The 63,834-nt window shown below is 31.1% G+C and overlaps 2 protein-coding genes across 2 annotated transcripts; both read left to right on the forward strand.

Moving 5' to 3' along the window:
- Positions 1 to 4,322: 4,322 nt before the first annotated feature.
- Positions 4,323 to 17,573, forward strand: LOC148626535 (receptor for retinol uptake stra6-like). The gene is made up of 18 exons (XM_088570588.1): positions 4,323 to 4,396; positions 4,661 to 4,737; positions 5,107 to 5,191; positions 5,853 to 5,986; positions 6,480 to 6,649; positions 6,982 to 7,223; positions 7,440 to 7,519; positions 8,038 to 8,099; positions 9,075 to 9,246; positions 9,675 to 9,750; positions 9,959 to 10,037; positions 10,889 to 10,937; positions 11,791 to 11,905; positions 12,259 to 12,360; positions 13,523 to 13,686; positions 14,579 to 14,707; positions 15,402 to 15,619; positions 16,545 to 17,573. Exons 1-18 carry the CDS (start codon positions 4,323 to 4,325, stop codon positions 16,572 to 16,574), a joined length of 2,058 nt encoding a protein of 685 aa, XP_088426714.1. The 3' UTR covers positions 16,575 to 17,573.
- Positions 17,574 to 20,424: 2,851 nt separating this feature from the next.
- Positions 20,425 to 41,564, forward strand: LOC148626536 (receptor for retinol uptake stra6-like). Its single transcript, XM_088571119.1, has 17 exons — positions 20,425 to 20,498; positions 20,760 to 20,838; positions 21,298 to 21,383; positions 22,040 to 22,173; positions 23,459 to 23,628; positions 24,293 to 24,537; positions 25,365 to 25,453; positions 25,890 to 25,951; positions 27,642 to 27,813; positions 28,290 to 28,365; positions 31,326 to 31,404; positions 31,773 to 31,821; positions 33,172 to 33,286; positions 37,024 to 37,125; positions 39,066 to 39,229; positions 40,072 to 40,200; positions 41,308 to 41,564. The coding sequence occupies exons 1-17, from the start codon at positions 20,425 to 20,427 to the stop codon at positions 41,562 to 41,564; spliced, it is 2,082 nt and encodes a 693-aa protein (XP_088427245.1).
- The last annotated feature ends 22,270 nt before the right edge of the window (positions 41,565 to 63,834 follow it).

The following is a 63,834-nucleotide window of genomic DNA, read 5'->3' on the forward strand; positions in this document are numbered from 1 at the left end:
ATTGCGGTACAAACGGGTCTATTAGGTGTTTGATGTGTCTACATGTGCGTCACGCTAAGGGAATACCTATATTTTGTAATATGTAACTCATATATTATCAAATAAATATTATCAATTTCGCTCAGTGATTTGATTGTTTCGCAGCAATTTTAGCGTATCAGTTTAAGATATGTTTATGTTAACGTCGCAATTACTCTCATGACATTATTAAACGATTAATAGTTTACCACACTCGATCAGGTTAACTGTTATAGTTTGGTAGTTTATATACGCATTTCTACAGATATAGATTTCGACGTAAGATGAAGTTCGTCGTTTAGGCAACTTGACCAACGTTGATTTAATTCTACTTTCTCATTAAAGAGAAAAGATTATTTCTTGTTTTAGCCATGTGAGATTTCCGTAGGGAAGATGAAATACGCAACGTTCGTAACATAACAATTTTTAATTTTATGACGTCTTGTGAATTCAAAGCTATTTAGGCAAGCAGTGCTATCTAAATTGGCGTACTAATAATAAAATTAAATCAAACGCCGCTAGAAATGCAAGACTATGAACTCTCAGACGTCCTTTCTGTTTTATATTGCTTATCTCATATCAGAATCGTTTTAAAGATAAGTAAAATTTCTTAAGGGTACGTCATATTAACTGCGATGTCGTCGATAAACATAACTCTTAGTCTAGAACAGATTTACAGCACATTAAGATATATCTAGCTTGTTATGCGATTTTTCTCTGTTTTTGTTAACGCAATTATTCTGAAATATCAAAATTGCTTTATGTAATTATAAATAAAAACAATATGATTATACATTGACGCACAGTAGTTAGCAGTTAAAGGTAAAGCAAAAATACCATAATGAGGAACAATATGTATGCAAATCCGAGAACGACGACATGACCAAGATCAATAAATACATAAAAAACGCAAATTAATTTAGGAATAATGACACACAATAATGAATAAATAAGCAACCAACTCATAGTTTGTAAGTATATACCATGAGAACCGGTATGATAAGCATTCTCAACTTTTTAGAAATACAGAAATAAACTATTTCTGATACTTAACCATTAGACAAGTCCAAATTAATTTAAGATTAAAAAAAAACAAATGGCAAAAATAAACTGAAGCTCAAGCAGCTTAATCGATTTCAACATATAATAGTCCTCTTAACACAACTGTTGCATACTTGAGAGTCTAGTTAGACTAATAATAAAAATACTGCAAATAGCTGTATTACTACGTAAAAGTGCAGCATTTCCTGGGTCACAAGCTTAAATAACAATAATAATTCAAATCCATTTCTCCAGTTTCAGCCATGTAAATTCAAAAGATTTACGGACTCATCTCTTATTTTATATCTAACAGGTTATAGTCCTTTGCATCAAGACTGTACATTCACTTAGATATCTAAAATTGCAGGTTTTCAGTCTTGCTTTTCTGCTGGTCTTTTTTGATCTATGAGCGAGAAAGTAGCTTTGTAACAGAATAAGATTGAAGGAAGACAATAAATGTCTTGTATTCATATTTATGTTAAGAATTGGAGATTCTTTTCTATACAGGACTTGCATGTCGTTACGTTTTTTTTTTTTTCTTTTGTCTTGATTATTTTTTTTTTTTTTTTTTTTTTTGGCTGTAGTAAAACTTCAGGAACTCTTTTGTATTATTGGATTTTGCATTCAATGTCTATGGATTGTTATTTTTTTCTTCATATGATTCTTATTTTTCTAGGTCAAAAGGTTAAAAATCAGTGTAGAATTCGGCGATCAAATCTTATTTCTTTCAAACGCACGATCGAAAAGGACTCTCCTTTGGTACAAGACATTTAATCAACTTTGTTCATTTGGAATAAACACAAGGAGTATAAATAAAGATGTTACTCGTCGCGTTTCTCATAACAATTTATTTTAATCTAAATCCTGAACCTGATGGGAGTTCAATACAGGACGCAATGATATTCAAAAACTTTTATATCTCTGTTTTTTTTACAAACTACAAACAGGCTTTTCCGATATTGTCAAGGACATATGCTTTCTAGGGCCGAAAATAACCATGTTTTGATGGGTAATGAACATTTGACTTTTGGTAGTATGACAGAGTACCATTAAGAATTAATCATTCCGAAAGGGTTGTGTTCATACTTAGAATAAATGCATGTTTAAAAATTTTAATTTACAATTTCAGTCTCAGTGTGTGATTTTATAATGTAGTTTTCTGATTTTACCCAAACACGTGTGAGCTATGAGATGCAGATTAACACTATTTAAATATGTATACACTACAAAAGGTAAACATCCCTCCACCATCAATGTTCGTTACGTTTATGATTTGGTTTTAGAAAGCCAGCATCACTAGCCTTGAATCGAGACCGTTGATCTCTCTTTTTCTTTAAATCGTGTTTTCTTCTTGAACTAATAACCTTCAGGGTTTAATTGTGCTATCCGAACTATATCGAATAGTGAACTGAATACGAGTGTATTAACTGGGGTAGAATTTTAAATTGATATTAATTTGATTATGTAAAACATAATTATAAACATGATGGTTTAAATTGAATGTTCTTTTCAATATTACCTTTTTTATAAACTGATATACTTATTATCATTTCTTTTTTTTAAAACATGGATTGTTTTCTTCATTGTGTGATTGTGCATATTTTAATTGTTTTACAGGCGATGGACACATTATATGAAGGTAAATTCAAGTTCAAATCACGACGAACATTTTTTCATCCATCTACATTTCGATGAAAAAATTCTACATTATAAACATATGTTAAGAACTACTAATTTCGAAAATTAAGAAAAAAAAATAATTGTCCCTTTTGAATATAGATTAATTTTTCGTTTAACTTTTATATTTAAACGTTCTTTAATATTCAATTTGTCCCATATTAAAATTTGAAATCGAACAAAAGTGGGTAAACAGACGTGTACATTTAAAATATTTGTTCCTGTATGTCAGAAACAAGGACAATATGGGTAAAATAAACATATTTTAACACAGTGTCTGTGTTTCTGTTTGCTTTCATCCTTTTTCAAACAATTCCCCATTTGAAAGTAATAAACCCTTGAAAGACTTATTAGAACTTCACAATGCGGATGATCAACACCATTATAAATTTGTGTGAATTTTTTGGGGTGTTTTTGTAATTTCCCAAACAGTTATATACTTGTTGGAATGCTAGATCAAGTAACGGATTTACGATTTATTGGGTTATATAGACATATTTCGTGTTGACAGGGTAAGTAATTTTTTTTCAAAACTCTCGTTTAACGTTTTAATTTTCATTTTTTTTCTTTCTTTAATATTTTATCTAGGTGTTCATTTTAGGACATAAAGAAGTATAATAAACATTTCATATCCACAAATATGTTTCCTGGTGATTCAATGGATTTATTTATGAAGGTAAATTCTTAGATAAGATTTCAATCAAGGAACAAAGTACAAAAAAATCACATCAATTAGGTAAAACAATCTGTGAAGCAAATGTGTCGTTTATATTCCGTTTCATGGTCTTATATTTATTAAATCTCATATAGATGAAATAGACAATTTTAATATCTCGTGAAAATCAGAAAATCACATTTTTTTCATACTGCATATGATATTTAATCATCATTAAACGTTGTAGTTAGCCTTTTTAAAAATTAAATAATGTTTTCAAATATATAACATCATGTTAATCTCTGCTATTCGGCCCACTCAATACACAAATCCACATACCTTTAACAACAAATATATGAATATTTTTTGCAAATATTTTTTTTTTATTTTCAACGGAACAGGTAATTAGTCTTTTTTTTTTAAATTAATGAATCGATTTTATCCTATTTCTTTGTCTACTACAATACATTATGAGGTCAAAAGTCAAATATTGCAATTAAAAACACTAATGTACTATAATAGTCCATCATTCATGACGTAGAGTAATGAAACAGATGTAGTTGGAAGCAACAACTGTTTGTTTTACAATAGAGCAAATACAACTGCCACTTCTATTGTCATTACCGCAAAACGAGTATTTCATACCCAAACTGCAAGCTCGTCAATATGATATATGCTCGGCACAACATTTACCATTATGAACGCAATAACCTTATACAAAATAGAACAATATTATACAATATCTATACAGGAGCAGTGTACTAACTCAAGTGCTGAACAAATGTGCTTAAAAGTTGCTTATAGCAAGTCTAAGAACCAATATTTTGTTATCTGCAGTACCTCCTTTTACATTTATTTTTTATTTACATTTCATTGCTCAATTATTTATTACGTTTTTATTTTACAATCGTTGTTTTTTCAGCACCCAGCTATGTCTTTTTCTGTCTTGGAAATACTCATTGATACGGTGCTGAATACGGAAACAGCTAATACTACCTCAACTAGGTATGCTGTACTTGTTAAAATAGATTATACAAATATCGAAAGAGAAATGTGTTGCATTTCCGTTTTACTTTTCACAATACCATTAAAATGCCGAAAGACATAATTTAGTCATAAATGTGACCTTTTTCATTAAGTGACCATGTTATATGGAACGTGTAGGTGTACTAGCGGTAAGTTTATTACCACGTCAATTTATTCACTGAAATTCATATTTTTACAAGTTTCCAAGAGGATACTTATATATCTTTCTAATTGACTATTTAGCTCTGCGTGTACAACAGGAGATGTTCTAGATACCGATGCTCAGTATCTTTTCTATCAAATAATGGTGGTTCCGTCTATGAGTACATGTATATTCATTTAGAAAATACATCAAAATGTAGACAATGTCGATTGACTTATAAATGTATAATGAATATACGTTCGGATCACCAGACAAGCTGGTCAACGCAGATATTTTAACATAAAAAGTCCATTGATTGAAAGGACAAATAAAAGGCAAAGGTATTTTGAATGAGGAATAGTTAAAATCGATAAAATGGATAGGAGTAAATTAACAAGTCGTTACAAAATAAATAACTGTGTTTAACAACGGGTGTTTGTAAAATTGGTGTGTCTTTTTTTTACGATTTCCATCATCAACATTTGCAATCTCACACCACGCAAAAGGTATATGTTAAAGCATTATTTTTCATCACATGATTTTTAGTTTCTAGAATTTGTCATCCTTTCATTCCTGATTAAAAGGAAATCAAAATATCCGGATAAATGTTGGTCACGTCCTGGAATTCTGTTGTGAGTATTTACATAATGTAACTTAAAGTTTGGCATACTACAAACATATGTATCTTGCTTATTCAAAAAAATCTGATTTCACAATGTCCAATTTTAGCATATTTATTTTTCCTAAAAATTTAAAATATAAAATAAGATTTTTTTATACGATAGACAGAAACTTTATCGGACCATGAATTATGATTCGTGAGCAATCTCTGACTTATAAGTAATATACTGCTACTTTTTTTCTATTTATAGCATTGAAAATACATAGAACGATATTCAGAAATGATATATCGTCATAGACCGAATATATCTATTTATCATGTCAAAAATATGGTATTGTCTTTAAGTTACAAGGATACCACAGGTTTGGATCAAAATTGCTGTTTTGGATTATTTTCTTAGATTAAAATAATGTGTTTCCCGATTATTAGAATAATGTGAATAACAATAGAATGACTTGCCAAAAATTTGACACAAACTTGCGGGTTTAAGCTATATCCATATATATGTTTTATATGCATTTCGTTCAGTTTATTTTATTTTATTTTTTTTCATATCACGTACAATCTGTTGTTTCACGAGTTCAACTTTGGAGCAATACTTTTACCTGTTATTTGTAACACCTCGAGTTATTAATAATATACTTTTTCGGAAATAAAATCAATATTTCCAGTCCAATGAATTTGTATGAGACACAGAACAGAATGTCCTTCGTAGCAGCATTTAGTTCCATATCTTTCCTGTTTTATGAAGTCATCTTGAACGCTAGATACATCTTTCCATTTACAGGACATTTAGGGATACGCTGTGAGTGTTAACAAAATACTGAAATAAGCTTTTCTATTTTTCTTCATATAGAAGTAATCGATGTTAAGGTTTGGTTGCGATGTAATTTTACGGGTTTTCATTTCATATATCTGTAAATCACAATTGTGTTCAGCACTTTATCAGCTGATTTACTGCGATTCTTAGAACCAAAGTACAGAGGCATGTGTTTTAATTACTGTCTTTGATATAAAAAAAAGGGTCAAAGAAATAAACTACGCTCGTCGATTTCAAAGTAGTCTAATAATACCAAAAAAAAATTTTTAAGTACCAAAAAAAAACTTTAAATAAAAAAACAACATACATATTTTTATTATACAATAATACATGTGGTGCCGTGCGAAAAATTCTGAAAGAGATAGAATGGGTTTTGAACCTGCAGAGTATTATTTATTTTTAAAATACACAACAACGAAAATACGAGTTTTAATCAGCCCTTTATATTTTGTGACATAAATCAATTATTTCATTTCAGTTTTTGTAATTTTGTTATCTGTGATATGTTACGGGTTTATCTACTTTCCAATATTTGCCGCATTGACTTTGAGATCACCGATTGGATATGTATTCGGAAGCCTCCACGTTTGGGTTTTTGTTTACAAGGCATATGATGACACATTTAGCTGTGCATCAGATATTGACAGTGTGAGTATATATAAACATTCATGATTTATGAAAACTGTCCATTTGACAACGATCTCATCTCAACTTTTATTATTAAATTGCAACAAAAGATTATCTCTTGCTAGTAACATCACTTAGAATCAGTCGATAAAATATATATCGCTGCTGGTAGAAATATGATCTAAAACAGTTGTGAATACTTAATCACAAGGTAATACATCTAAAAAACACAACTTTCTAGAGATGCTCATCTAACTTCAAACCTAGGTTAAAATGAAAGCGCGAATCATAAACATTAAACACAAATATCTAGACGTACGATTAATCATTTGTTTGTTTCTCTTTTTTTTCAGTTAGATCAGTTTCTGCTGGTTGTGAGGAACTGGCCGAAAGTTTTGTCTATTACATATCTAGGTATAGCCATGCCTATACGATTCTTTATATCTCTAGGAATATTTCCTCATATACCAGTAATTCACCCAAAAAATAATATCAGTCCGGATATAAATAGTCTTGACCATATAAGGACTTCGCACCTAGGACGACATGTCAGGAAAATATTTCATGAACCGGCAGAAGTTGTAACTAAGGAGGAGTAAGTATTAAACACAAATACGACTAGTTTTTGCACAAATAAAACCAATATATTCATTTCGTATTCCAAGTAATAAATTATATTTAATTAAATAAATATTGTTTTTACGACTTTTTAATAAAGCACTTCCCAGGCAAGACGGCTATATATTATTTTACTAATATAGAAAATAAATCGCACTAAATATGTTATGGGTATGCTCTATTGAATTTGTAGATCAGCAGATGGTATTAAAAACAAAATTAAAAACTTTGTTAAAGGCATAATCAAGCCATGGATATACAGAAATAATCCAGGTAAACAATCCCTTAAACCTTCATTTTTTTCTTTTTTGAAATATTGTGTTCCTGAGTTTTCTTCTATTTTAAAGACAACTTAAAGAAACGTGACTTTCCTGTTAACCCAAACGGATTTCCGGACCGCTAAGCGAACGTGTTGCCGCTAAGATTTTATGTAGGTTTTAAGGGATTTTTCCTTTATTTCGCAAAAATCAAAGAAGCTGAAATATAGAATTGTGTTAATCATTTGATAAGAATGCACTTATCTCAGATACTTTTTACTTGAAACAAAAAAAAATTGGTCCCCGATTTTTCCTTTCTTTTTCTTTTATTTATTTTTTCATTTTAATTTATAAGTACTTGTAATTTTGATTTTATATGTTCTGATAAGGCATGATATTCTTAAATTTCAAATTACAGTTAACTATATAAATAAAATGTCCAAACATTGTTCTGTGTAATAGGTATAATCGTCATTATATTGGCATCAAAATGTAGCAAAAATTATTACTAAGAATTATGCTTACTCTATTTAGAATTCAAGTACTCAGCAAGGATATTGTCTGTGTATTTTGTTTCCTTCATTCTAATTTACACGGTGAGTTAATCAACGAATTTTTATATTAGAATTTATCAATATCAAGTTGTAATGAGAACCTGAAAGTAAAAAATAGGACTACGTGATTTTCATGTGATAGCCACATTTATATAAAGTACATGCATATTTTATGTATGAATTTGTTGTACTATTTTGCTTAGCGCCACTGGTGATTTTTGCTAGGTAAAGAACAAATTTACCTAAAAACATGCGGGCACACCATCTCGTTAAGCATTAACAAACATTAGAACATGCTCATCATTTTGGACAGATACAAATGTATTGTTTATAAGTCGGAAACCGTCAGACAAACACCATAGATACGTAAGATACGCGCACTCCTCCGTTATTAAGCAGCTTCTCGCATATTGCGTAGAGTGATCGCTGATTGAAATTTAAATGTATCCTTAACATCTGTCTAACGATAAAGCAACGCTCGTTTTACGTCATCAAACGTTTCCCGAATATATATTAATCTCCTCAACGTTAGTCTGACGATTTGAAAGCATATATGATGTAAAGAAAGTCATATAATAGAATAATGAATATCGTATCAACCAGATTGTCTTATGGTTGGCTTGGGTACGTTGTGTACAAAGTCAAATTAATTGGTATAAAGAATTAAACACTTTATAAGAGCTACATATAAGTTTACTGTGTGTAACAGGTTCTTAATGCATATGTAGCTTAACTTTATGAATAAATTTATCAAGAAATTTGTGTTTGCTTGTGCAAAGGAATTGAACCTAAGTAGATGGTATGTATGTAATGACTTTACCTTCCAATATTTTAAATAAACGTTCAGAATTAACCTTTATTAAGACGATTCAGCAGAAGAAAGTGTTTGAGTGTATGAGTGCGTGTTACCTTTCCTTACCTTTTTGTGTGATTTTAAAATTAAAAATTCTATCAATATTTACCATTGCCTTCCAAGTCACTTATAATACTGTTTTGTTTTGTTTTTTTTTTTCGCAGGTAACCGTTGAAGTGTATTCTTTTATCGTCCCTGGATTCAATGCAATATTAGAAAATATTCTCTTAATCTTGGGAACTATAGGTTTTGAGGATAATATTTATGACTCTGACGATACAATTGCAGCCAGAAGGTTACTGTATCTGCTGTATTATGTCGTAGATGCCATGAGAAGTATGTACATTAAAACTTTGTTTGTAACGTCATAGAATTTTTCAGTCTAATGATAACGAGAATTATTTTTTTTTATTCAGTAACGAACAAATCCTCAATTGAAAATGAAACCAACATGATCCCAATGGTACAGACAAAAAAGCCACCATTATTAATCACTGTGCCAACATCGCCGAAGAACGTCATGCATCCACAAAGAAGGGGCACTTTTACCTTGCTAGTACAAATTCAAAGCTTGCTGTCGCAATGATAAATTTAAAAACATTTGAAATTGTTGTTAACATAAGACAATAAGAAACAAATTTGGAATATTGAATAAATTAAATACGACTGCACAACCATCTAATGGTATATTTAGGGATAGAAGACTACTTATCAAGGATGCAAGATCATTTAAAATCCAGTAACTTACTATTATTTCTTTTCAGTTTGCATTATTTGTGCCACAACTTTTGAAATGATACTGTCATCTTTAATTATTTTCCACATGATATCATCGTACAGGTATAACTCAACTTACATCCTTTTCAGTTTAGAAAAGTGTTCATTTTCAAATATATATACAGAGTACTGCATTTTGCGCTTCGTCAGAATGATATTCAATAAATTCTTTATAATTTTGTGTTATCAGTAATGTAAACTACTAGAACTATTAGTCTTAGTTCTATTAAAAACGCCTAAAACAACAACACGTTTTTTTTTTTATTTTTAGGAAAAATCTCCTTGGCCTGTATAAAGGGTCGAATGTTCATCTACCTCCAAGTTCTGATAAAAGCAACCCAAGCCTCATGGTAATTACTTCCACTGAGTGCACTATCATATGTAAAATTCAGGGAAACAAAAGATAACGTACTTTTGGCCATGGACACCTATTCATTTCTTTACTTCCGATATTGCTACGTCTTCATAAACCGAAAACTCGGGGGGAAAATAACACACACAGAACAAAATATTCATTGTAGTTAGGAGTTAGACCTAGGGTAAGGGACACAAATCTTCAAACCAGTGATATGTTTGTATCATATTCAATTTCACTAAAGTCTTTCAAGCTTTCATTTGAAACAGAATGAAATCAGTCCAAGTTACTCTGATGCTTACATGAGAATGATGTAAAATGCTGAATATAAACATTCCAATGATTTGTAAGAGTTGTGTTCCTTACCCTAGGTCTACCCACTTAGATTAGTATGAACAAGAACAGGGTATAAATATTATGTTCAAATTTAGCTCGACAATGACGTTTACTGAATGTCTTCATTGATACCTAAACCTTTACACCGAGTTTTGATTACAAAAATGCAATTGATTCTTTGTAATTCGGTCATTAAAATGTTAATCACATTGTAGTTTTAATCACAAGTTAGCGCACCATATTCAGTCAATGTAATACTAACTACTAAATAAAATTTCTTAAAATTCAAAATGGATAATAAAAACTACGAATTTTACATACCATATTTCTAAATAACCTCTATCATAGAAAAGAGAAATAATAGGATTATATATAAAAAAAAAAAAACAGATGCATACAAATAATTTTTTTAATTCCTACAAAGTCATTATATTAAAATAAACAAAGTCTAATAAGGACACATTGTAAATAACATTTGGCCATCTTGTACTTAGTTTTAAACACTTACAGGTCGGAACAATGCGATATACCGGTTATCAGATCGCCTACTCTTTATGGGGTAAGCTAATTTTACATTTGTTTTTGTTTAACTTACATGACTTGACGATGAAACAGCTACGTTTGTACCATAAACAATTCACTGTCAGTTTCCTTTTTTTTACAAAACAATATAGACTATAACCTCAATGTAATTTACACACAGAAAGTCAAAAGTAAATTATTGTTTAAGTTCTATTGTCACAAAAATGAATATTAAGTAGAAGTCTGTGTACGAATCATGCAAATTTTGTAATAGGTGATACATTTCAAAGAGTAATCAAGGGAACCAAGATTCTAGCAGAAATCAAAAGAATGTAATCCAGGAACCGGACATGGAAAACAGACAATCACAACAAAGAGCATAAAAGAACTGAAATAATACATACAAAGGAACAAAAGTAAACTCTGATTCCACTTATAACTGGGAGCATGGACCAGGTGCATTGGTAGAGTAAGCGTCCTCTGCTTTTCTAGCAACACGTGTAGAGAACGGCTTCACATTTTTATTTTTGTTTGTTTAGTTGTTTTGTGGGCTAAATGATGAAATGTATTATCATTCATTTCCATCTGTCAGATCATAGAAGATTATTGAGATTGAAAATACAATAGTTTTTAATATATTTAATTAATAATTAATTTTAATATAGTTAATTTTGGATTCTACAGTATATTCTATTTAACTTTTACCTTCTAAGAGCACGCGTTATCTGACTATAAAGTCACTTGTTTATTCTGCTAACTATAACATTTTAAACAAAATATCAAAAACAAAAATATATAGGCTTTCCAACCATGAATCATATTTTGAATGATTCTTATCTTAATGTCTCGTTTATATATATAAATACGAAAATGGTACACTTTTCCAACAGGTTATGTCATACAGTGGCTTATATTCTTCATTGTTTTCATGGCAATTGCATTTATCGTGACCCTGTATAGAGCCGGTTATGGTGATATCATAACAGACAGAATGCGACAGTTATGGTAATTGTGTAAATGTATAAGAATCAACAGTGTGTGTATAAGGTGTGGCACGTAAAAAACGCAAAACATTTATTGCATTATCCAAGTATTTATACTCCTTAACCATCAAAGTGTTTGTAAAGTACAATTTATCGGCTGATTATTACACAGAATTGTACTTAATTGTATTTCGCTGGCATGTTTGAGATTCTATTCCGTTTACCAATTATAAAACATACGTAACATTAAAGAATGTTGGCCAGTTATAATTATCCACAACAAAATCTTTTATCATTGATCTTGAGTCCCAACTTAACATATTGGTACAAAACAATAATTAATCACTTAAAACAACCCATTTGACTCTTTTGTAGGCCAGCACCTCTCACTGCTATTGGTCTAAGTATCGGTCAGTTGTTACTGGCTAAATTTCTGTTCCTACAAGAACGTGGCGACTTACTTGGAATAGATAACAGGTTTTTGTATCAACACATTTGTTTCTTATGTATGCCATATTAAACACAAGTCCAAATGAAATTCAGATATTATATACAATTGAGGTGATCCGTGGTGTAGAAAAACGCACCGAACCAATGCTGTTAGTCTATATTTGCGATTTTTGCAGGTAAAAATAGTCTTTTATGCATTCAATCTGTAGGAGACCAAACATTAATCCTTGTCTGAAGCAACCTAATCAAACCAAATCAAGAACGATAACTCCTGCAAAGTGCTAATTTTGTACACTATCTACTGTAAACGTATTAATTTTCGCAGGGTACTAATTTTCGTTATTTTCGCTGTTGCCTCAAGATCGTGAAAATTAGTACCCACGAAATATATTCAAATTATTAAGTCTTTTGATCGTTATATCACGGTTTCCACAATTTAGAATAGAAACATAGTTTGTGTAAGGATCTTATAATTCAACGCAATCAAGTATGAATTTGCAATAAGTTTATTATAAAAACGTATACGGTAAAAGCATGTGGGTTATAATTTCTAAATCCATGATCTTATTTACATCATGATTTGTATTAATGGTCATAGAGTACCTGTCATATCAAAGAATAGAATTCAATACTGTGCAAATATTATGTTCACAAAAACAAAATGTAAGTGTCAAACACACACACACAAAACAGGTAATCACCGATAAAAGGTTACTGTTAAATACACAGGCTGATAACTGTCAATAAAAAGTTAATCCGTAAACATGCAATTAAAGTGTCAAAATTTAATCCCTACTAAAGACTACGGTTTCGGCAATTAAGTGAGTTCTTTCTAGTTTTAAATAAGAGTACGCTGTTGATTAAAATGACATGAAGAAACTATACATGTGGACTTGTCCATTTTTATATCGTATTAACTATTAACTGAGAATAGTTAAGTGGACTGTAACTGTTCCTGAATACGGAATAAAAATGAATATGGTGGCATTTTGACATGCATGAATTACCTCTTCCATAATTTACTCAAGACTATTTACCTATACGATGGACAATGGGGATTTATAGTATAGCAATCCTAAATTCTGACATATTATTTCATATAGCAGCATTGCTTATGTAACAAGTTGAAATATACAAATATAGTGCTTAACAACAATGTCAGTCCTAGACAAGTCTTGTTTTTTTTCAGGAGAGGATTCTTCCTGATGTCATATTTCATATTTTTCTACAATACATTCCTTGGGTTTATTTCCTGTTTATTGCGAATAATAAAGGCGATTATCATTGGTGCATTATTTTTGGGACGACTTGATCATAGTACACTCCCTCGACGCTTCCAACTTATGGACCCAGGTAAAATTACAAAATAAATATTATCATAAAAAAAACTTTATAGTGTAATTCAAAAAACAAGTACATAACACAATAAGCAAAAGATGTATCGGTGTATGTAAATCATCACTGTGTATGTAGGTCTTCTCCATGTATGTAGGTCGTCTGTATGTATGTACATTGTCTGTATGTATATACATTGTTTCTGTGTAAGTAAATTATCTCTGTGTTTGTAGAGATCGTTTCTGTGTGTGTAAATCGTCCCTCTGTATGCAGATCCTCTTTATGTTTGTATATTGTCTCTGTATAGCTAAACTGGTTTAACAACAAAATGTTACCTTTAAGAAAATCCATCTGTACAGAGATTTTGAATAAACGATTTTATATTGAGCAGAAAAAAGTTTTAAAAAATAGTTGTACATGTATTGAAAACTGCGTTCAGGTTCTTTGGTATTATCACCCTTGTCACGAAAGGGTGGTGTAAACACAGTTTCAAGTCCGAGTTATTTATTTACTTTTGTTGCTTTGTATGTATTATTGTGGTTATTTTATGTTCTTTGTTGAGTGTATCTGTTTTCCATGTCTGGTCTTTGTTCCTGGATGACATTCCTTTGATTACACTTTCAACCCTCAGCCTTTAATTCTAAATTTAAGGATGCTATCACTTAAACACAATCAAAAGAATACTTTTGAAAGGAAATTCAAGGGAACCATAATTCGAAGGGTAATCGAAAAGATGACTAATCCTAAGATGACTACTAGATTAGGGAAATAATCACACACAACAAAGAAAATGACATAAGCAAAACAAATGGGAGTCATGTCACTTTTTGACCACGTACTGAAGTGTTAGAGCCGAGACTTTGACGGAATTTTTAAGATCTACTAAGTTTTGTTCTCGCTTTATCGTCAGGGTTTGATGCATATGTCGGATTCATGCACATGGAGAATGCTCACTTCAACCCCATTCTATTGACATTTATTGACATTCTTAAGCAGTTGGTGCCTAATGATCCTGAAGTAGGAACAGATGAAGAAAAACGTAAGTAGCGTTTCTTATTATTATTTAAGGCCTTGCTTTGATGGACGGAGCTCAATATCGTATTAAAAGACAAAGCAGCACATCTGCACTTGCGCAATCGTAAACTTCCATGTCGACAAATATCGTTTAGCCATTCATGGTTCTAGTCTTACATTTTATTCTCCGTGCTCATTATGTATAGACCGTCATTTGTGTCCTCTTTGCTTTGTGTTGATACATTTACTTGTAGATGCAATATCAAAATATTTTGAATAATGCTATTTGTGATTAATTTACAACTAAAACTATTTTTGCATTTAAAATCGCAAAGAGTTACATACGCGAAAAGAGAAAATGGAAACTAAAAATGTGTCAAAAAGATAACAACCCTACTGAACTGAGGTAAAAAAACATTCAAAAGGAAGGCTACAAACGGTGAGAAATTTTCAACACTGGGACTCTTTACATTACACTAAACTTTCACTTCTAATCAGAACCGATATTTTGTGCAGTGTCTTCCTTAACAAAATAAAACATCTCATTAAAATAAAAACTCTTAGTGGGGTAAGGCATGTGTGGAATATTCGTAGTCAATTTGACATATGCTGTGTTTGGTTTCTGAACGAACATTTACGCAAGATTTCCTCTCAAATAAATTGTAGGGTCAAACACGTTCAATAAACATAAATTAAAGTAAGCAACAATTGCTTGTTAGTTGCAGAAATGGTTGATATAAAACGTAAAGAAAAACAGAGACGTCATAACCTTGTACAACGGAGGTGGTACTTGGCAACCCTACTACATTACAATCCTCAACTACGTGTTTTGAGGAAAAACTTTTTAATGGAACGGTACAAATATCAAACCGCTGATACTGAAAAAGGAGAAAATGAATTAGAAAAGAAAACTGTACCAAAGAATATTCCTCCTTTGGTAAGTATTTGTCCCAATTTAAATCGTTTTAATGTTTTTTCTCGTTCACATTCGGGGACTTAGTTTAACAAAACATTCATACAAATGAGTAATGACGGAAACCAAGATTCTAGCGGAAATCAAAAGTATGTAATCCAGGGGCAAAGATCAGACTCAGAAAACAGAAAATTACAAACAAGAACATAAAGTTGCTAAAAAAATAATACATACAAAGTGGCAGAAGTGAATGATTTGAAATGAATTATTTTGAACCTCATTGACTGTTATAATTTTCATTGTTCTTGAAATAATGTAAAATTTAGAATTCTATATTATGATCATTAATAGACATGGTTCACTTCAGTTGTACAATTCCTTTTTTTTAAAAGTTGATGATCTTTATTCATCAATTATTATAACAACAAAATTACCAAACACCATACCGATGCAAAATCAAGTCACGTTCAAATTAAATCAGACCACTAAATATGACACCATCGGGGAAGTTAGTACCGCAATTGTTCTGATTTGGTACAGGCATTTCCAACGATATGATGGGTTAGATCTAGGTTCTACAGAGCGCCAAATCGCATCTCTTTCATTATGGTGTGAATATACCGGTAGTGATGAAATAGTATTTGCATGCTGGTGTGTGTCAGAGTTGGTTAATTATAGTGGTCATATCAGTACAAGAATAATTTACACAAAGCAATCATTACTCATTTTTTTAAAAGAAATAGTATTTTTTTTTCAACCACGGACTGATACATCAATAGAGAATCAAATCAAATTCACCGGTAATTGCATCATTCCGTTCCACCTTCATAGTATATAATATTCCCATTTAATTAATTCTGTTCTGACAGTTCATTAATTACTTACTGATCTAATTGACAATAATGATGAATAGATTAAATATAGTTATTTTTGTGTTCTCATCTTTTAGCAAAATGGATACAAATCTATAAAAGCTTAGACGACCTACGGAATGGAACAGTTGATGTGACATTTACGTTTTGTGTTATTTTGCAAAATTGTATGTTTGGCCATAAAACGATAATAGCTAAGTTTGTATTTTTGATAACCTTTTATGTATATCATAAAAACAGAATGGTGATGAGATCTATAGACACACTATAAAAATATTATTATACTTATTCTTCCTTAGGATTTGTAAGCAAACTGTATGTATTTTGTAAAAGAAGGTTTTTTCCATTTTATGTTTTTTTTTATTATTTATATTCACATTCATTATTATTATTTATTTTGGCAAATTAATCACTGTAACTATGTAAAACGTATTTGAAGAGTTGAATTTTATTTAAGTATTTCGTTGTAAAGTTAGCTTTTGTTTATGTAGGCTCCATGTGGTCATTGAAATTCATCTGCAAATTTTAAGATACCGCTACCACAATGACAGTATGTTGGCAACAGAGAATTGTAATCATAGGAAAGCTTCTGAAATAGAGAAAAAAAGAAAAGAGAAAATGTTTAACAACATACACAAGTATGTTATAGATACAAGCATGGTCGAATAATTAAAAATGTACTCGAACCTGTGTAAAAAAGTTCAAATATCGTGATGAATTTACAACAGCAATTTATTGTGGTTAATTTAATCATTTACAGAGAAATCTTGGTAAAACAAGTAAATAATAAACCAGAAATGTGACTGTTCAAACAAGACATCTGCTGCAGGGACCTTCCGTTCTAACGTATTCCGAATTGTGAAAATCGAACACTCGGAACTACGGACCAAATCCAATAGTCTTATCTTTGTTTTACTGTATATCATTTTTATACATTGTTTTTTTTTATATTCAAAATGATTTTTTATTCAATGTTTGATTGTATTTTGTCTACCTCCTGTGATATGATATTAGGTGCTTTTAACCAATGTTTGCGTTTTCTCTTTTATCCTCTTTTTTTATTAAAAATTAGATAGCAATCTTTATACAAAATCAGACAGGAGGTAATTCATGCATGTCAAGCATAAATAGAATGAAAAAGCATCATCTGATCCATGGGTCTACACCATGAATCACCTTACCATAGACAATGTCTGATTTTTATATGGACTGGTACTTTAATACAAAAATACCAATCACATGATTTTACTATACACAAGTTTCAAGGCGTAACCTCTCATTCGCAGTATTAGAATAAAAAATATATGAAGATCTCAAACCAAACATTAATTTTATACAAGAAGTGCAAAAGATCAAAACTATCGATATAAGAAATGAAATCCATCACCTAGAGGTTCTACCAAGTGCCATACTACGCATGAAGCCTTAGTGTTTTGATATTTTGAAATTTGTCATACCGCATATTTTTATAAATTCGATATATAAAATCTACAATAATTCGGAGTAATACAAGTCTGACTACTGGGTTGGTGAATATCACGTAGGACCTTGGTCCATTAGCAGTGTCATCGACACAGTGGTTATTGAATACAAAAATTTCGATCATATATATGACAAATTTCTATACGCTATACACGTATGAAAATCAAAGGACTGTGTTAACAAATAATCTTAAACCATTGTAGAATATACATGAAAAACAACATAGTTGAAATAACCAACATTAGAAACCTGATAATCCAAACTCAAACTGAACTGAGAAATTGTAGAGCGTATTAAGTTATAAAACTTGAAGTAAATATGAGACAAAACATAGTCAGTAAAAAACAACTATAAAACTTTTTTTAACATTGTCATTTTAAACTTCAAATAGACTATGAATTTTCAAAATATTTAAAACAATACACCATACACGTACATGTGCAAAACATTATAATATAACTACTGTGTATTTTTAATGAAAGAAGGGCACACACACACAAAATAATTACCATATTAATGACCAAACGTTCAAAGATTACTTCAAGTCTAATCCACGATTAGTATTTTAAAAGAACTTATGATTTACCTCCAATGTAACATTCATAATAAATAAAAAGTGATACGTTCGTCTAAGCAAGGTAAGAACTAATTGATTGATATAAATTACGTACTAAATTTTCTTTTTTTCAAGAATATTTGGTGCCTCCGACAAAAGATTCACATTTGCGTAATTTTTAGATATATACACCAAATAAAAATACAAAAATACCAATTATATTAATGTTGCTTATTTTGGTCTACAGCACATGCATTTCATTAAGTAAACCATCAGCAGTTTTAAAAACAAATACTTTACCATACTAAATAAATCATATACAAGAGGTTTTTAAAACCAACCAATATTTTGGAAATTTGGGAGTTATATTGAAAAGTTGAAAGGGTTTGGCGTCATGAAATTTAAAATCTTAGGATATTTTAATACCCTGTACACATGTAACGCATATAAGCTACATTATATCATATTAGATATACAAAACGTTATAAATAAGAATTGGAAACCAATGTTTCGATAAAATTCTGTATTTCTGAAATGAGTGTAGTATTTTATGGTCCGGTTAGGCGGGTAATTTCAAATTTTGTCTCGTCAACTTGCTAGAAATAGGTTTTAGGAAAATTCTATTATTCAATTTTAAATATCAATTTGAAACAATTTTGATATATGAGTAATCAAGGAAACCAAAATGCGAAAGGAAATCATACGAATGTAATATAGGGACAAAGACCAGACATGGAAAACAGACAACAAGGAACAAAAAGTAACTAGAATAATACATATAAAGTAACAAAAGTAATAAGCAACTCTACTAAGACTCTACTAAAAACTGGGAGCATGGACCAGGCGCACCGGTAGGGTAAGCGTTTATGATATAACCTCAACAAAATAAGACTGTTGAAACTAGTTTAAATTCAAAGGTGGCGAATACAATCAATTCTTATCTTATATAAAATATAAGATGATCTTGTGAAATGGGAAGCCAATGATTTTCAATTTAAAGTGTATCCACAATTGTATGGACATAGACATTACTGATGTGCTTGATTTGATGTTACATAAATTTAAACCACTACATACGTCACTCACCTTGTTTGAATGTGACGTGATATTGTCTTAATTTAAACCTCTCAAATATTTATCAAACATGACAACCATAGACTTTAAATATGATCAGTAAATACTCATTGATCCGAACAATATTTGTTTAGAAAAGACCCGGTTTACTTAGGCTTATTCATTACTTATATGTTTAAATTTGACTGGCCAATACCCTTGTGTTCATCTAATACCCAGAGCCTAATTAAAGATGGTAGTTGACAAAGAGTAATCAAGGGAACCAAGGTTATAGCGGTAAACAAAAGAATGTAATCCAGGGACAAAGACCAGACATGGAAAACAGACACACCCAACCAAAAACATAAAGTAACTAAAATCATACATACAAAGTAACAAAAGTAAATGAGCAACTCGGACTCCACTAAAAACTGGGAGCATGGACCAGGTGCACCGGTAGGGTGAGCGTACAAAGACTGATTTAAATTTTATAAACATTAAAAGATGCTTTTGCCAAAATAAAAATGTACTTTGTCACAAGACTTAAACGCCCAATTGTGTATTAAGATTTGCAGGTACGACATTATCTAACATAAAAAGCCAATACGTAATTTTAGGTTTTGCTGATTTTCGTAAATAAAATGCTAAATATATGTTTTTCCTAATTCATTAATTTCATTGGTTTGTTAATTTTACACAGAGGTTTTATTACCATATTTTATCTCGATAATATTTTGTTTTCTCTTTGTTGTTTTCAGTATTCGTCGTTTCTGATTCTGAGTCTTTTTATTAATGCAGTAAGGTTTTCCTTATACATTCTATTCCATTTAACTAAGAACATGTTACAGATGTAACGTATATTTCAGATGTCGCTGTCCTTATTCACTGTGTTGCTGGATACAGCAGGGAATTCAACGTCATCCAATAACACAAGTCAAAAGTAATCTTTTAGCCAATTAGTTTTTTTTTTGAAAAATACCTTACGGTGCTTAACTTTCTTTTCTGGTTGTAAGATAAAGAATAGTTTTCGTCGTAAAATACTTAAATGTTGACGCTTTTTTAATACTTCTTTCTAGTAATAGTAGATAAAAACCCTGTAGCATTAATAATGTAGATGAACATTCTATAGAACTTCTAGTTGCTGAGCAGTTTACAAAACTTGTTTAGATTATAATTCATGATTTTTTTATGTTTACTATAGCTTGAACATGAACTGTGTCCCGGTTGACCAGACAGATTCTGATCGGTACCAGTTTTACCAGTACATGATGATACCATCAGTAAGTCATCTCAAATTTCAATGTTGGTGAGACCAATTTTAAATATTGGGTTTGAGTTGGTGCATTGCGACTGCGACTGAGATATTTAAGTTTTTTTAACCTTGAGGAAAGTGAGAAATGTGTTTTTAAAACTTTTAGTAAAAAAAAATGTTCAATGTGCACAAGCAAATTTGTACTCCAAAGTTTTTATTATTATATATTGTTCTAAAAAAGTGTAAAATTTTGATTTAGTACTAGCTGAAATAAGATTTATTATAATTATTGGTGTTTAGACGCATTCAAGTACATCTGATATATAAATATTTATATTTTTAAATCACGTTAAGGTCGATGGTTATTTTCTATGTCATCAATTTTATGTAGCTAATGTACATTTATCAGAAATCTAGAACTTGTGGCTCATTTGTAAAATAACAAAAACAACACAGCGTTTTTATCAGCAATATGTTTTAATTCTAGCTGCTTCAGTTTATTGTTTTCTCCTACTTAATCAAACGACGTAATCTGTGTTTAGACAAGTGCGCCTCTCGTCCTGGCATTGTTTAGTAAGTTTGAAATAAAGTATGATTAACTTTTTTTCTCAACGTTATACATGTTAAACACGTCGATTGTCGGTAACCTATGTCATCAATATCTATGAATGAGTAATCAAAGGAATCAAGTTTCTACCGGAAATAAAAAGAATGTAACCAGTGACAACGACCAGACATGGAAAACAGGCATACACAACAAAGAACAGGAAATAACCAAAACAATACATATAAAGTAACAAAAGTCAATGGGCAACTCGGACTCCACTAAAAACTGGGAGCATGGACCAGGTGCAACGGTGGGGTAAATGTCGTCTGTTTTGTTTTGGTTTTTAGAAACACCCGCCGAGTTGCTCATAACACTTTGAAATAAGCACAAATCAAAACATAACTGGCTGTTTGTACACCCATATGTTGCGATTTTTTAAAAAATATATCACAGCATTTTTTTAAAACTGTATCAAAACAAAATTGAAGAATTGATTAAGCGTCATATGTTGTACTAGATGCTGCCATATACAGGAGACGGAGTGTAAGATAAAAAACATCATTAGTTTTATTATGTGTTCTACTTGCAACAGTGGTAAGAAATGGGAAAATGAGACTAAATACTTTATTAGAATATCTAATAAACAAACTTGAAATAAGTATATTTAAATTGTACTTTACAGTCCAATGGATATCTATGAGAGGAAAAACCGTATGTCGTTTATAGCTGCCTTCGGGGCTGCAGCTTATCTCTGTGCAGAGGTGGTGCTAAACAGTAAAATGATTTTCCCATACAGCGGAGTCTTTGCAATTAAAAGTAAGTAATATCTAAGTACTGAATAATTATTATAGTTTTTTTATATTAATTTAATTGATTATAAAATTATATAAAAGCATGATTTTCTAGATCACTCCACTCCATTAAGGGCTTTGGTCACTTGGACTTAATACTGTGTTTTTCGATTTACCGTCTATGTACTGGATTCCTAAAAGTCATAAGAATCCTTACAAACAACGTTATATAGCTGGATCTGCAAAATGTACCATCAAACCTCTTTCAAAACTTTTAACTTCTATACTCACAACTATCAAAGAGGGTTTGCAGTCCTACCACAACACTTGTTACTCCCGTAGTGGTATTAATTCAATGCGGATCCTGAAAAATTCGAAAGATCTTTTGGAGACAATCAGTTCAAGACTATTATCAGAATATAAAAAAGCATTAAAACCTATGATTTTTCAACACTATACTTCTATTACCCATACTCAGTTAAAAACCCGACTTAATAAAATTATATATCGTTGTCGTTTCTCTTCAAAATTATCACTAAAATTGATGAAGCCTGTTCCCTGTGCATATATGGCCTACTGATTTTTTCACCTGTGTATAAATTTTTAAGTTGGCCAGTATTGCTCAGTATTGTTAAGTTAACAAGTATTGCTCAGTTTTGTTAAGTCGGTCAGTGTTGTTATATTAACCAGTATTCCTAAGTATTGTTATGTTAATCAGTATTGCTCAGTATTGTTTAGTCGGCCAGTTTGCATAATATATTACTGCAACCATAAAACAGTAGACAGTATGTTTTTGATATGAACTACAAAAGTTACGGACATACCTAGGCTTACCAAGGATAATCTTGTTAACTGTTGAAATGTTAGAAACTTAAACATTAAATTCGTATACTCTTTACGTTAATATCTATTTTACTCATATTTAAAGGAAATAAACAGGTCTATAATTTTTAAATTCGGCTTAATTTGTTCATGTAGAAACTACTTCATTGACTTAAAGTGAGTATTACATAAGAGCTGTCATACGTGATACTGACTGTCAATCAAAAATTGTTTTGATTCTTAGTGGCGTCCGAGTTGCTCATTTGCTTTTGTTACTTTGTATGTATGATGTTAGTTACTTTATGTTCTTTGTTGTGTATGTCTGTTTTCTATGTCTGGTCTTTGTCCCTGGATTACATTCTTTTGATTACCACTATAACCTTGGTTCCCTTGATTACTCCTTAACTTTTCATAAGAAACTGTGATATTCTCATCGTTAGTACCTATCGACTTGCTGAATTTTTATTAAATGTAATCTTCTTTTTTAGTTTTTGTTATAATTCTTTCTGTGATATGTTACGGGTTACTGTTCTTCCCAATATTTGCCGCTCTGACAGTACGTAAACCTCTAGGATATATAGGTGGGAGTCTACAGATCTGGGCACTGGCGTATCAAGCCTTTAATCTTACATTCGGGTGTGCTGATTCAATGACCAAGGTAAACTGGTGTGCAACCGTGTGATTATTATCATATTCAGAACTTACATGCACAAAGGATGGTGTACCAATGTACCAATGTTTTAGGAAGAGGAATTTAAGTCCTGATTAAAAAGGGCCTTAAATATCAATCAGTGGGTGGTACATTCATATCAAACTCCTCAACATTTACTTATTACTTATCTGGAAACAGTTACAGACCACATAACATGTCATCGTTTGTCCTTAGGTAGTTGGACCTTTGAGTCTTAAATCAAATGTATCATGCTAAGATTGATTGATTTAATATGGTCAATAACGCATCGTTTGCTCCATGTTTTCTGCACCTTGCATCGCATCTACAGTTGGTGATGTCTGAACTTTATATGTGTAGGTTTATTAAGTTATGAATACCTCATTACATTGATCTACTCTTACAGAATCTACCAATGACTCAAGTGTCAATGAATAACTAAAATCCGTTTTCGAAAATAATCGTTGTCTAATACTGCGATCACTCATTGATGAATCAGAAATGCAATTTAACCAGATAAATTGTATTGCTACTGAAAGCAAGAAATAATAATGTAATTATGCTTTTGGGTTAAATCAATAGAAACAATCGTGTTATCAAGCAAGAACATCAAACGAAGTTCCAAATTTTTTATCGTCATTTTATTTTTTAGCTGAATCAGTTATACCTGGTTCTGAGAGATTGGCCTAAACTTGGATCGATCATCTACCTCTCCATTATGCTACCAGTTCGGTTTATCTTCTCCTTTGAATGTTCTCCAAATGTACCTATACTGAACCCGAAAAGGAATGCAGTCGATCCGGTTTGTGATGATATTGAGACAATAAAATCGTCCCTGGAGGGTCGTCATGTCGTGAATGCATTAAAGCCTAAATTAGAGGTGGTTAAGGAAGAAAGGTAATCTATAACAGCCTAACGATCGAAATTTATAATGAGTATGATTTCAACAACATTCTAGCAAGTGTTAGATTCAAACAACATATCATTTCGCTTAAAATGTTTACTAAATTCACATTTTTAGCCTTGAATCCAATGGTGGTCAAAAGTTGTTTAGTGTCAATGAATTTTATTCTATTTCCAATATTATTTTTACGTATTTTGGAGGTTTATGGATGAATTTTCGTTTCGGACGTATGGGTCACGTACGTCGACTAAATTTCTTGTCAAAAGTTGTCGTGATACAATTGGCCTTCATTGTTGGGGATTTAAGTTTTCGATTCATGTGGCCAATATTTTCTTCAAGGTAAAATAGAATGGGTTTTTTTTTTTGGCATATTATACACACATTTACTTGCATTATATACAGATCCATGTCTAGTTGACCAAGTTAGATTTTAGGACCGATTTTGATAAAAACCGATCATACCTCTTTCGTCATTAAGATTATGCCAGTTGTGCACGATATTTAGCTCAAACTATTAAGGTAGTCCCATCATGTCACGAAAAAAAGATATAACCAATGTAGTACAAGAAAATTTGATCCGAATAAATTTTGGGGTTTCACATCGCAAAACATGGATTTGTTATTTATGAATATGGGGACAACGGGAATCAATTTTTTATCCTTTACACCTCCTTCACCATTGAATGGAATAGAATGAAACTTCAACAAAATCTATATTACATGTTCTCATTGTTCACCTGATTTTGACCCAAATCACTTTGAGTGTTCCACAGAGCAAAACATGGACAATTTTTTCTAGTTTATTTTTGTTTCCTTTCAGTGAAGAAGGGTGCTGCGGATCATGTGGAAAGAGGTTGAAAGATTTATGTCACAGTATCATAGCTCCATGGCTATATAAGAATAATCCTGGTTAGTAATATTGTTGTACATATTACCGTTTCTATATGTTTAAAGGAATATATTCACTCTTCGTCAAATTGTTTTATTAATTTTTGAAGGTGGCACTCTGATATTAGTATAATGCAGTTGTGATTTTTCAGCAATCGTTTTTTATTCGGTTCTTTTTTATGTTGATAAAACAATATGATTTACTTTACGGTCTATGCAGAGTTAGAATCAGATTATTTATATTTGCTTTCATTCAAAAATAGAACTAGGTGTATGGTTTCAGATTTTCCATCATCTGAAAACAAATCAAATGCTACGTCAGAATAAAGGTCGTATATTCTCTATATGTAGTTCCTCTCAAACTCACATTACTTTACATTCTTGAAAAATTGGTTAAAAGAAATGAAAGATTGAGGTATTATATTCAGTTGAAAATCATTAATATCTTTTCTTCCAGAATTTAGATACTCAGCAAGAATCCTTTCCCTCTATTTTGTTTGCTTTATTATTGTTTATAAGGTAAGGCTCACGCACAGTGTGCAATTGTGCTTTCACACAATATAGTGCACGGTTATGTCTGTTTTCTTTACCGTTTTACCGTAACAATAAGACCAGCAAAAGTTTGTTTGCATCGCTTAAGGCGAGTCTTGATTCATTTATTTTTGCCGGTTCATCAGTTAAATTGAGATTCAATTAGTAAACACATCTTATAATTTTATGAGCATAAGTTAATTTTTAATACCATCCTCTGATCAATTCAATGGAAATTTTTTTAATTAAAGTCAGAAGTGGACAGTGGCTACCGTAAAAGGAACTTTTATTGATAAAATATTGTTGCCCACAATAGAATGAATCCATACACATTTTATTAATAATTGAAACTATTTCCAAAACTTGTTTGTATGAGCTACAGTATAGCTGTATAGTCCTGTGTTCTTTTCCCCAAATAAATATGAGAGAATGACCAAACGTGCTTTAATTAGAAATATTGTATGATATTGCATAAAAGGTCGTGTATGCCCATTAAACTCAATTGGAAAACAACCATGCAATATCCAACCTCATTAAATAAATATTGCACGGACATCTCCGCCTCTGACAAAAATGGCTCTGCGCAGAACGAGAGCACGAGATACCCATGGCTGTATATCTTTCATTGGTCAATTATCGATTAATGAGTGTGCTCAATTCATGTCACAAACTATTTATTGCAGAGCCTTTCTGGTTATCCAAATAGACTTCTCGCCCTGTGGGCTCAAAGTCTATTTGAATAAATCGTAAGGCCGTGACTTAGAAGTACAATGTATGAACTGGATTATTCAGCACGATATAAAAATTGGGGATTTACACTTAATACAAATAACGGAATAGTTAAAATAACCTACTAATATATATTTTTCTAAATCACAGATGAAATACCACTAGTTTACTTGAAGGATAGTGTAAGATACTTCAAGAATAACCTTCATTGGGTCAAATAAATTTCATGGAAATATTTATGAAATATTGAAATAAGATATATTCCTTAAACTATCGTATTTTCTTTCCTTTTTATAAGTTTTTGCCTTGGTGGGCAATATCTCTAGTTGTTTTAAAAAATCATTGTTATTTAACATGTTTTCAGATTACTAATTTGGAAAGATTTATTTTGGCAAATGACCAAAAATATCCAATTAACTGTATTTAAGGATACGGTTTTTATTTTTTCATTTATTTATATATTTTTTTACTCCATTATTTTTTTATTTGTCTATTTATTTTTATTATTTTTATTTTATTGCTCTCTTGTGAGAGTGTCTGTTGCAAATATATGCAAATTTTACTGAAAGTTCAAATGTCAGTCATTTGATAGGGAAGTATCGTTCTAATTATGACTATTTCAGGGTCAAAAGGTGTTCATGTTCAACAGAACTTTGAATATGACCCAGCGGTGCAACATAATATTATATTAATTTTATTGTTTCGTAGGACAACGATAGTATATTTACCACTGACGGTTTGATTTCCGTTGAGTCAATTAAATGTTTGCATGGAAAGACTTGTTTATTCTTTTCTGTCCTTTACAAAGTAAATATTTATTTTGCCGTAAGGATGCATTTTTTTTTCAATTCAAGATATTTCTTGGTAGAAATTGGGGCAATTACTTGTCCCCTATATCGCGCATAACCGAACCCTTAAATTAAAGTAGTCCCATTTTCTCCTGTTCCAGATATCGGTCGAGTCTCTGGTATTCTTCCTGCCAGTTATCACTGAACTGATTGAAGTAATGTACTCTGTTGTGGGAGTTATTGGTTGGGCAGAAGAGGCTTTCGAATCTGAGGACATCAAAATGGCAAGAAAGATCTTTATGTTCCTCTACTATATTATAGAAGGCATAAGAGGTAAATATGTGTATTTCAATTGCAAGCCAAAAACTGATTAGTTTTAATTAATAGATCTTTTTTGTATAATTTGCATTCAGTGGTACTACATTCGTGCTTATTTTGTTTTTACTTTTTTATACAAATGTATCATTTGGTAAGAATTTTAAAATGCACTTATATCGAAAGTAGCTGAACAACGAATTTCATCACAATTATGCATCAGAGACTAGGCGGGTCAATAGGCATCGAAATGATCGAGTCAATCTTGGTTGACATACAGAAGGAAGCACACTTGTATGCCGCTTTATCATGATGGGGCATTTTGTTGGACTTTCGATGAATTGGTATAAGAAAGGGCTACTTAAGTATTTGTTTTTGAATGTAAAAGTTGTGCACAAAACAATCATTGTGGTTGATACCATTAATATCAATTAGTCAGATTTTTTTAAGTATAGATTGATTACCCGATGTTATTTATCTTACTTATATTTCAGCCTGTTTTGTTTGTGCTATTGTTGCGGAGATGTTGATGTCAAGTCTAATGATATTCCATATGATATCTTCATACAGGTAATAATATTTTTCTAATTAGTTTTTCTTTTAATATCTATTTCCTTTTTTTTAAAATGGAAAACAATATGTGTCTTGTTTGGTCCTGTTTTATCTTGTATACTCAAATCTGCATTAGTTTAATTTGCCAAATTTGATCAGTTTTGAATTTTGCTGTTTAATTGAAATACGTTTGTAATAATGCAATTGAAGCAATGAATATCGATATTACCCACAGAATATTGTGCAAACAGCGTTGTTGTTTTTTAATCAGAGAAGATAGATAGCTCTGATTTAATTATTTTTTCGCCATAACTTCCGAAGATTGCCGACATGACATTCACCTGGGTTAAAAATACTTTAATCTTAGTAAAAAATAACAATAACAGATGCACAGGTAAGCACGTGTCTTGTTCTCATTTCATTTTATCTATTTCTCGATTAGTTTTCAAATAAATAATGACATATTTGAACCACATTATAGCACATTGGGTAAATTTCAAAAGAATCCTTGCGTTATGTATTCGACCTTTATTCTTTTACGGCTTGAGTCCGTCTGTCTTCCTTGCCGTTGGATAACTACTTTCGCTTTTGCAATCAGATTTGTTGTCAAAGAAGCGACCCTTGCAGCACATGCGCGGATTAAGGTCACCAGAAATCACATGCATACGAATTTATCTAGGTCGATTTTTTGTCTTGCAAGTCAATAAACATAAAGACATCCATTTCATGCATTTAATGCATTTTATGTGTGGATATTAAATGAAATTATTCAGGAAAAGTACAATTTAGTAGAAATAATTCAAAGTTAAGGTATATTTCAACAGAAACAAAAGTTTACAAAAATGACAGCTAATGCAGCTTTAATGAATGACTGTTATATTTTTGGTATATGAGTAAATAACCTTGATCACGTGGTTCCACTAATTAACTTGCGTAGCTGGTTATTTTCAAGTATGCACCACGGGCATTGGGATTATTTCAAATAGACCGAAAAAAATATAACTGTAATTCCTTATAATTGAGTTTTAGTATCAAAATCATTTACAAATGAGATTGATGACGTCATAATCATATTACAAAATTTCGTCTATGAGATAATTCAGCCAAACAACAAAGTCGAAAATGGTGTCGTTTTCATTTGCAAGAGTCACGTGACAAATCGTGGTCAGAATGGCGATGTTTTAGCGGCATGATTTCTGATGAAAATTCGCTTCGTGTGACCATTTCTATGACCATCGGTAAAAAAATAAAATAAACGTTCAAATGTTTGATCATTTATCTACATATTTATCCCTTCAAAACAGCGAAATTAATCAGTAGGAATGATTCTGTCAGCTTATATATTCAATTAAAAATGTCTAAAAAAAATAATGTAACTAGGTTATAATAAAAAGAAGAAAAGAACTTTTTGTCAAAATATTCTTCTTGCACTCATCTGTACCAGATGTGGACAAAAAATACATTTTTAACATTAACTTTTTATTTTCTAATATCAAAAAACTATGTCTTAGTATTAGCATAAACCTGTGATTAAAAGCAAGTCTATGGAATTAGAAATTTATTTTTTTACAATGAATTCATTTTCATATTAGATATTGATTCTTGAAAATTAGAACTAAATTTTTAATATTGAAAAAGATGAGTTGAAGTTATTTTTTACATTGAGAATTCGTATATTAAAATTTTAGTTTTTGACATTAGAAATTCATTTTCATATAAAACAGATCAATTTCTTATGGGAAATTAATTTTCTTATAATAAAATTCCTTTTTATATTTTCTGATATTGTTGTCAATTAAATTTGATTTTTTTAAAAACAAAAAACAAGGAATGGGAAAAAGGGGGCAAATAAGCAAATATATACTTCTAAAACCTACACAGGATAACCAAGTTAGAATGGAATGAATAATATATATACTCTAAGTTTACCATACAAAGTCGATATAGAGGAAATAGAGTGCAAATAGGCGAAATAAACATTGAGAGCGACTTTGAACATGGAATTCCCTTTCAGATACTGAAGTTCATTGGTCAACCTATCTAGAAAACCATTCTTGTAATAGATATAACGTGTGAAATGCAATTCTGTCAGCTTTTCCATTGGCTCAAAATCAAAACAATGTAAATCTCGTTCTTCGAGAGGGGGGATTTCTATGCGTTCTTTTTCCTCACTGGTCCGTCTGAAATGTTTTTGTTAATGTCATTTAGCTAAAGAATATATTTTCGTATATGATACGATTTTTTGTTTACCTATTTTTCAATTGATTTTAATTAATTTAATGATTCTTGAAAGCTGGGGAAACGTAAAATTTTCCCGGGAAATTTATCGCCGCCATTTTTAGAGTTATCTGCTCATGGGTCACTGCAAATGAGATCAAAGGATTTCGGGGTTACGGAGGCACTCTGCTGTTCGACTGTAATTGTTTATCCAATCAGAAAGCGTGTTACATCTGAAATTAAATTATAAGTTGTTAGCTTTATGAAGGTTGTTTATAAGGTTGTTATTATTTTTTTTTTAATATTTTTTTTTTAATTTATTTTCTTTTATTTGATATTATTTTATTAATTTTTTTTCTTCATTACGGATAGTAATTTTTGCATTTTTAGTCAAATTTGAAATTGAAATCCGACAATATATGTCAACCAAACAACCAAATGGATGGTTATCTCTGCTTCCAGTTTATATTGTTATACACCAGAAATAATAAAACGGTCATGGAAACGGGAGTTTAGCGCGCTATATAAATTGGTTTACCAACCATTTCTATCGGAAATATCTGTTCCAAGTCAGGACCATTGCGGTGAATTCCAACTTCCGTTTTTTACCTTGATATTACATTTCTTATTCGGACTTTCCTTTTTTTACTTTTTCTTTTGACCATAACCAAGAGTTTATCAGTTCGTTAATTTTGTCAGTTTCCTTACGATATAGCAATTGACATGATAGCAGTTTTCTTATTGTGTATTCAATTTTCCAGAAAAAATCTATTGGCATTATTTAAAGGTTCACGAGTTCACATACCACCAATGTCTGAGAAAAGTAACGCAAGCTTAATGGTAATTATTGTAACCGATTTATTTTACGTCCATAGACAGCAGAAATATAATACATTTACAAAAAATCATACTCATATTACTCATACAACTCTTGCCCATAGATCCAAAAACATGCAACTTTTGCTTGCGATTTTCAGTTCCATATTTATAAACATCATGATTGACCAAGAAAGACGTTCACTTTAAAGTTTATCTTACACGAGTGTCTGCATATTAACCATGAATTAAAATAACGTCCAATCAACTACACAAATAGTTATTTTTCGAAGCTGAAAATGTGTACGGAGAAAAAAATGTTTTTAAATTTAAAATATCTAGTGTAATTTCCTTTCGTGAGCTTTGTTCATAGTTTTTCTAGTTTAATTTAGGTAGGAACCATGCGATACACAGGATACCAGGTTGGATACATCTTATGGGGTACGTAATTCTTACATGAATATGTATTCTCTATGTTACAAATTCAGTTGTATTTAAATTACATTTTGAAATTTTCCGTCAATTCATATTGTCTACCTCCACATGGAGCTATGTTTAAAAGTATAAACCCTTTCCGGTTATGTCGATGAGCATGCGTGTTAAGAAACAATTTTCCTTGAAGATGTCTCACGCATGCTCATCGACTAATTTACAATGAACACGATAGAGTCTATAAGACATCTTACAAAACAATACACCATAAACAAAGAAAACTTTAAAACATAGACTTTAAAAAGTTAATTAACCCGTTTCCGGTCATATAAGCTTCCAACTCATTAACAAGTGCCTCCTATTCATTAGGATCATTTCATGAACTGAAAGTATTTTTCTATCAATTATAGTTTTCAAGATACTGGCTGAAAACTACAAAAAGACACATTTTTTCGCCTTTCAAGGGCAATAACAAAAACTGGTCCGACAACTTTAACCCATGTAGCCATTAGTAGGCCTTATCAAAAGGATCACTTTTTCAACTGAGTTGCTACCTCTTAAAAGGTTCAAGATATTGACTGAAAACTATTTTTTTCGCATTTCAATGGCAATAACTCTAACAAGGAGTCGCTTAACAATTTTAGCCCAATGTAGAATGAAAGTCACATTTATTTTCTATATCTCTTATAGTCTTTGAGATATATATTGTACGTGGAAATTGTTGAATTTTGCTCCTATGGTCTAAAATTAGCAACGGCGGTCATGTTTTATACTTGATATTATGTAGTCGATATACTCACTAGAGCAGATAACCTATGGATACTTGTGACCAAGTTTGGTTATGATTAAAAGAGAAATTTCAGAGGGGAAGATTTCTTAGAGACAAGTTAATGAAGGACGAAATACGACGACTGTGACGACGGACGCCAATTGATGACGAAAGCTCACATTGCCTAGTGAGCAAAACCTAATTAGTTATAACATAAGCAATAAAACAAAATAACATTATGTCAAACCTTTGTATTCATACTCCAATGAAACTTTCTCAATCAAAATTATTTTTTACTTTCAGCGAACATTGTACAGGCCTCGTTATTTTTATTTGGAGTGTACATTGTACAGGCCTCATTATGTTTATTTGCAGCGTACATTGTACAGGCCTCATTATGTTTATTTGCAGCGTACATTGTACAATCCTCATTATTCTCATTTTCAGCGTACATTGTACAGGCCTCATTATTTTTATCTGCAGCGTGCATTGTACAGGCCTCATTTTTTTATTTTCAGCGTACATTGTACAGGCCTCATTGTTTTTATTTGCAGCGTACGTTGTACAGGCCTCATTGTTTTTATTTGCAGCGTACATTGTACAGGCCTCATTGTTTTTCCTCGTCTTCTTTGCTATAGCCGTGGTAGTAGCATTATACAGAGCTGGTATTGGAGGTGTTATTACTGACTTGATAGCCGAGTTCTGGTAAGTTTATTGCATCAAGACAAAAGGTAGAGCTGAGATTATGAAATTTAAATGGGAAATTCATTTCTATCATTATACATTTTTGCCAAAAAAATAAAAAGTTCTCCATATTCCATCTTGTGTACATAGTATATAGCCATTGGGGCAATGTAAGTAGAATTTTACTCTTTGAGCAATGGATTTTTTTTTTTCTGCAATGGAGACAATCTAGTTTAGAAATGAAGATTGCAAATCTCTTGAACAAAATTCTCAGCTGCATAGTTCCATCTGTTGTAAACTAAGAATGTAGAATATGAATTAGATGTACATTATATAGCGACTGTACAATATTTTGACTAAATGATTATTGAGATATTTCATAAAGAAAAATGGTTGTATTACTGAGTGAATTTTATATTGTGTTTGTTGTTTCAGTTCATTGTAATCTTGCATTTAAGGGGGATGGTTAAGGCCTTATAAAGCTAGTTTAACCCTATGGCAGACATGTGCCTGTCCAGAGTCAGATGTTAGTAATTGTGTTTTTGTCGTTTTTTGACTTTTTAATGTATTTTGAAGAAGTATTATCATTCTATTACGGCAGATTGTATTACTTTTCAGAGATAACTCAAAGGTGTGTTTACACATGTTGAAGACCTTTTGGTGATCCCTGATTTTACTAATTTTTATAATGGTTATACAATAGTACATATGTTGCCCTTCACCAAATCTGCTCCTTTTTTCTAACACTTTGGATAAACATTCAGTTATGATATATGTAGGTCTGCAAATTAGTCTTTTTATAGTACCTTTAACCAAATATTTCATTTTCAAAGTGCATGCATCAGTGCATCCTTGTGACTTATGTAAAATAATTTTTTTTTCTTGATAGTTTTCATTAAGGGTTATTGTAATATTGAGTTGAGTTATCTCTCTTTGTTTTCAAAATTTCCATATTATATGATCAAGAACATTTTCTACTTTCTAGCTGTAAAAGTGAACAGCTGAAGTTCTCTCCTTGGTCCTGGGCCTAACCCCCTACTTTTATTGGAATATTTTGTTGATTTTGTGCAAAATTTGGACAAAAATGTGCAAATAATGGTCTGGATCCGCTGTGCTTAGTGATAAACACTGTGCCACAAAATCAACAAAACCTTAAAACCAAATTGTCAAGCATAGTGGGACCTGCAGAAAATGTATAGTACTGTGATATACATGTACTATAATATTTCCACCAAACAAGGATGTATAAAAATTCATAATTTTAGCTTCAATAACTGATTATTAACCCAGTTATATATATATATATGGCAATAAAAAAACCAAACATCTCTAAATTCACAGTAATGTATGTGTGACACAAGAAATATGAATTTCTCTGAATCAGATGTCTTAACAACTTTTTGAAGCTTGTCCTTTCTCCTTGGAATATATTACATGTGTTACAGTCCTAATTCCAAAATCCCAACAACTTCTTGAATACCAATGCACATCCATTTCTTCTGAAATGAAAAAAAACAGGATCAGTAAATTTTCTTGTTTTAACCCAAAAAAAAAATGGTGCCACATACAAATTTAGAAATTTTGACAGACGAACAAGGTTATCAAATGTACCACCCACTCAATGAGTAAGGTATAAAGTCTACACAACTTCTTTCCCTTTTTATGCTGTACATTTCAGTATTTAGATTCTATAAGGATAAAGTGGAATATTTTAAGTACCATACAAGATAAGAATCAGGCAATGAATGGGTGGCACATTGTTTTTCTCAATTTGTTATTTTTCCTCAAATATTGAATACATCTAGAGTGCAACTGAAAGGCTATTTGAATAAATACTAAAGCATTTGTAGTGTAGATATTTTTTACTGCTTTTATAGGAAAAAAATGTGGGGAATTTCTCTCGCCATTTTTTCATAGCCCAATTCAAGTTTGACCAATCAATATCTTCAAGAAGTAAACTTTACAAACACTTTGATGGTTATTTTTGGTGGTTATAAGGTATAAACACTTACCCTACCAGTGCCCCTGGTCCATGCTCCCAGTTTTTAGTGGAGTCTGAGTTGCTCATTTGCTTTTGTTACTTTGTGTGATTTTAGTTACTTTATGTTCATTGTTGTGTATGTCTGTTTTCCATGTCTGTTCTTTGTCCCTGGATTACATTCTTTTGATTACTGCTATAAACTTGGTTCCCTTGATTACTCTTTTGGATAAAGCAATAAAATTTCTCCTGTTTTTTTGCCCTTCTTGTTCCAATTCTTATACAAATTTTGCCTGATTCTTGGACAGAGAAGTACTTTTAAACTGATTAATCATATAGGTTTTGCTTGTTCTGTTTACTTAGTCATCTGTTTTTTTTTAATTTTTTATGATGACCAGGAGAACAGAGTCATACTTAACCATGCATTTCTTCCATTTCTTCGTCAATTCACATAATCAAAGTTCAGGTGTTCTCAGGGTTTAATGTCGAACAAGGATAAAATAAATAACAGTGTGAACATATTATCACTAACATCATGGCCCACTGGCTCTTGTGAAGAAAGTTAACAGAAGATCATTAGGCAGTGACAATCCCGCTTATAAATTATGATTTTTCTAGAACTTTACCTTAGCCAATCAATTAGCCAGTTATCTCTCCACACAAGAGCCTGTGCACTGCCACACCTGTAAACCTTTGGACCATTTCATGTGGGAGATTCTCCTACATTGACAAGGTCTCATGTGGAAGATTTTTTATATAAAAGCAAATTTTTTATGTAAAGTTTAATTATTTAGCATTTTTCTCACAAAATATAGTAATTTTTATGTAAAACTTCCCACAAATCTTACATTTTTTTATGTTGGAGATTCTAATTTTTTCATTGATTTTGTGGGAGTCTCCCCCTCCTAATGTGGAAGATATGCATGACAGCTCGATTTGCTTTTTTCCAAGAGAAGATCCTTGAAGACTTAATAATAATTCAATATAATAAAACAATTGTTGAAAGTTCATTAAGAGGTCAGCAATCCAATTAAAATTAGACCTATCAATTATTCCATTAAGTCACTGCAATGTAGGATCTTACAACACTCCATTTTATTTTCTGTTCTGATGACCTTCCTATCAGCCAATCAGAATTCATCTTTCATTATTTTGAAAGCATTATTCAAGAAGAAAAACCTGAGGATTCAGGAAGGTAATCTGAACAAAAAGTAGAATGAAGTGTTGTTAGATCCTACATGCAGTGAATTGAAAAATCTAATTTTAATTACATTGGGAGGTCAGTAAACTTACAGCCTCAATACCAACTATTACCTTTTACATATTTCCTCAGATCATAGAAGGTAAATTTTGATAATAAATTAATTGTTCCCATCATGACCATTCAACAAATGTGTATTCAAGCATGTAGGATTACAGCACCTAAACTGATCTGTGCAACTATAATTGTTCTGATCACAGTATTGTAATATAAACTTTTATTGAAACAAATCCAATATAATGCTATAATCTTTTTTTAAATGTACAAAAATTGTAATTAAATCTAAGTCTAAATCCACATCATTCAGTAAATTTGATGGAGAAACCAAGCAATTAATTCTTTACAATATATGAACTGATCAGTAGCCACGTAATATAATGACCAGTCCTATGGATCATTTTAATGGATCACTGACTAATCTGAAACTGGTCAATTATTGACAATACATCGTAATTATAGTAACATGGATCCGTTCAGGTATTATATCTCACAAAATATACCTTTACTATATTATTAAAGGTCTGCTCCTGTGACAGCTATTCTGTTAGTGCTGGTTCAACTGCTAATGGCAAAGTTCTTGTTCCTGCAAGACAATGGAAATAAATTAGCCATAGAAAACAGGTAACAATCACAATAAAATTACAGGATTCACAGGTGTAACATCTCACACAACGTGAAGTTCCATGCATTGTTGTTTTTAGGTATACCCCTCGCTCATACAGAAAGTTGGTACTGAACAGCAACAAAAATCACTTACAATGTATGACCCATATTTATTAAGATAGATCATACTTAATATTTCTATTAAACAGATCTTTATTGTTTTACTCAAAGTAGACTTTGAATGAACATGCTTTAGAATTTTAATGTAAAAAATTAAAAGTCACCAAACTTGATTTTTAGATAACTGAGCCTTACTATAGGCAATTTTTTACAACCTCTTATATGGATTCAGTGAGAATATTCACTAATTCCCAAATTAAAAAAAAAAAAAACTGGTATACAAAATTACTTATAATTCATACAAATAATACTTAACTGATATTCTTTCATATTTCAAAAATAAAATTGAGGGTCACCAACCTCTTTTCATATTAAAAAATATTTAAAAAAAAAAAAACTAAAATTTCTATTACATTTATAGAATTATTTCCCATCAATTATCTCCCCTTTGAAAGAGCCTTTTTACAATTATTGTTAGAATATATATATATATAAATATATATGTCTGAATGATTTACAAGATGACAGAAAAGAATGATCTGTGTAATAGGTATGATCCACCTTTAGCCACTTACCAAATTTGAAATAAAATTCAATGGGAGCTAAGATACCTGGGATGAAATTAGGATGTGCAGAGGGACAGAATGTTGAATGGACAAGGTGATTCCAATATAGCATCAACTGATTAACCTCACTGAGTGGAATTGACACTTCCTTTCACAAAGCAGAATTCACTTTTGTACATACAGTCGAATTTCACTCGCTCGAACTCGGATGGCTCGAACACCCGGGATTTCTCGAACACAATTCAAAGTACCAAAATGTTCTCCTATATAATCAATATAAATAACCTTGGAATTCTTGAACTTCGATTTCTCGAAAACTCAAACTGACTAGTCGGTCCGTTCGGTAATAAATCTCAAAGAATAAACCTCACTAACTCGAACTCGTCAGCCATTTTGTCAGCTTGGGTAATATAAGGTGTAAAATACTGAAACCCTATCATTAATCAGTGTCATTTTAGTTAATTACAGGTAATATTTAAGTCATCACTAATTAGGTAGTTTTGATAAAACTGATTGAAGTTCGAGAATGTTCCGAAGTCAGTATGATGAAACCATGAAAGAAAATCAGATAAAAACAAATTATTGACCAATGAACCTACACTCTGGACGTTTTTAAAAGAAAACACAGCATTTTTAATGTCCACAAATCAACATAATCTTCCGAAAGCGAATGAAAAAGAACCACGAACTAACACAACTTCGGAGGAAGAAAGCAATTTCTAACGATAAAGTCGGACTCAGACCGGCAACGAAAGAAATCCGGAAATATACGAAATTCAATTTCTCGAACTCCCCATAACTCGAACACATTTCAATGGTCCCTTGGAGTTCGAGCTACCGAGGTTTGACTGTACATGTTGTTTGTATATGCATGTCGGAAGTTCTGTCATAAAAAAGAGGAAATGGATGGAATAACAAAAATCATCTCAATTTCAAACCATCCTAATATTTTTTAAATATTCAGTGAAAAAGATATGAATATTGTTGTCAGAAAATAATTAAGCATTAAGGGCCACTGAGAGTTTTGGGCTAAAAAAGTAAATTCAGAAAAATAAAGAAATGAACAATTTCTATTGTCAAATTAAATGAAAACAATAAGAGGAAACAAAGAGGAAACTCTAGACACTCTTAAATCCTCAAATCTGAGAACTATGATTGAATTTGAAATATTTTGCATTTTTGGAAGAATATACATAGTTGATAAATGTACTGTATGTACTAAAACAATCATATGAAAATATGACTGATATCATACCTACATATACTTTTCAGACGAGGATTTTTCCTGACAGTATACTTCGTGTTCTTCTACAACACTTTTCTCGGTTTGATCTCCTGTCTGATGAGAATCCTTAAAGCTATTGGAATTGGGTCTTTATTTCTAGGAAGACTTGATCACAGCACTCTCCCAAGGAGGTTCCAATTAATGGATCCTGGTATGTAATATGAAGCAGTTGTAACCTGTATAAGGACAAAGTTGAATGTATAGATATATCTAAAAATCTTCTTGTCGCTTTTTCTAGACATCTTTATGGTTCTTGACACTTCTTGTCGCTAATTAGTGAGACTGGTTGGTAGTGTTGGTACTCCTGACTTTCTGGCTAAGGTTTCAACCAGAAAAACCTGCTCTTACGACATTTACGACATATGAGAAATGAAAAAAAAGTATCTAAATTATAATATTTAGTAAAGAACATATAATAAACACTTCTTAGTTAAGCTGATACAAGAATACCAAACTTTGTATGGGAAGCTGCGAAAGACATGACTTCAGAAAAAAAGTCATATACAATTAAGTGTACATGCTACATGTAGTACATGTTGAAAGCTGCATACATCTGTATGTCAACTTGACACTGCTCTAAGCATTGATTATTGATTGATACAGGTGAGCACAACTGTCTCAGCATTATACAAGTAGTTGTTCAGACATATAATGGGTATAATGTTTTATTTATATGATATGTTATAAACGTTTCCCAAATATTTACTGTGCTGGTTATTTTCTCCTATGTGTTCATAGTTTATGATTCTAAATCGGCAGTTATACCTCAAATCAACATGTAGATAGTGTATTGGAATCACCTTGTCCATCCGTCTGTCTGAGTTTCAAAATTAGCTCAGTTTCCAATACATGGATTGATCTCAAACTTGGCATGTGACTATGTTAAGATAGGGCATACACTGCAAGCAATGTTAGACCAATACGATCAAACTACTGTGTGAGAGGGGCATACTCAGCATGACACTGCATACAACTTCATGTTAACCTTTTCAGGATTTGATGCTTATGTTGGTTTCATGCACATGGAGAATGCCCATTACAATCCTGTTATGCTGACCTTTATCTCAATACTACAGATGAAGATTAATGCCACCAAAGCTAAAAATCTAGATGAGGAACAAGGTAATGGTGCAGAACTGTTAAAAAATGTGTCAACTTGCTTGAAAAATATCTAATAATGATATATAGACAATAAAAGTGTATTGACTTAACATAAAAACAATGCTAGAAAAACTGTGAGCAATGCTCTAACTCCACCATTTAATAAGATGTACCTTCTGACCTCCATACTGATTTGGATCAAAATCTTAAATAAGAGGTGCACCTTTGGAGCATGTAATAAAGGTTCTGTGAAAGATTGATTCCATTCCATTCAGTGGTAAAGGAGTAGTAACAAATAAGAGATGGGTTCCATTTGTTCACAAATAACAATGCCGGGGTTTTGCAATATGAAACCCCCAAATATTATTAAATCAAAATTGGAGGTGCACAATGCGAACATGTAATAAAGATTCTGTGAAAGTTCTGGACGGAGGGATGGACTCCCCCCATCACTATATACCCTGCACTTTGCAAGTGGGGGTATAATGAGGATGAGGCTTCACATTGTATTGTCTTTAAACTGCAATCCTAATCTGTTTTTTTTTTTATTCAAGTTTGATCTTAAACAGCCACAAAAAAATACATGAAATAATGAACTTTTGATAGATCACAAAATCAATACCCCAAAAATACATTGCTTCACGCAGTTGAAAGAGTGGAGAAAAGTTAGGAAAATTTGCTGCATGAAGATACGGAAAAATTATAATGAATTTTAAAAATTTACATCAAAACTTACAAGACATTTTCATTGGCTATGGCAGAGAAAAAAAATGAATTAAACCTAAGCTTCTGATCTTAATGTTTTGTACATATGAAATTTCACGATGTATAAACATTTGTTGTAACAATAAAATATTCATTTTTGTCAAAAAGATCTAAAATTTTTAATCTAATTATAAGGTCATCATAAAAAAAACATCCTCGATCCTCATCCATCATTTTTCAAATTAAAGGTAAGAAGGTGAATTCTATTCTTTATTTTTTATCAGTTTAAGTGAAAATTTGAAAGAAATGGAAAAAAAATCAATATGAAATTCTTTGGGGAGGGTGAAAAAAAAGTCCCGAGGGGATCAGAATCAATATATATTTTTCATTTTGACCTAAACTGCTACTATCATATTATTTCAGAACTGGAAAATATAAGAGATAAAGAAACGAACAGACGTCGCAGGAAGGCTATACAGAACTGGCACATGGCATGTCTGCTACATTTCAATCCACAGTTCCGTGTTTTGAGAAAAGACTATCTTGAAGGAATAAGAGAGAAACGTACCATAACCAAAAAGTCAGAAAAAAAAGAAAAGACCATGGAAGACTCAAAAGGAAGCATTGTTACCATTGAAATAAATCAAAAACCACCTGCTTATACTAAATATTCTGCATAAAGTGCACATGAAGAGTCAATGTGTTGAAAAGCCTACCTCAAAAGAATCAGACAAATTGTATTATATTAAAAAGTCAGAAAAATTGGAAAAGAAAACGTGAAAGACTGAAAAGGAAGCATTGTGATTTAAAATGAATCAAAATGAGACTACTTAAACAAACCAAATATTCTTCTTTAAATCAAATTCAAGAGTCTACTTCGTGAATTAATTTTTTTATTTATTTATTTTTACTATTTCAGGGCTTAAGAGCATATCAAGTCTGTTTATGCTACTCTTTTGCAATCCATATTTTATGGCCATGTTAAAAAAAATGGTTTCTTAATTTTTTAACACAGGTAATATGGACAGCTCAGGTCTTATAACCCACCCCCTCCCCCCAGACAAAAGCCCCATCTTATAATGTGCTTGAAATGTAATAGCATATTTTTGGTGGACAAAGAATTTTGATGAAATTTTATAGGAATTTTAAGCATATTATACTTAAAATTTCTATAAAATTTCATCAAAATTCTTTGATCATTAAAGGATGATTTTTGCTTACAAGAAAGGTCAAGACAGACAGACAGACAGACAGTGTGTTTCCTATATACCTTCCACAAACTTTGTATGAGAGTTCTTGACTGAATCAAAATGTATTTTTCATTCCTTTGTGACATTAAAATTGATATTTTAAGTTTCATTTGCAGTTTTTTAAATTATAAAATACTCACAAGAGAAAAATACCAATACCAGCATCAAAAGTCTGTGGGTAATTACTACACTAAGAGGAAACAATCTGACTCTAATGCATCCAATACTGCTAGGCCTGAACTCCTATGGAAAAAATACAAGATTCCACAAAGTTTGAAGAAAAATGTTTCTATGAATAATTATTTCACTGGACAAAAAAAATCTTCTTTTTAATTAATAATCTAATTACTAATTTGATTACTCTCTCTCCTACACATCTTTCGTCATTACCAAGGAATGCCGTCGTGACTGAGTAACAAATTTTACATATGATATTCTGACGCAATGTTAATTAGATTAGTCTCCCCTTGATGACTAATGCACCTGAAAAACAGCAGTTTTAAGTAAAATCAAACAAGTTTAAGCTTATTTTATCAAATAAATTTTTATTTTGGAAATTGTGTTGTTAGTGTTGACTAATTTAATATGCTAAATTGTCAGTAAATTGGGGTTTTTTTTCACAAAACATTTTTTTTAACATAAAAACCTGGTGTGTTGAAGTATTCAATTTTCCTCCAAATCTTGCAAGGACAGTGATTGGGAATAGAGGGGCATTTGCTTTTATCACATTGCTGCTGAAAATGTCCCATTAAAATCAGAAATTTATACAAAGAATGTTCATGAAAGGCCCATTAAAATTCTGAAGATCACTAAAATTGGCCCATTCTCAAAATTTTAATCCTGACCACTGCAAAGGAAGAACTAATGTATGTAGGCAACCATTTTTTTTTTAACCACAAATTTAACTTCTTAACAAAATGTTAAAAACTGAAACTATATCATAGTCTAATGAAATCCATAATTTCAGGAAAAAAAGTGTATATAGGGAGAGGGGGCTTTGGAAAACATATCTTTATAATGTATGGATGGGGGTATTTCAAAGCATACATAATAATACTTTATAATGAACATTTAATTTAAATTCTATGAGTGGTGGGGTGCAACTAAATGTGTCGTCCAACCCTCCCATACACTTTTTCTTGGAATAACCCAGAACCATAAAAATTGAGACCAACAAATAAAAGAACTTTTACAGGATGTAAAATAATACCTAGTGCTTACTGGTTTACAGCATCATCTTTTGAATCTTAATTACAATAACTCTGCTGCTGGAAAGCAGTCTGCAACAGAAAAGAACAAACAGAGTAAGAAACTATGTTCAATTTCAAACTGTTTGTTTAGTAGTTGGTGTCTATTTCAAAGGTATTATTTACTGAAAAGCAGAAAATATACATCACAAGTTCAAATTCTAAAATAAGCCATTTATCCCTTGTTTGTAAATTTTTCCTTTGTTCCTTTGACTAACAATCCTATAACATTTAAACAAAATCCCATGAGCAGTTTCTGAGAAATTGTGTCCACCAAGTATTCCTGTAGTGTAGAATGTACAAATTAAATGAAGTCCCATATCTCCTGTAAAATTTGTCAAATCAAAATGACTCCGTCATATGATCAACTACAAATGTTGACTAACAATCCTACAAAATTTGAACAAAATCCATCAAGCGGTTTCAGATAAGTTGCATCAACAAATGTGACGGGAAAGATGGACACACACCAGTACTTCTATGACCCCTTCTGCAAAGCAGCTGGGAACAAAAATTTATGAGCAATACCATTTTCATTCTAATCAAATATCGTTGATATGAAATCCAAAGTTTTTGTAATGAAATTTGTTACTTTATACTAGCCAAGCTTTTTTTATTTTTCAAATACACATATCATATGATAAAAGTGTCAACGAGTAATTAAGCATCAATCTTTCTAAAAACCAGACAGAAGGCGATTCATGCATGTTAAAAACCCATCAAATTCAATTTTATTTCTTGTTCAGAAACAGTTACTGATCACATAACCAGTCTTAGTTTTTCAATTGGTTGTTGCACTTTTGAGATAAAAATTATACAGATTGTTCATAAAATTTGCACTTTGCAAGAATTATCGTTCTTGATTTGGCTTCGTTTTGTTGACTTTAGTAGGAGATGAATGTACAATTTTCTAAAAAGTGCAAATCTGAATGCAGAAAAGATTGTTGTTATGTGAAAGTATAGCATATGTAGACTAAATATGCATTGTTTGTTTGATGGGTTTTTCTTCACCATGAATCACTTTACCAGTGGCAGTGTCTGAATTTTATATGGACTGGTACTTAAATAAGCCATGCTAGACATTGTAAAACAAGTTTTAATCATTGTTTCAAATACATTAATTGATCAGCTTATCCACTAATTAGTTGACTTTAAGAAAACAATTAATTTTATACCAGGAGACTGTCTGCAAACCTCGAGTCATCCTAGATTTTGAGTTTGGGTCAACCTAGGCAATATTGTATTAGAATAAGGGTAACTTAGCTGTCAATTTTTTCTGACACTAAGATGTCACAACTCTGTAAAAATTTACTGAAGAAACACCAACTGACAAAGATTTATAGAAGGAACTGTAAAAGGAAACTGAAGAAGGTCTGTGGCCAAAACATGTTTTCAAGAGGTTGAAAAAAGATAATGATTTACCACAAGCGTTCCTTGAGGAATTCAAATACAATAATATATTCAAAGTTATTCAATACATCAACTCTTCCAAGTTCAACACATCCAGAATTGACTGTATCATTCAAAAGGCTTAAACCAGATAAAAAGTCAGCTATCAGCTAATATATTTCTTAAAAGTGCTTTATACATCAATTGAGACTTCTTTGTTGTTTTTATTATTATTATTATTATTATTATTATTATTATTATTATTGGTCTATCCTTGTCACCATATAATGTTAAGGCAAAATCAAAACAAATTAATATTCAATCTTTTTCCCCATTTTTTCTGTATTCAGATTTTATAATAATACTACTTTTCCTGTCACTTCAAGAGCTGTTTTGATCTTATTGGTGGGTACAACAACATAAACAAAACACAGCCTATTAGCAATGGTAGTATTATTCTAAGATGATTTTACGAAGTCAACAAAGCGGAAATTGGCAAAAATGGAAGTAAATATACAGTAAAAAAAGAATTGTAACAGTAAAATCCAGATTTGAAATAACAGAAACCTGCTAAAAAAAACGGAAGAAAATCATCCCTGATATTACTGTAATACACATCTTTCTATTAATCTTTAGAAATTCAAAGACTTTGACTTAAGGGAAAAAATATTAATCTATCTACAAATCACTTTTGAGCACTTGGGTCATCGCATTTTTAAGTCTGGCCTAAGCTTTGGAAGAGTGTTGCCCTCATCATGTAGGTACTCCAACAGAAAAAATAAAGTCTGAAATTCAATGACTTTTGTGTGCAACATGATAACAGTTAGCATCAAAAGTAAGAAAAAGTTTTTTTCTTTAATTTCTTCATATTTAAAGAAACATAACAAAATTTATAATTGCTTAATTTACCAAATTTTGTGATTTCTTTTTACCCTGACTTATTTAAAAAAACAAAAACTAATGAGAGTAAACGGAATAACTGGATACAAACACATTCACATCTGGAGTAACAACAACATAGTAATTACCTACAAAAATGAAGAAATTGTCTGTTTTGCACAAAATTCAAATAGTCATGCATCTATGCACATTAATAAATTCATTTGAAACTTGAAATAAAGCAAGTGTAGCCTCCAAATTACAAATGGCACATACTGAGCACCAGATAATCATTCTCAACTTGTTCAATGAAAATTGCCAAATTATCAAATTTTCTGTTCATAAAACTTTGTAAGGGTTGCTCTGACATGTCTATACAGTGACAACCAGATCTGATTCTATGAGGTGAAAAAAAATGGGTTCCAGCAAAATTACAAGTAAATAAGCAATTAAAACTAAAGAATAACTGAAGTAAATATGGCTGAAAAAAAAGAATAATTCTGTTTTACATTTAAGAAAATAATGTTTGATGGAACACTTGGATCCATTTTTTTTCTTTTAACTGTTGAAAGTATAATTATTCAAGATTAGTCTCCCCTTGATTGATGTTCACAAACCAATCCTAAAGTTTCTACAATCAAGAATAACCAAACTTTTCATGTTTTTTTCAAGATTTAAAAAAAGAAAATAAACTATTACTCTTAAAATATTGACTTATTACTCTGATACATATATTTACAATGCAAAATGTGGCATTCAGTTTTAAATGTAAGAACTGTTAAAAAAGAATAATCAAGGGAACCAAGGTTATAGGAGTAATCAAAAGAATGCAATCCAGGGACAAAGACCAGACTTGGAAAACAGACCTACACAACAAAGAACATAAAGTAACTAAAATCATACATACAAAGTAACAAAAGCAAAGGAGCAACTCGGACTCCACTAAAAACTGGGAGCATGGACCAGGTGCACCGGTAGGGTAAGCATCTTCTGCTTTTCTAGAAACAGCCACGGAGTAAACAAGTAAACAACAGTTTCTATAGTTGGTGCATCAATTAAATTCTTATTTGGTATGGTTTATGTTTGTAAGACGAAACTTAGGTTGAAAAAAAAATGATTGAAATATTTTAAAATATGAGTTAGTCTCGTAAAATTAATTATCAACATAAGTGGTACTGAGGAGAGCAAAAAAGAAGATAGTCTTGAAGGATTGGAAACTTTTTCTTTTCATTTAATTAAGAATAAAGAAAATTTATTCAAGGTTTTAAACAGAAAATTGTTAACAAACTTCCAGAAAGAATACCATCCCTTTTCCAACCAAAGAAACCATGTGGTCAATTTAGAAACAAACAGTCGACAAACAGGAAGCTGATGTAGATTAATCCTAAACCAAATCCCGAAATATAGCATACTATACCAAGTGGCAGTGATAGGTAGTTTCAGAGAAAACTATTACGAGAACTAGTCAAACAATAGTCAAAATATAAGCAACACTGTCAAACAGGAAGTTGATGTAGCTGAAGTCTAAAACCAAATCCAGCAAAATGGTAGCCCTAAATAAACCTCATGTCAAAATACATTTGCAGAGAAAACTGTCATGAAAAAGATACAGATGGACAGACAGAAGAATGGACAGATGGACACCATGATTACTATACACAGCCAAATGTGCCACACATGAAAATCATATGGTTTGTAATTGTTACACATAATTATCATATGAATCAAGCACCATATAATTATCATGTGGCACATTTGGCTGTGCTACCTTCTATTTTAAAAGCAGGGGTATGAAAATTTTATTTTTTTTTTGTGTTTGGACAGTGTATTTAATGACGCAGAGGACAACAACAATAACAAGGCTATGGTGCTATCGTTGTTGTTCTCTGCACCATTAAACATTATACAAAATCAATATTTTTTTTTTTTGGGGGGGGGGGGGGAGTGTGGTTTGTAGAAAAAGGTTAAAAAAAAAAAAGTTAAAAAAAATACTGTCAGCTTGCCTATATTTCATGTTTGTTATATAGCTTACCATTCCAACATCAACATTCTCTGTTCAAGGTTTAGTCCATCTTCATTACTTAAGTACTCCTCCGTCTAAGAATCAGGCAAAATGTGTATAAGGTGTGGCACATGAATAAAAAATACACAGAGATTCTATTGCATTATCCAAGTATTTATACCTCATAACCCCAAGAAATTACTGTCAAAGTGTTTGTAAAGTTTGCCTTTTAAAAATATTGATAGGTCAAATTTTGTTGAAATGCAATATGGAAAAATGGTGGGAAAATTTTCCCACACTTTCTTCTTATATAAGCAATCAAAAAATATCTATGTGACAGATGCTTCAGGATAAATTTAAATAGCTGTTCAGTTGCTTTCTAGATGTACTGAATATATTTAAGGCAAAAAAGACCAAACATAAAATTATGATGTGCCACCCATTGCCTGATTTTTACACAGAATGGTATTTAATGCCTTGCATGAACTTTGATGTCAACAATGTGTATGCAACATTAAGTCGATTATAAGAAGGCCCTGGAGTAGTTCTGTTCCTGGAAGTATATACATAGTAAAATTATTTCATGGACAAATAAATAATAGCATTTTAAATATAATATACAGTAATATAGGATTATTGCATATATATTGCAGAATTTATTCAAAATAGTATATTTTATTGCACAAGCTTGTAAATGCAATAGACATATACTGCAAGGTATAATATTTACCAATATTCATGCAATAACCCTTTTACTGTACAACAAACATTTTTGTTATAGACAACACCATAAATTTGAAGCTATATCTGCACTAATGCATTATGGGATTCAGCTGTACACTTTACTTTCATCACTTTCTGTGGTACATGTATATATTTTTTGTGCTATACAATGACAGTAATTTATCAAAACTTGTTGTGTTCTTCTGCCGTATAAAAAGACATTTCATTTACATTTTCACTTAAATTGCCAGAAAATATCAAATTTATTTGGCAAGCTTTAGGAACAGACAGATTACGAGGGTTTCCTGAGCTAATCCGACTGTTTTGAAGCGAGTACAAATAAATATATTGATATTTTCTGCAATGTTCATGTATTGTTTTTATCCTGCAAACACATTTTGGAAATAAAACATGCAAAATTTGTCTATAAAAATATTTTTTTCCAGCAATATTTTGAGCACTGTTGTCAGTGAGGGCACCTCTGAACTTGTTACCCGTTTCCTGTTTTTGACCTTGCTCATAACTGAAAAGGTAACCATGAATCATCTCCACCATTGGCAGTGTCTGAATTTTATATGCATTGGTACTTAAATATTTGTGATATCATAAATCTTGAGACATAGATAGAAGTGACAATCATTTTATGAATTTTCCCGAACTTTGTTATTTTCCGGTTTTTTTTAATTAGGGCCAGATTTCTTATCACCTTAAGGTTCACAAAAGAATCTAATATTGTTTGGCAAATGTGTTTCATAAAATAATATTATATTACTTTCTTTGAAACATACATTCTGACTTTGAGCAAATTCAAATTAATTAAGATTAGTCTCCCCTTGATGTAAACACAAAAACCAAAAAAAAAACAAAAACAAAAATACATATTCAAAACATTCTATTTTGTTCAAATATTTTTGGTCTTTCAAAACATTTCTCCCACTTTTCTGGGCCAAACACACAACATGGTATCCATTTTGTATGCATCAAATGTAATATCATCAAATATTAAGTTGGAGGGTGGAGAAGTTCACATCATTGCATTAACAAAATCATGTAATGTAATTTTCAACATCATATTAGCCTTTAAATTTTTGGTAAAAATAAACTCATGTGTCTGATAGTCTCTTAGATACCATGAAAATTTACTTCATCCCAAGATACCATGTAGATGGCATCAGTATTCCTGTTGAAAACCAGTAGCGATACATCACAATACAACCACATTCTCCTGATAGGTAGATGAGCAATAAAACAGCCATAAAACTGTTTCGGTTGGTAATCTATACAAAAAAAATAATAGAATGCTGACCAATAATTATGTGTTGGGTCAATTTCATTAAACAACGAAGTTTTTAGATGTAACTCCATAGTGTTACAAACTTAGTAGAAAACATCACAGTTCTGTGTTTATCATTATTTTAAAAAAAAAACTAAATAAAACTTTAATACTGGCTGATCTAAGTACTTGCAATAGATTTGAGAAATAAACTTTTTGTAGTGGCTGTGCACAATATACAGACGCTGTACAAAATTAATTGACCATGTTAAACAATGAAGCCATTTAGTAGCTTAAATCAGTCTGTGAAATTACAAACAGACACATAGACTATTTCAATAACATATCAATAACTTTTATTAATTCCATTACTACCCAGTTCCTCCTCCTGACGCCCCCTCTGTTTACCTTACTACCCAGTTCCTCTTCCTGATGTCCCCTTCTGTTTTTCTTACGACCCAGTTCCTCTTCATGATGCCCCCTCTGATTTTCTTACGACACAGTTCCTCCTCCTGATGTCCCCTCTGTTTTCGTTACTACCCAGTTCCTCTTCCCGATGTCCCCCTCTGTTTTCCTTACTGCCAACATCATCTCACTGATGTCATGATCAGGTGCTTGCCTAAAAAATAGAACAATAGAAAACCATAATTAATTGTACAGACAAACGTAAAATACACCAGTTGATTTAACAAAAGTCAGAAGTAAAAAACTTTTGATAGTAATGATGTCACAATGCTTTTTTTCTCTAAACATGACTTATTCAACTTAAATAATCCATTACAACTGGTATTCTTTCACTCATACAGGAAATTATCTTCAATCTGGTGCTCAATTTATGGAAGGACAAAATGTCTCACACTAGCAGAAGAAATCCAAGACAGTAGCCTTTTTTAGATGTATCAAATCTTGCAGAATTTGCATGATTCTTACAAGGACTGCTACTTTAGTTTTTATATGTAATATATATTGTGGTAATGACATGAAATAGCCGTTATTTGCAAGATTTAGCATCAAGTTCAAACAAATGCATGTTTACTTTTGAACTTAGATACTACATATAGTTTTAAATCTCTTTGGCAATTTTTAAAAGTATTTTAAAAATTTGATCTTACAAAAATCCACTTACAGTTTTACACAGGAAACAAGAGCTAGTAATGTTAAAGTTTACCTACTCATTACACTTATAAAACTGATGTCAGATAGCATGTGAAAGAAACTTTGTGTTGAAATAATAATTATCTAAGGATGGAAGATAAGAGTTAGTGATACAGTGTAGCAGGAACATTTTCCACTCTTGAGTGCCTTATAGCCATTTAGGATCATTTACCATTAAATATAGATTGTTTCCCCATTAATTCAATATCAAATGTTATCGAAAAATACAATATTTTCTTGACCTACCTACCCTATTTTTTCTTGGCTAGGAGAAGGAAATGAGACTTTTTTTACCTTAGGGAACTTATCAGATATCTGTTAGATAACTGTTTCCTTATCCTTTGAAATTTATCTTTTTTTGTCAAGTCTGTACCAGTAAATACATGTATTGTGTGCAAAATCCCTTAGAACAAAATTTGCAAAACCATTAACAGATAATTGCAGGAAAACAGTTTGTCTTCAAAATTCTAATCTTTTTTTTGTGAGCTCATACTAGACAATACTGGTTATGTGGGCCATAATAGACCCTACAATAAACTTAAGTAGAAACCACACAACTAAAACAAGGTAGTTTACTTTACCAAAATATCAGCCGTCCATGTTTATTACATGTAGGTCTGCTTTTCTTTGGTTTTGGAAAAAGGAAATCTTTGATAAAATTGGGTGTTTGGTATAAAATTTAGGAAAATGCTCAAGTTTTTATGTTGATATTGTTCTTTTTATATGATAATACATGTATATAAGATATGTCCTTTGCTGAATATTTCATCAGCCTATGTATAATTTTTTCCTAACAAAATTTCAAGTTAAATTCTAAGTAAAATTTTCACAACTGTTATTTGTGTTTTTTTTTTGTAAATCGACCCATGTCCCAGAATGAGGATAACATAAATGTACAGTTATTGTAATAATTGATTTTATGTAGACAAATGACCATTTTGATAAGTTATGTATCTCAATTTCCCTTAATATCCTTCATTATTTTGGCACACAGCTTTGAGTGATTGGTCCTTGAGGTCACATGACCTGGTGAAGATACTCGTCCAGCATCTAATTAATTATTCAAGATTTTAGAAAAATAACCACTGACCTTAATTGATTTTTCCTCCCACCTACCTCTTTAACTCCATATGGAATACATTCCCTAATTTAGTAAAGAGTATATGTTAATACTCTAATATGGTTATAAAAAACTCACATTGAGGGAGACAGTTTCTTGAGAACTCTTACCTAATCTCATATAAGTTGTTCAACAGCTACATCTTCAAATTATTTGAAAATCATTAGTGACGTAGTACTCCTAACATGAGAAAGGTATAACCTGTAAAGTTAAACTTAAATATATAGATATATTTGAAATTCTTCATGTTGCTTTTCTAGACATCTTGACGGTTTTTGTCACTTCTTTATGCTTAGTGAGACCAGTATAGCTTAGTGTTCCTACTTTGGACTTTTTGGCCATAGCCTGAAAGGCCTACTCTTATTGCATGCCGAAAATGAAAAAAGGAACTGAATTTAAATAATTATTGAAGACTATATAATAACTCTTTTTCGTGAACATGATACAATAATACAGAACATTGTATGGGAAACTCCAAAAGATGTGAATTCCTGTCAGACTGAAATCAGGCGCTCAATGCTTCCAAGCTTTGACTTTATTTTGCTTTCAATACCATTATGAGGACTTAGTCCTCTATTAATCTATAAAATACTCAAATGTGTTAAACATAATCTTTTTTAGAAATAATATTTTCTTGAGGTTTTTGTTAAATAGTTCATTTCTTCTTTTTTCATACATTCGACAAGACCTTATACATGTCAATTAATGAAAGTCACATTGGACGGACCAAAGTAAATTAAGACAAATATTATTCTTCAAAATCTGTTCAACAGTTTAGGAGTAGCTAGCATAAAGAAAATGACGTGACTAGACAAACATGGTGATTGCTTTATGTCCTTTTCGTTTTAGCAGGCACACAAGATGTTGCTTGATACTTTGTGCTAAGACTAATACTCTCAACCATTTCTGTATAAATGAGTAGTATGGTAAACAAGAAGAAGATAAGGAAGGAACCTGGAAAATGGAAACATGGTATAAGTCATCATGCAAAAGCAATACATTGAAAGTACACTAATTCGTGGATACTATATTTCGGGGATCAGAGAAGAAACACAAAATTGTAGATTCTTGAATTTGTGTTTTAAAGTTTTCAGTATACGAATCAATGGGAATCTACTATTCATTGGGAACCAAATTTCGTGGTTTGACCTGCCCAGGAAAACCATGAAAATTGGTACCCCACTAACAATAGTACTTTCACAGTAGTCTGATTATCTAAGCATTCCCTTCAATAGAGAAATCTTTCACAGAAAAGTGATATAAACAGATGAACGGATAATATGATTGTTATATACCACAAATCGTTACATTTCTAAACTTTTGTTTGTTATGTGTTTGTACATTGGCCTGAATAGTAAAGTAAAATACTAAAGCAATTTGTAAAGAAAGTAATTAAAAAAATAATTTTCAATGTTCCAGGACAATAAGTTGGATACCAAATTACACCCGCATCACTGTAACCATGACAACAAACAAAAGAAATCAATCCACTGCAAGCTGTGGAAATTTTCAGGATCAATACCACTGCTATCAAATGTGCAGGATACAACAAAAACTTAAAATGACTATGTATTTCAATCAAGTATGCTTTTGATCTAATATTCCATTTTTTTTTTTTCAAACCAGCCATTTTATTTGCACCAACAAAACCAAATGGAAAATTATATTGAAGATTATGTTTAAGTAAAAGTAGTAAGTATGCCCTATCTATATAAAGCCAAATTGGAAATAATCTACCCATTAGGGGTCAAGATAATTTAAACGAAATTTAGATGGACTATTCTAAACATTTGATAGTAATGATGTCACAATGCTTTTTTTCTCTAAACATGACTTATTCAACTTAAATAATCCATTACAACTGGTATTCTTTCACTCATACAGGAAATTATCTTCAATCTGGTGCTCAATTTATGGAAGGACAAAATGTCTCACACTAGCAGAAGAAATCCAAGACAGTAGCCTTTTTTAGATGTATCAAATCTTGCAGAATTTGCATGATTCTTACAAGGACTGCTACTTTAGTTTTTATATGTAATATATATTGTGGTAATGACATGAAATAGCCGTTATTTGCAAGATTTAGCATCAAGTTCAAACAAATGCATGTTTACTTTTGAACTTAGATACTACATATAGTTTTAAATCTCTTTGGCAATTTTTAAAAGTATTTTAAAAGTTTGATCTTACAAAAATCCACTTACAGTTTTACACAGGAAACAAGAGCTAGTAATGTTAAAGTTTACCTACTCATTACACTTATAAAACTGATGTCAGATAGCATGTGAAAGAAACTTTGTGTTGAAATAATAATTATCTAAGGATGGAAGATAAGAGTTAGTGATACAGTGTAGCAGGAACATTTTCCACTCTTGAGTGCCTTATAGCCATTTAGGATCATTTACCATTAAATATAGATTGTTTCCCCATTAATTCAATATCAAATGTTATCGAAAAATACAATATTTTCTTGACCTACCTACCCTATTTTTTCTTGGCTAGGAGAAGGAAATGAGACTTTTTTTACCTTAGGGAACTTATCAGATATCTGTTAGATAACTGTTTCCTTATCCTTTGAAATTTATCTTTTTTTGTCAAGTCTGTACCAGTAAATACATGTATTGTGTGCAAAATCCCTTAGAACAAAATTTGCAAAACCATTAACAGATAATTGCAGGAAAACAGTTTGTCTTCAAAATTCTAATCTTTTTTTTGTGAGCTCATACTAGACAATACTGGTTATGTGGGCCATAATAGACCCTACAATAAACTTAAGTAGAAACCACACAACTAAAACAAGGTAGTTTACTTTACCAAAATATCAGCCGTCCATGTTTATTACATGTAGGTCTGCTTTTCTTTGGTTTTGGAAAAAGGAAATCTTTGATAAAATTGGGTGTTTGGTATAAAATTTAGGAAAATGCTCAAGTTTTTATGTTGATATTGTTCTTTTTATATGATAATACATGTATATAAGATATGTCCTTTGCTGAATATTTCATCAGCCTATGTATAATTTTTTCCTAACAAAATTTCAAGTTAAATTCTAAGTAAAATTTTCACAACTGTTATTTGTGGTTTTTTTTTGTAAATCGACCCATGTCCCAGAATGAGGATAACATAAATGTACAGTTATTGTAATAATTTATTTTATGTAGACAAATGACCATTTTGATAAGTTATGTATCTCAATTTCCCTTAATATCCTTCATTATTTTGGCACACAGCTTTGAGTGATTGGTCCTTGAGGTCACATGACCTGGTGAAGATACTGTTCCAGCATCTAATTAATTATTCAAGATTTTAGAAAAATAACCACTGACCTTAATTGATTTTTCCTCCCACCTACCTCTTTAACTCCATATGGAATACATTCCCTAATTTAGTAAAGAGTATATGTTAATACTCTAATATGGTTATAAAAAACTCACATTGAGGGAGACAGTTTCTTGAGAACTTGAACCTAATCTAATATAAGTTGTTCAACAGCTACTTCTTCAAATTATTTGAAAATCATTAGTGACGTAGTACTCCTAACATGAGAAAGGTATAACCTGTAAAGTTAAACTTAAATATATAGATATATTTGAAATTCTTCATGTTGCTTTTCTAGACATCTTGACGGTTTTTGTCACTTCTTTATGCTTAGTGAGACCAGTATAGCTTAGTGTTCCTACTTTGGACTTTTTGGCCATAGCCTGAAAGGCCTACTCTTATTGCATGCCGAAAATGAAAAAAGGAACTGAATTTAAATAATTATTGAAGACTATATAATAACTCTTTTTCGTGAACATGATACAATAAACAGAACATTGTATGGGAAACTCCAAAAGATGTGAATTCCTGTCAGACTCAAATCAGGCACTCAATGCTTCCAAGCTTTGACTTTATTTTGCTTTCAATACCATTATGAGGACTTAGTCCTCTATTAATCTATAAAATACTCAAATGTGTTAAACATAATCTTTTTTAGAAATAATATTTTCTTGAGGTTTTTGTTAAATAGTTCATTTCTTCTTTTTTCATACATTCGACAAGACCTTATACATGTCAATTAATGAAAGTCACATTGGACGGACCAAAGTAAATTAAGACAAATATTATTCTTCAAAATCTGTTCAACAGTTTAGGAGTAGCTGGCATAAAGAAAATGACGTGACTAGACAAACATGGTGATTGCTTTATGTCCTTTTCGTTTTAGCAGGCACACAAGATGTTGCTTGATACTTTGTGCTAAGACTAATACTCTCAACCATTTCTGTATAAATGAGTAGTATGGTAAACAAGAAGAAGATAAGGAAGGAACCTGGAAAATGGAAACATGGTATAAGTCATCATGCAAAAGCAATACATTGAAAGTACACTAATTCGTGGATACTATATTTCGGGGATCAGAGAAGAAACACAAAATTGTAGATTCTTGAATTTGTGTTTTAAAGTTTTCAGTATACGAATCAATGGGAATCTACTATTCATTGGGAACCAAATTTCGTGGTTTGACCTGCCCAGGAAAACCATGAAAATTGGTACCCCACTAACAATAGTACTTTCACAGTAGTCTGATTATCTAAGCATTCCCTTCAATAGAGAAATCTTTCACAGAAAAGTGATATAAACAGATGAACGGATAATATGATTGTTATATACCACAAATCGTTACATTTCTAAACTTTTGTTTGTTATGTGTTTGTACATTGGCCTGAATAGTAAAGTAAAATACTAAAGCAATTTGTAAAGAAAGTAATTAAAAAAATAATTTTCAATGTTCCAGGACAATAAGTTGGATAACAAATTACACCCGCATCACTGTAACCATGACAACAAACAAAAGAAATCAATCCACTGCAAGCTGTGGAAATTTTCAGGATCAATACCACTGCTATCAAATGTGCAGGATACAACAAAAACTTAAAATGACTATGTATTTCAATCAAGTATGCTTTTGATCTAATATTCCATTTTTTTTTTTTTCAAACCAGCCATTTTATTTGCACCAACAAAACCAAATGGAAAATTATATTGAAGATTATGTTTAAGTAAAAGTAGTAAGTATGCCCTATCTATACAAAGCCAAATTGGAAATAATCTACCCATTAGGGGTCAAGATAATTTAAACGAAATTTAGATGGACTGCATGACAGACGGATGGACGGAGTGATTCCAATTAACATGTACCACCCACTAATTGAATTAGGGTATACATATTAATAACTGTTTTCAGACAGCAGACGGCAAATATGCCAAGGATGTCAAAGAATGTCTGTAACTTGACATAACACGACTAGATATCTTGGGAATTCTCATTGGCATATGACCAAAATCTGGAAAATTCTGTCTTAGTAACTATAAATAGCTTTTTTTAATTTCTTTGTAAACCAAGGTTACAATTGACAATGCAGAATAAAAATAAATATTTTCCTACTTGCCATAAGATAAACAAGTCTATACAAATCTATTCCTGACCTATTTGAAAACTGATAAAAAATGTCAAATTTTATAGGAATTTTTCTTAGATCACATAAACAAGATTTTCCAAAAACCTATTTAGTTATACTTAATAAAAAACCACTATGTATATAAAATGGATCTTTTGTGACAAAGAGGTTTTTAAAAAGTTCTTTGTCCCAGAACTATTTTAAACAAATCCTGTTTGATCATGTTAACCAATTTTATAGGAATTTTTACTTAGATAACATAAAAGATTTTCCAAAAACCTATTTAGTCATACTTAATAATAAACCACTATGTATATAAAATGGATCTTTTGTGACAAAGAGGTTTTTAAAAAGTTCTTTGTCCCAGAACTATTTTAAACAAATCCTGTTTGATCATGTTAACCCATTATCAACCACGTCTACATCTACAAATATTTCCTTATTAAACAACCATAAACTTATCATTCATTAAAAGTTGAACAAATACAAAACACAAATCTTATACATATGCAAAGAGTACTCAAGGGAACCAAGGTTATAGCGGTAATCAAAGAGTAATCAAGGGAACCAAGGTTATAGCAGTAATCAAAGAGTAATCAAGGGAACCAAGGTTATAGTAGTAATCAAAGAGTATTCAAGAGAACCAAGGTTATAGCTGTAATCATAGAGTAATCAAGGGAACCAAGGTTTTCATGGTGCAGATGGATACACCATAACAATCCAATTCAGGTACAATGTATGCTGTACAAATGTTTCAAGGAGTAAGAAAAAACTTAGGAAGTTAAGATTCAAAAGTAAATAGTATACAAGAAGTACTAAAAACCAAACATTTTAAAAGAGAGAGTCTTATTCCAGCACAGTTAAGTTCTATGTATGTCAAAGGAGACATAAAATGGTAGTCCCATGTTTGATACAAGGGATGAAGCCTCAGTTATTTGGAGTTTCGAATTTTGTGCAACGGCAAATTTTGATAGATAATATGTTATATAGTTTGAAGTCAGACAAGTCTGACTACAAATCTACGAATACATGAATCACATTAACTTCAGAATTAAATACAGCCAAAACTACATGTAAAAGGCTTTCAAAATAAAAATTTGAAGAAACCATTTTGAAACATTTTCAGATATCTTTTTTCACTTTCTGTGGCCTAAAAATCAGAGAACACAGAAAAACAATACAGAGTATTAACACCTGTGTTCTAGAAAAACCATTAGCAGAGGCAAATAAAATCTATCCCAGGAGGAGTAGAACTTTTATGTTGATTTTTCTGACTAACTTTATCACTGATATCAGATAGCAAGAATTATTCCATTCTTAAGCATTGTACCAGGGAAAACAATGTTATTTACCAGTATTTATAGCAATGGTTTTGGCTATCCATCAATAATTTTACTATACCTGGCATTTTTCCATAGTAGTAAATACTTTCATAAAGAGCTGACGTTTCCCATTTCTCACATATGTGCTTTTTAAGTACTTACCAAAAGTCCTTGTTTTGTTGTACTTTAATCTTGAACTTTGTGAATACATTTTTAAGCCTATCAATAAATCAACATAACACTAGTCCAGCCAGACATGAACACTAGACGACCTATGACCTGAAGAACTAACACACATGTACTATCATTCATTGCATATAGATAAAACAAATGACACCATACTATCATGATTATGATCATGATTATGATCATTTAGAAATAAACCTTAAAAATCTTACAAACTTTCTTTTCATGCATAAATATTAAGAGTAATATGGCATTCAGACTGGTTTATATACATAAATCACCTTATGAAAAAAAAAACACACACACACACGTCTGTGTATAAAGGCTTTGACAGCCATGACCTGTTTACCAATAAATTTCATGATTTTTTTCCAGAATGACACATTCATTGGATTAAGAGTAAAATAATGTTTTTAAACTTTTTTTTTCTGACATCTTCAAAATTTGACTTTTATAGATGCAGCGGTGGTCCTGGACCCTAAACTTCTGACCTTGGACCTAGATCTTCAACTTTTTTCATTGACACTTCATCATCTTCCATGATAACAATTTAACAAGTCCAGAACCTTCCACTTTCAAAAGTAAATTTGAGCCCCTATGTAAATTGTTGTTTTACATGTTTTAAGCAGATGTTTTCTACATTTCAGAATGAGAACATTTACTCAACCTAACCTACACTAACTTGTATAATATTATCATACGGAGTTTGATTTTCTCATAAAATTCTTAATTTGACACAGAAATCAAATGCATTCTCCTCTACCCAACTGTTAAAAATACTCTCAACATAGTTACTAATATGTGGCAAGTTACATGAGCTACATTCAAGATATCTATAGTAAGGGTTATTCCATAAAAATGAGTACAGGGGACAGAAATTTTTTGAAAATTTTACCCCCTCCTAACGCACTGACACATAAATAAATAAACTGTGTTCTGCCCCCTGGAGACAATTTTTCTGGAAAGGCCTTTAATACATCGTACTTACTTGTCAATAAAAATGCAAAGACACCATACACTGTTACATGTTTAAATCTGAATTCTGTCATCTGCTTGCTGGATTACAATACATGTTCTCTCAATCCTGTTCCTTACAAAGTAACTTTTTCTGTAGCTAAAAAATACTTGAAAATAAAATTATTGTAAAAATATAGTCTAGTTGAGTTAGTGTAAATACAAAACGAATAAACTTACCATATAAGCAAAAAACAAAGAACCAGAAGAAAGAGTTGTTCCTCCCTCTGATGATGTAAGACTATGCCAGTACTGGCCTTTAGTCACTAGCCCAAAAACAGATTTTTTTTTCCAAAAGAGGCTCTGTTGAGTTTTTTTTTTTAATTTTAAATCTTACTCATGGGCGTCTGAAATTTCCTAGTCTTGTTTTTTCGTGGGTGTTGTGTTCTTTTTCTCACTTTTGAATGTTAATTCTGTTTTAAGTATGCCAATTCAGAATGCACTGCTTGTGACTATTCTTATGTAAAGTCAAAATGCAATTAAATAATATAATCTGACATCACGAACATGTCAGATGATTGAAATATTTTCAGACAACCAAATTTATTTATAGCTAAGCTAGATTTCTTCACCTAAACAAGGGTAGAGACAAAACATGTATGCTTTCCCATAAAATAACCAGGGATTAATTATTTCATTCAGCTTAAATGGTGACTGTTTTCTAGTGACCTATATTTTGAACTTGACCTTAGTGTATCACTAGCCACCTTTATACATCATAATCAGCTATTAAATATAGGTCATTCAATTTAAACATTAAAATGAAATCTATGTCAAAATCACCAGCTTTTTCTCTCATGCAAAATAAGGAAATCTCATGACATCCTAGGGAAAAGAGTTTTCTTCATTAGAGGTGTTTGAGAACAATATAAATCTTACCCTAGGGAGTCTGACACTTCCTTGCGTTCCTAAAAAGTGTTAGATTCTTAATGTTTCCTAATACATGTACATGTATCATTTGCAAAATATTAAAGATGTATGCAATTCACATTTCTTATAAAAGAAAACCAGTTCCCAGTTTTTATTTTAATCCCATATTTAGTTTATACATGTACATTTTTGGTTCGTTTGGAATTTGACGTGATTATGTTACTAGGGTTTGGTTGTCACAAGTCTATTCCAAGTATGATTTAGACCATATACTTTGTTTTGGTTTAAACACTAAACATGTTTCACTGTTTCAGACAGATAAACTAGTTATGACTGGTGTATGGTTTGAACAGTATACTCTGTTTTGGTTTTAACACACTTCATACATTAAATATTTCAGTGTTTTAAACTGATAAACTATTAATTTTGGTTTTGTTACCACAGATTTTACTATCTTTCTCTCTACTTCCTGATTTAAATTTTTTTTACAAGTCTCTACAGGAAAATGTTATCAAGTTATTGTACATAATTAAAATGCTGATTCATGAAATGAGATACTTCTAACCATTGACATTAATACATAGAAAGTATACTTTTTCACATACATACATCGTAATTGACTTTTCCTACAAAATACTAGACTGAAGTTCTTGACAACCATTTCACCCTTGTCTAGTTTTCAAAGGACTGTAATTAAAGTCTGAAAGATTTATGATATATGTCAATCTGTTAAGTTTATTTTCTATATGGTTGAGGTGATCTAAAAAGCCTGAGTATATATATATATATATATATATATATATATATATATATATATATATATATATATATGTTAAGACCTATCCTATTTTAATAGGTAACAAGTTAGTAACTGGAGTGTAATGACACATGTACATTTTGTTTTTGGTAGAAAAACTAATCTACAAATTGTCTCAGACATGAGTCAAGAAAAACAAGAATAGATTGTAAATTTCCAACTAAATGCATGCATGTATGTTTGAAACTTTTCTCTTTTTTGTCTGAGCAAATCAATGCCAGCTAAAATTATCTGTTAAATTTTCCCATGTATATAAATACAATCATGAAAACTTTCTGATGCAACACACTGAAATAATTTCCTAATCATTATCCTGTCTACTTTATAATTAGACTTTGGAATTTGTATGACTATATTTAACACCAAGGCGTGTTATGGCACAAAAGCTATACAGGTTATCAGTTAGTACAATAAAGCAATGTACTAAATATCTAGCGTGCAAAGTACCAAATATCTTTATGATGGGCCTTTTGTCTTTTTTCTTCAAAATAAAATATACCATACTGCAGGTCCTTTGTTACTTGTACATGTATCAATCAAATTTTTGTCAAATACATGTACATGTATGTGTATATAGCAAAATCTGTCTAAACCAAATCATGAATAATCTGAAAATCTATCTTAACCATGCACTATTTGAAGTCCCATCTCATAATTTAAATGTATTTTCAACCTTGGTAAAAACAATACGAACCAATTTCATAAGGTCCAAAACTGGTTCTGTTTAGGACGGTTTCTCTGTGCTACACTCAGATTGGATGAATTCTATATAGCTAAGGTCTGACAAAACTCAGACATGCATGAAACACTGTATGAAAGAAAAATGTGTCATGTCAGCACCAATTAAACAAAAAATTTCACTAGAAAACTCAGTGTTTCCCTTTAAATCTAATTATTTGATTTAAGTTCCATGTGCTTCTTGTATGATACATGTACATTTGTATGTGTCTATTCTAAATGTTGTTTTATTGTGATTTTACAATGTTAGTCCCATGGAAGATATTTTATACATTTTATGATGTGATTGTTTGTCCAATCTAACAGATCCTGCTTTGTACTAGCCCGAGTTAAATTTTTACTGCAATAGCTTCATACAAAAGTCACGCCAAGTATCGTATGTGACACCAATCCACTCTAACTTCAAGCCAATCAGTTGACACTCTATCCCTTATTTGCCACGAGCTTGGTGGATATGCAGCTATTGCCAATTTTAAAGTCTTTGGTATGAAACTAGTGTTCATATACAGTATCAGTTCCTCCTTGTTCGGTTAGTTTTGTAGGGGATTAGTTAGTGTCCGTTTTTTATCACTAAGATGCTTTCAGCAAATACATGTAAAATGGCCTTGATAGATAGAAATCGAGGGGCACCATGCCCTGCCCTCAAAGACCTGTTCCTCTCAGTTCCAATTCATAATTTCGAAGTGCTCTGATGAAATTTTGATAACCCTCACCACTAAAGCTGCCTCTATAATCTATATGAAACTAACATTGAAAATTTCCTTTAACCTTCAAGTGCCATATATACATACTAGATGTATGAAATCATAAAGAAAAATACATTTACATGTATATGATGGTATGATATCTCCAGGGAAAACGAACCAGAATTTAAACATTAATCAATGGATAACAACTAGAGACAAAAAAGACACACACAAAAAAAAGAACATGAAATAATTTTAAAAATATGTACACAGAAACAATAGTAATTGAGCAACTTGAATACCACAAAAAACTGGAAGCAAGGACAAAATGAACCAGTAGGTGCTTTGGATGATAGATATTAACATTTTCAGGGACAAGGTCTTCCAATATCTGGTTCTGTTCACCCTAGTAACATGATTAGCCGGTAATGTGAATCTGTACTCCCAGAATCTATTTGTCTCTATATGTTCTTTCTATCATTGATTTAATAGTATTTAATTTTACTTGTAAAAATTAGAAAAAAAGACAATACTAGAAATGTTATAAGTAAAACAGTTTCATAGAAATATTGTTTTGCTACATACAAAGTTACAGCTGCAATTGAATTATAAATACTTTTTATATTTTAATTCTTTTAGCTAGTTAAATTGCATACAATATGTAACAAAAAACACAGTTATTTTTTACCATTATTTTGACATAACAGTAATGAACACTCTGGAAGATATTGATTTTTTAACAATACCAGTAATTTCTGTGAATGAATGTAAATGCTTAATTAAATAATGTATATCTCTTTATAGGTCAAGTGACACAGGGAACAAGCCATAACAAGCGGTCGAC

The sequence above is a fragment of the Perna viridis genome, chromosome 2 (assembly GCF_037379345.1).
Source record: "Perna viridis isolate PV_CMFRI_1.1 ecotype Kerala chromosome 2, ASM3737934v1, whole genome shotgun sequence".
Taxonomy (NCBI): Eukaryota; Metazoa; Mollusca; class Bivalvia; order Mytilida; family Mytilidae; genus Perna; species Perna viridis.

Excerpts from the sequence above, each read along its gene's own strand:
- LOC148626535 (XM_088570588.1), top strand. The coding sequence starts at position 4,323 with ATGTCTTTTTCTGTCTTGGAAATACTCATTGATACGGTGCTGAATACG. Across the intron at positions 6,650-6,981 it reads GTGCATCAGATATTGACAGT|TTAGATCAGTTTCTGCTGGT; the intron begins GTGAGTATATAT and ends CTTTTTTTTCAG. Across the intron at positions 10,938-11,790 it reads GATCGCCTACTCTTTATGGG|GTTATGTCATACAGTGGCTT; the intron begins GTAAGCTAATTT and ends CTTTTCCAACAG.
- LOC148626536 (XM_088571119.1), top strand. The coding sequence starts at position 20,425 with ATGTCGCTGTCCTTATTCACTGTGTTGCTGGATACAGCAGGGAATTCA. Across the intron at positions 23,629-24,292 it reads GTGCTGATTCAATGACCAAG|CTGAATCAGTTATACCTGGT; the intron begins GTAAACTGGTGT and ends TTTATTTTTTAG. Across the intron at positions 25,952-27,641 it reads GCTTTATTATTGTTTATAAG|ATATCGGTCGAGTCTCTGGT; the intron begins GTAAGGCTCACG and ends CTCCTGTTCCAG.